Here is a 72,089-nt window from a genome sequence, read left to right as displayed (position 1 = left end):
AAAAGAGTAGCCAATAGTTGGCAGTGGGTGATGATGACTAGCTGCCTCCCTCTAGTGTTACACTGCTAAATTAGGGAGGGCTAAGTGCAGACAGCCCTCATGTAGCTTTGTGCAAAATTAAAAAACAAACAAATAAACAATGTCTTTTGTCACAAGTTGTTGTAAAGAATTAGTTGAACCTAGTTCAAAGTTGGATGGAGGAACATAAGTTCATCTTCAGAGCACATTTTAAAACTTATGAACAACTGAATGAACAGTTGATGTTTGGAGCCCATTTTAATTTTATCTTAATACTACAAATGAGGATCAAACTGAGTTAAAATATCAATAGCAAAATATGTGAATCTTATGCTAAATCAAAATATTGTACAATTATGCAGGTACCACCAGTACATTTCCATCAGACAACTGGTTTGTGTACCATGGCTCAAATTGAAGAAAGGTATGGCTCATACTCACATTTATAGCACTAACTTTTAAGCCTAACATTGTTGGATGCTTCTGCTGCTATTAAATAACATTCTTTCAACTATGGTATGCTGATCAACATTGGTCATCTGCCATCATCTTTTAAGCCAACTTATGGTGATATGTTTCAAGTTCTCATAACCAGAATTATTTTTCAAATATACACTGTACCACAAAAACTTCTTGCATTTTAAGTACTTTTATGACAAATTAAAATAAAATGAATAAAAAAAAAGTAAAAAAACTATTTCTTAGTTGATTGATTAGAATGTGTTAATTTCAGCCTAATGCAACATGGCAAACAAACTAGGTTTACCACTTGTCATGATAATTCATTTCCATTAATCACATTAATCACACATGCAGAAGTATTAAAAAATAAATATTCATTACTTCATCACTGGGTATTTTTATGCATGGTACAAGTAAATTTTTAGGTGTAACTGAACATTTACAAATGGATGTGAATGTTTGGATGGACATTTAGGTGAATAATTTTTAAATTAAACATTTGGTGCAAATGAATATTTAATTTAACCTTTCAATTTGACCAACCTTGTAAATCCCAAAAGTACTTGAAATAAATCTAAATTAACCCTTATTTCATTTTAAAATTACTTCAAACTGTAACATGAAACTACATCTGTTTATCCTAAATAGCTTTAAACTTATAACTATGTATCTGTTTATACTTACATTTTATTGTTTTATTTCCCTTTCAACTCTGTTTAAATTAATTTATAAAATGTGTAAATCAATTGACAAAGCTTATTTTGCCCCCATTAAATTATATAAATACATGAGCTACTCATAAGTGTACCCCAGGAAAAGCTTTCAATTATTATTTGTTGTACCTATTTTAATCTTATCTAACTTAAAAAAGTTTATATTTTGACATCCTAGTTACTTTTATAATAATAAATAGAGAATACAAATGAAAAACAAGAAATAAAGTTCTTATCTGGGTTTTCTTTATATTTGCTGTCGACATTCAATGACAGTTAACCATTTTTTTTTTTGTTTTTATATTAACCCCCCTAACAAGGACTCAGATAATTTGACCAACCACATAATCTCTTTGTAATCATTTACTCTTAATAGATTTAATATTTAACTTTCAATATAATGTGTATGTCTTCATGAAACTTGGCAGTCTGTCAGTTAATATTACAAGTCATAATTTTTAGTGAAGTATTTTTAATATATTAAAATTAATATTCGTCCACGAATATACTGAGTATTTGTTTTCATGTTAAAATTAGAAATATTTTCCTCATCCCAAACATCCTTTGTGTAATCTCTAAAACCTAAGTGCATTTCAAACATTTGTCTTCAGTAACACTATATTTTATCTGTTATTTTCTATATGCTATCTCTAAACAGGATTGGTTAATTTGACAGACTTCGTAACCTCAACATATATATATACACAAGTAAATCTAAATTACCTTTTTTCTTTCTTTCTAAAATGACTTCAAATTGTAACGTGAAACAACATTTGTTTATCCTAAATAACTTTAAGCTCATAACAGTATACATCTATTTATAATTGACTTATTGTTCTATTGCATTTTGAACTACATCTATCATTCACGCCATTGTGAGTTGTAAATCACTTAGAAAATGTGCAGCTCATATTACACTATCAAATACATTACCTGAGCTACTCCTATACATGTCTCATGAAAATATTTCCTTATATTATTATTTATTTTGCCTAATCTTAACTACCCTAAAAATCCCTATTTTACATTTTAATTACTTTTATAATAAATGGAGAATATAAATGAGAAACAAGAAATAAAGTACTTAGCTAATCTTCCTTTTTCCTGAGGTCAATTGTTCATGACAATAAACCTAACCTTTCTTTATACTGATGATAGTAATGCACCAAATTTTTACTTAATTAAATAATGTGCTAAAGAACAAAGATTAATAAGAAAAAGTAGACAATTTCCCCTAACTCTCAAAATATTTCTGGCTTTCTGACTATGCAACAAGAGATGTTACAAATTCATCCAGGCTAGTTCATTAACTTTCCCACAGAAATGGAAGTTTATATTATGAGTGAAATTGACAATGATCTGTTCAGAACATACTATACATCATACAATAGATGAAAATCTTGACTTTCTATTAGTTATAGGTGATATATAATCAATAGTAAGAGAGAACTATTAAGAAAGCCTGAAAGAGGACGTAACAGGTGGGTGTGGCAGAAAGGGTCTGCTTTTCTTTTTGATGGCTCTGTAAAATTGAAGGCTATAATAACTACAGTTTGTCTGAACAATGACAATTCCGTAATGAGTAACTTACGTATAATTTTATACTTTTTGGAGAAGTAATGGATAAAATACAGAAAAGAAGATGCCTATAAAAAAATGTGTTGTGTGTATCATGCTCGAAGAAATTCAGGATTTCTTTAATATTGCCTTGAAGAATTAACAGCTTAAAACCTGTATACTGTTAAAACATGAATTATTAACTATGATTTTATTGAATACTAACTGGTATAACATAAAAAAAAATTCAAAATAAAAATTTTGAATGTAAGATACTACAACCTTGTGTCATACTAAGTAAAGGACACCTATGGTGAGAGGGCTAATGGTACTACTGCATTAAATTTTTCATTTAATTGCATAATGCATCAACTAACACAGAATAATAACACAAAACAATCAGATAAGTGTCACAATTGTTCTGGCTTTCTAACTATACGACAAGGACCATTAAAAATTCACCTATGCTCATCAACACGATTCCCAAGGAAATAGTTTGAACTGGAAGCAAAATAAACTGTTCTCTGTAAACAATATAATACATCACGTGATAGATTCAAACTTCATTTATTTGTTATGAATAATAGTGTTAAGTGTCAGAGAGAATTATTGGTAATTTGTGGAAGAGATGTGACAGGTGGGTGTGGCAAATGGGTCAGATTTTCTATTTTATGGCTCTGTTACCAAATAAGACTAAAAGTTGTAAAAACTATGGTTTGTCTGAGTAATGACAACATTATAATGAGTAATTTACTTTAAATTTCATACTTCTTTGAGGGTTGGTAAATAAATTAGAGAAGAGGAGGTACATTGCAAAGAAATGTCACAATTCTTACAATAGGGAAAAATTGAAGATTTTTTTAATATTGCCTTAAAAATTAAGAACTTAAACCATATAATATTAAAATCTGGATTATTACGTACACTTTCATGACAAGTTTATTTATAAACTATGATATGAAAATAGTTTGAATTTTGAATCTAACTCACTAAAACCTCCTGGCATATGCACAAAATGTTCTAAAAGAGTCAGTCTTTCAGTGAAAGTGAATGTTTAAAAGTAAATTAATATTTAGATAAAATACAATAGTTTGACAAAAAATTAATCTCAATCTGTGGGGTTTTGAGTCTCTTTTAATTCACCTTTATCAGAAAATAAGATAAATCTTTAACATATCTATAAAATATCTTTTAAAGAATAAAATATTTCAAAACAGGTTTTAAATGCAGAAACCTAAAATACAAAAAGTTACAGGTTCTGTTTATAACCCAGTAGATAAAACATGCTGAAATTAGGATATTACACACTTGTGAGCCACCGTTCTACCTGATTTTAATGTAACTTTCTTTTAACCACTCTACATTACCTTTTCAATCTGTGATTGAACAGTGGAACTACAAGCACAGCTAACAGCAGAGTTGCAATTCCCATAAAGATCCCATCTTCAAGCTGTAAATCTGCCAATTTACCAATTCTGTCAAAATACTCTGGTGACAAATACACCAAACAACCCAGAATGTGAGAAGAAAAGACAAGAGGTAAAGCTTGCCAGAGACTTGGGAAAGTCTAAAAGAGGAATTAATAAGATTGTTACTCAAGCAGAGCAAGCTAATAACTAAGATATACAAAGTAATTTAGGCTGGTCACCTGCAATACGGGATATATTACATAGCTAAGTTTATCGTAATCTATTTAAACTAGCTAATGCATCACTATATTTCTTCACTTAACCATTTGGATATCTCTTTGTCATAAAGTTTGAGAGATTTAGAACTGTTTAATGAATCACTATATTTCTTCGCTTAACCATTTGGATATCTCTTTGTCATAAAGTTTGAGAGATTTAGAACTGTTTAATGAATCATTAGAATATTATTAAATCTAGATGATCAGAAAGTAACTAACTACACAGTTACAACACTCAGTCTAACAGCTAGTATGTAAAACTGTAACTACACAGTTACAACACTCAGTCTAACAGCTAGTATGTAAAACTGTAACTACACAGTTACAACACTCAGTCTAACAGCTAGTATGTAAAACTGTAACTACACAGTTACAACACTCAGTCTAACAGCTAGTATGTAAAACTGTAACTACACAGTTACAACACTCAGTCTAACAGCTATGTAAAACTGTAACTACACAGTTACAACACTCAGTCTAACAGCTAGCATGTAAAACTGTAACTACACAGTTACAACACTCAGTCTAACAGCTAGTATGTAAAACTGTAACTACACAGTTACAACACTCAGTCTAACAGCTAGTATGTAAAACTGTAACTACACAGTTACAACACTCAGTCTAACAGCTAGCATGTAAAACTGTAACTACACAGTTACAACACTCAGTCTAACAGCTAGTATGTAAAACTGTAACTACACAGTTACAACACTCAGTCTAACAGCTAGTATGTAAAACTGTAACTACACAGTTACAACACTCAGTCTAACAGCTAGTATGTAAAACTGTAACTACACAGTTACAACACTCAGTCTAACAGCTAGTATGTAAAACTGTAACTACACAGTTACAACACTCAGTCTAACAGCTAGTATGTAAAACTGTAACTACACAGTTACAACACTCAGTCTAACAGCTAGTATGTAAAACTGTAACTACACAGTTACAACACTCAGTCTAACAGCTAGTATGTAAAAACAAAAACATACAGCAGCACACTTGTTTACGACAAAACTTTAACAACTGTACTTCATAAGCTTTATACACAAAAGCCATTGATTTATTATTGAAATTAACAAATAATCTAACAGGAAACAGTTACAAAATTAGTACACAAATAACATATTTACAATTCTCTAATGCTAATACTCAGTGTGGTCATCTGTGGTATCAATAACAGTTTGACATCTTTGTGACACTGTATCCATGGTATCAATAGCTGATGAGCATCTTTGTGACATTGTACCTATGGTATCAATAACTGATGAGCATCTTTGTGACATTGTGCCTATGGTATCAATAACAGTTAGGCATCTCTATAACAGTGTACACATTTTCTCAAAGATTCTGGTGTAATTTGAATTTATAGTTCTGACAGCTGTGTCCAGACTTTCTTCAATAGAGTTGGTACTACTGTGAAGCACATAGTTAAGCAAATCCCATATCTGCTTTATGAAGCAGTTCCTTGTGGTAGCTAATCCATTCACTGAAGATTTCACATGCTTCTTTTCTTTTCCAAATAAGCTCCACATTTCTTGGAAGTGTGTTTAGGGTCATATCTTCTAGAAATATGAAATTCTGCACAACCAAATTATTTCTAAAGGGTACAGTATGAATGACTACAAATTATGTGGTACATTTGCTGACCAATAATTCCAATGTTTTTACAATAATGGCCAAAGCCCCAACAAATACAGCATCCTAAACCAACACAGAACCTCTTGCATCTTGACTGTTGGCACAAATTTCTTAAAACCTTGTACTAAATCTTCAGGGTGTGCATACTGATTGGAACCAAAGAGTTCAAATTTAATGTCTTTTGCAGTAAAACTTTCAAAAGCTACATTTCTCTAGCATTTTTAAAACAAGACTTTTTTTAAACTTCATCTGTCTACAACTTGTTAATGTCATAACCAAAGTTTTCATAGTATTCCTTCAATTCTTCAAGATTATCTTTAGACATCTAACATTTCTTTCTGAAGCTTTTTCGTCTATCTTGTGTCTTGTTTGATGTTACAGAACCAAGTTGCTTTGTATTTGCCCAGTGTGAACTTGATAGCACTTGGTGATAAGTTGAGAATTTTTGCAGTTTTTTTCTACAGCCCATCCAGCAACATGTAAAGATTTGATATTGTCAAAGGTTGTGAATCCTCTAGGTTTTGGCATTTAGAACAGTAACTCCACATCACATCAGATGTACTGGATAATTTTGTTTTAAAAGAAAAAGTTTCTTTAATTATACATATTCAGAATTTTAATATCTCAAACTTTTGTCATAAAGGTTGTGCAATGCTACCCCATATTAAACAATCAATTTTAGCTTTATGTAATATCTAATTATACACTTGATGGTTCTTTGTGCTGTTATTTGCATCTATTATAATTGCATGGAGATAATGTATCAGCATTTAGAATACACTCTAAATTATCATAAAAGATAGTTTTAAATATGCAAAAATTGTTTTAATCTGTATTTTAATATACACAAGCAAGATTGGAAAATTTGCTTAAAAAACAAGGTTTGAGTAAGGAACTAATTTCAAAACTACCCATCTATCAATGTACCAGATGTGAAATGAAAACATAATACAATATGATAAATATGATGAACCGTGCACTCAAACCTTGACCTTGGTGCTTAATTCTAAAACTACAACAAATGTTTTACCTCTTCTCTTGCATCTTCATCTTTATCTTCCATCCCAGATGTTGCTTTTTTTTTGTCCAAGTCTTTGGAACTTTGGAGTGACAGATACAGATTTAATACCTAAGAAAAAGTAAACTGTTTCATATTCAATATCAAATCAAGTCTGAAAATGCACTTCAATATCAAATCAAGTTTTAAAGTACATTTATTGGTGTACCTATAGTTTAAATTTTACTTACAGATACAGTGAAGAACCCAATACAACAACTGTGTATTTCTTGATCACGAGAAACCCACTTGAAATTAAAATGTATCTCAGAACAGCTGGTATTGGTATTAACACTTATTGATAAGTGTTAATACCAATACCAGCCATTCTAAGATACAACCATGTATTTGTCTTACATTGAATTTAGAAGTTTAAAGCATACCTTAATGAGCAAAGGAGCAGCTATCAGGCCAAATGCTGGCATGTATAATCCTATGGACACATATCGACGAGTAGATGGGAGCAAGTAAAAGAAAAAAGACTGGTGGAATCTTTCCAGTAAGTTGTTCAAACTGCGAAAAACCCCTTCAATCACTCTAAAAACAAAAACATACAAGACCTTCTGTAAATTAAACTTACAAATATTCAACATGATGCATTGCTTATGCAATTCTGAAATAAATCAGTAAATGCATTAAAAACATCCTAACTAGGAAAATACCAAGAAACAGGTATACCTTCTGCAAATTAATTACATGGTTAATGTTTTGGCAAAATAACTTTCATTATGACTTCTAAGACTGACAAACATTAATACATTTACACACTTTTATATGAATTAAATAAATATATTTAAAACAATGACAACTCATCACTAAGAACTCAAAAAAAACCTCCTAATTAAACAATTAATTTTGTAATTTAGACAAGTAAGAAACAGAAGATAATGTTTCAGCAGACAGTTAGAGGTTTTAATACACTATCTTTATGAACAAGCACTTACAACTACATACAATTCACAAACACTATGTCATATGATTCTATTCAATCCTTTTACTACTTGTTGGTTAGTGTGCATGTCACATCTTTACAAAGTTATGTTCAAATTTTATTTATACTGGTTTATTATTATGAATGAACCATGATTAATAAATTTCTTAGCTTTTAAAAGAAAATATTTAAATATGTTTCTCAATCTTCCCGTGTACATGTTCCATAACATATTTTGCTCCAACTGGCCCACCCTCTTTTTATCATCACCACCACCCCTTCTCTGATGTTCTGAAGTTAATGTTACTCACTACAGTATAAAACAAACCCACTTGTTATATCTAACTATCACAGTCTTAATTATCAACAATGGTCTCTAATGCATCCTATCACATTACTTATAGCCAATGGTAAGACGGTTTTAATTTACAGAATAACATATAATGCTACCTTGTTCTCAGAAGGAATTTTCAGTTATTTTACCAATAGATTAAAGGTTTCCACTGCTAAGTTTAGATTGAATAGCTATGGGAATTACTTTAAGGCACTTATACCTTAGTTATAACAAAAGCCAGTTAAACTATAATAGTTATAGAAAACTGTTTTATACTTGTTACTACTTTGTGTTAATTAGTGCATACTTGAAATAAATAAAAATGTCATGAACCAGTACTACCATCACAAAAGAAAAAAGTAGGCTTAAGTTTCATTGGTGGGTTGACAGAAGAAAAAATAAAAAAGACAAGAAGCCAAATATATGTACTAGCTTTTTCATTGTTTTAATAGGATACACAAGATTATATTAGGTAACAAAATACAAATAATAACAAAACTTCTCCATGAAGACACAGTTGAGTAGTTTATGTATTATGTTATTCAAGATGATAACTTAACCCACACATCTGCCAACTGATTTACAGTTTATGTCGTAGGATTATTATTTACACATGGTTTAAAAAGTAAAAAAAACAAACTAAATAGACACAAATGTAGATCATTACAAGCCTTAAACTTGTAGTTTTCTGTTAAAATCTAAAGTCATTCTACAACTCAGGAAAGGTCAATTCAGATTTATTTCAGACTTTTTTTATGGTGGTTACAAGGTCAGACAGATTGTCACAGTCTTTACAGAGTTAAGGTAAGTAAAGTAACAGATAAAACACACATTTTTAGTGAGGAAAACAAATCTGACAAATAATGTAGAAAGCTTTAAAGGCATATAAAAAATGTAAAAACTGTAAGCTCAATGAAATATTTCCAATCGTAACATGAAATCACCTTTCATTCACAAACACACACTATTCAACACTCTGACTTCATTTATTCTGGTACAAAATTTAATTAAAATCATTTTAAAATCTGATTTTTTTGTGTAAAAGAGAAATACTACTTCCAAAAGCTAGTAAAAGCATGCTAAACTTCATGAAAAAAACACAGCCCACATATTTACTAGCACAAAAACTTTCATGGTTATCTGATTGTTAGAAGGACAATCCAAATAACCAAGCCTGTATTGATAAGTGTCAAAATAATTCAAAATTCTGAATTAAAACATTCAACTGCACAATCGTATTACCTGCCCATGTGTATGAAGGAAGCTCGGATACCCCCAGGTCCATTGGACTCTCCTTTTATGGTCAGTGCCTGAATAGCGTAACGATGAAACAAACCATGGCCCCCTGTTGGTAGACCTGTAGCTTGAAGAGCCACCATTGACATCAGTGTTGAAAAAGCTTCCTTCCATCCCTTCCAACTTTCCGATTCAACTGGATTAGACTATGAAAACAATTGAAACTTCTTGTCTGTTATGATGGATCTCAATACAGAAAGTAAAACCTAATAGTTGATTAACCAAAATTATTAATACCCATCTTCTATTACACTACAATTAATTAGGAATCAATTACAAGATGTTATTCCACAACAGCAGCAAAGCATTTCTCATTAACAATGCCATTTGATATACATACTTCTTACTGTTACAAACCTAATACAAAACAATTCTAAATACAATTCCTTTACCTTAAAGATGATCAAAATCACATAGGACATGCAATCTCCATTACTTACAATTACAAAAAAATTCCTTCTCAGGATGTTACCCTTCCTTGACTGGAGGATTTACTAACATTTGTTGAATTGTCCCTTCTCAGCATGGAAATACTTTACCAAATTACATGAAACTTAGCACAAACTTCAAGACTATCAAGTTTTGATTCTCTTTTATTTAACCCTTAAACAGTGGGAACGTCTTAGGTAACAACATCAAATGATGATGGTCACCACACAAGGGTTACTTCATATATTTCAATTGATTTTCTTATTTGGTATGTTGTGAAATTTTCAACAACTAATATTGAGCAGAAAGTTCCATTTCAACTCTTCTGATTTTCACTAATGTATTTCTTTCACAATTTTATTTTGCAAATGGCAGTGTTTATATCTGACTAAAAATAATAAAACAAATGTACAAAAAATTATTGGTTCTTTAAGATACAACCTATCAAAACTGTGTCAGGTCAGACTACAAAACAATGTTTTAGCTAACAATATCTATGATTGAAATCAATTTACATCTAATAAATATACTATCTTTGTAATAAATTACAAGTTTTTTATGTGCATTGTTTGAATACAATAAAAGTTATTCTGCCATTTCTACCAGACTCTCTAAACCTAATAAGGCTTATCTGATGTTTTGTCATAAAGAAAATTAAATAAACAAATAAAATTTAATGCAATCCTCAGACTTAAATATCACATAAATAACATTGTTCTTCCCATCTACATGTGTTTTCTTATAAGCTTAAGTTATCACATCACTTAATTTACTTTACAGTAAAAGTAATAGTTTAAAATCTGCTTTATCAAGTGGTATTTAAACTTTGACTTTAGCTGTTTTTTGAACTACTTTATTAATAGTATTTCTGATCATTTAATGACCTCACAGCATGTTCTGTGAAAAAAGGACTATATTAATACAACTTGAAGCAGAGAAATAAGACTTGGTTAACTGTATCAGAAATGGAGAAACCCAAACTTTGGAATGGGCAAAAAATTTTTAAAAAGAAATGTCAACAGGTGCACTATTTACAGGCAAGACACCTTGAAGCTACATACAAATTGAATTTGAATATTCATAACATTCGTTTTTGTAATTACACTAAATAAATGGTATAAAATAAAATAACTCAAATGTTCTGTAGTTCAAAAAGGATGTAGAAGTAATATTTTAATTTTAATTTTGAAATTTCACAAGCAGCTGTGCTATTTGAAATATAATAAATAGGCACGATATGGTTAACATTACAATGAAAATTATCACATCCCGTCACACCAAGAACAAGTGATTGTCTTTATTTCCTCAATTCTATTATTATCGAATTTTACAGAGCATTCACAATTAATAGTATCAAAGATTTTTACACTTTAAGCCTTTTAACCTACAAAAACACTTATTTACACTGTTAGACTTAACCTGTTCCCAACTGTTTCAATAACCAATTTACCTTTTGATGAAAAGTGGAAGGTATCGACTCCCGCGTACCGAGTTCTACAATAAGGTTAAACAGATCTAAGTTTGGAAGTTGTCCATTCTGTCCTTCAATCTTGACATCAAAATGAGATATCTTATCACTGTGAATCTCCAGGTTTATAGCAGCTTGGATCGCTCCACTTCTTCCTTCTAACTCTCCACTGTCCAGAACTTTAATCAAATCAAAGGTTACACTGATTACTTCAGTAAAAAGTAACAAAAGTGAGAAATGAATCAAACTTTTACAACAAAACTGTAGATTATGTTCAAGATGTTTTAATTAAAAGTAAAGAACATGTTTCTATAACTATCCAGATGATTAGGGATACAAAATACATTTCCTTCAATGCAAGTCAACCCTAATTTTGTAAATCAGAATATTTTGGTAAAGAGAATATACAAAGTTATGTAACAAGCTCACACTACTTCAACATCAAATCTGCTGAAGACATATGTTGCATAATTAAAACAAGAAATAATTCAAATCTTTTTATTACTATTATTGTCTGTGCTGTAATCAAATCTTGCGCATTTTTCTATTTCAAATATGTAGTAATAATTTCATGTAATAATATTTCAAATAAAGAACGAAAAGTCAAAAACAATATGAAAAAAAACACAACAAAACTAATATTTATAAGAAAATATATAAAATTACCACCAGGTGCCGTTTTGGAGTTATGGTACGCATCTAACCAGGCTTGAAATCCAACTAGTTCATGTTCTGTCACCAGAAATATTATGTCTTTAGCCCAGTATAGTTGTCCTGTTAAAGTAAAAATGGTCTGGTTAAGAGTAACCAAACACAAGACCTATAATAATTTATCTTTTTCTAAGAAATGTACATATATGTTTACTCACACGTGTAGGCCAATTTTAAATATACAAATATTTTCATTACAAAATATTTTTTTAAATGAGAAAAACTGAGTCCATGATCAAGGAATAATATTGAAGAACAGATAGATCTATGGTACTAAGACAAGGACTAAAATGCTACTTTGTGAGGGAAAAAATTATTTTTTAGATTATTTATGACCAAATTCCTTTGAAAAATTATTTTAATGGACTTGGTCAAATTCCATAGCCTTTCAAACATATCATTTTGTAAAATGAAAATCTAACATGTATGAACATAATAGAAAAGTTTTATAACACCCAGTCAGACATCTAGATCTTAACCATATAAATTTATTGGTTTACTAACAAAAAACCAATGCTCATCTTGTTCCCGTATCGTAAGTGAAAGTTGTTTTTTTTTAATTACTTGCAGAACAATGTTTTCTCTAATGTAAATATGAGATTTCTGCATAAAATATATATGCACTAACTTCGAAAAAATTTGGCCAAAGACAGCATAAGAGCAATGCCAGGAAGGGTGCTGCCGTGCTGGTTTTCTGGTGTTCGGTATGGTACTGAAAGAAGTATAGCTTCTGTACTTGCTGCCCTTGGGGCTCTCAAAACTGCATAAAGGTTTTTTCCTGTAAAATTCTATGTTGAAAGATAGACTTAGATTACATTTACTTCAGCTGTTATCATATGTCAGAAGTAATTTTAATTCTCTGTGAAATTAATCTACTTACCATTACACGTGATATAATATAACAGACAATATTAAATGACTAATTAAACTGAAAAGATGTAAGCTGACATCTGGTAACAAAATCCACAGAGTAACCAGTAGAGAATTTCAGTTATAAAAACTTTTAACCAAGCTAATATGGTGACAGAGACTGTCAACCATACGCAGCCAATTTGTAGAAAAAACGTGTTTATACAAACAACATACAACACACTTAGTTTCACTCCAACAAAACACTTTTACATTCACCAGACTCAAACAATAATTACTGTCTCCATACTAAAATTGTTAACCTATAGCCATACAAACACAACCGTTAACCTTCACCACACCAAAAATACTTAACTACACTACACCAAATTATTTACTTTCAATAAACTAACATAAAATTACTTTCATAAAGCAACAGAATTTTGACAATAGACAATGTGGGCACACTGTTCTTAGCAGAAAGAAACCATTAAAGTGTCATATCCAAGAACAGTACATGACATCCTGATATCCATCTATACGTTATGCAAAAGTGATTCACAAAGGCCTTACAGGTAAACGAGGTAAGAGAAATAATAGAAGATCATTTCTATAACCCCAGCAGAGCCAACAGAATAAACTACTGCTATTTTCAAACTTATAAACATTGGGCTCGCTAAAGTGAGCACATGGAACTACTGTCCTGAAAACAACCAAAATTCTGTAAAAATAAAAAAACAGTGTAATGACTTATATATGCAAAAACGGTCGTTTGGGTTGAAAAAATATTTTACATAGAAGAGCGAACAACGTTTCGACCTTCTTCGGTCATCGTCAGGTTCACAAAGAAAGAGGTAACTGACCGGAAGCTGACCACATGTTTGAAAGGCACATGTTTCAAACATGTGGTCAGCTTCCGTCAGTTACCTCTTTCTTTGTGAACCTGACGATGACCGAAGAAGGTCGAAACGTTGTTCGCTCTTCTATGTAAAATATTTTCTCAACCCAAACAAGCCGTTTTTGCATATATAATTCTCTACAAGTGGGTTTTCTTGACATCACTGAGTGTAATGACTTCTTAGAAACTCAATTTAAATTTGTTTTTAAAATTTTTTTTTGTAAGTGCAAACATAAAACCATTTAACAAAACATATCAACCAGAATATAATCTTCATCTTTATGGTATAAAAACATTCCAAAATCTCACCATTCATTTCAGTAAGATTTTACAAAATTGGTACTGTTCTAGGTGAGTGGCACAGATCAGACTGATTCGCTGGAATCCATCCACTTTCTGAGTAAGTGGCATTACTGTCAGCAACCCCTACTCCTGACCCTTACTACTGGTTTTTTGTTCTTATATTAGGGTTGTTTGTTTTAAGTCTGTGAATACAGCTGAAATGTTTGCCAGTAACCATTAAGCTAACTGATAAATATTTGCCAAAAAAGTTAACTTCAAGTCCTCTCTCACTCCACCAAAAGAATCATTTACCTTCAAAACACCAGTATGTATCCAAACTGTTTACTCTCACCACAAAAAAACAATACTTTATTCTCACTGTCCAACCCTTCTGTTTATTTTCAAACCTCCAACACAGCTGTTTACTTGCACCATACCAGCAATACAATTGTTTATTTCAACAACATTTAAAAATTACATTGCTAAACCATTTACCAACAATATAACTGTTTATATTCATTGCACCAAAACAAGTATTTTCACAACATAAGTTGACCCCAAAACAACTATTTTCCCAACATTCACTCCATCAAACCAAAACACTACACCAACAAAAGTGCTTATTTTTATTACATCAATACAATTGTCTCCTTTTGCTGCACCAAAAACTGTTTACTCCATTAGCATTGTTTTATATATTATAGAGATACTTACAAATTAACCAAGTTTGTTTTATTTATTAATTCAGATATTCTAGTAATAAGTAGTAGATGATACGATAATATTTCTTTTAAAATATTTTTGTTTCCATAAGATCTCAAGAAATGCAACAAATTTTACCTTGTGCTGTTTAAAAATAGATGTATATTTATCATGTCCATAAAATTATATATACATGCAACTATATAACACAAAATAGTTATTACTAAAAGTAAGAATTATACTTACAGGCTTTGAACCAAACGGATAATGAAGGGTATAGTTGTGGTCATAAACATCAAGACCCATCTGTCTGAACTGTGCTCCCAGCCAAGCAAAAGGAATGCTAATAAAAAAATTATTTTCACACAAAGTTCAGGGTTAACAAAGTTCAACTGCTCATTTTTATCTCACAATGAATAAGTTATATGTGTCTTTCCACTTATAACTACAGCTGGGCAACTTAACTGTCTACCTGTAAGAAGCAATTACAAACTTTTCTTTGACAGTTGTATATTTTTTCTTGTACCTCCTAAGTTTTATCACCAAAACTACAATACTAACCAGTAATTCACTTGTTTTCTACCATTAATTTTTAAACCATATTCTTGTTTTGTGTTTAGCAAATTAACCTACGTACAGTCCCTTCTTACACCAATATAACATTAGAATGCTCACTTACTGGCTTCTTAGTGCAGGAGTTAAAATATACTGAAAACTGTAAACCAACTATACAATTCATATTTAGATTTTTGAAATAATTAAGTCCAGATTCTGGAATGTCTATTTGTCTACATAAACTAAAATAGTTGAATACACATTGGATATCTTAAACCATATTCCTTGAAATCACACCAAAATTCATCAATTCTGCTTAACTTTATTGTAAAAGACATACCAGTTATATAGAAAATTTCTAAAATAGAAACATCTCTAAGAAGTTTCTCAAAATTGTCCTTTTCTTTCAATCCTCTTTATGAAAGTTATCTTTCAAGTTGCAAAACTACTACATAAAATATACCACATATTAACCATGCACAGCTGCCTTTTCTTGGCAAAATTAAACCTAATTAAAAAAGAGTATTATGGGTACTCTCCCATAAGCTTTTAATGATATTTACTAACTCTTCCTTCAAAACAAATGTCTACATGTTTCATGACCTTGAAACATTTAATGGTAATATACTTTCAGTTTTTATTTAAATGCAAACCTAAAGACACAAAACACTGTCCTTACCGGGCATGGTTACCAGCTTCTTCCTTCAAACTCTGATAAAATCTAGATGTTTCATGACCTGGTGAAAATTCTCGTTGAACAAGGCCAGGAAGCAGAGCATTTTCAGAAAAATATGTCCTGTTGTTGTAAGGTTCCCATGCCAGTAAACAAAACCATACGATGCCCATGACATAACTTAAGAAGCAGAGTTTGTTTCCATGTTGTTTGAAGAGAATAATTAGTTTACTATGTTCCTTAGCGTCTGTCAACAAACCCATAATTGCTTTCTTTTCTAAAAGAACATTAGTATCAACAATATTATATCAAAATATATCCACTCATACATTAGTCTTGTTAATGTTAAAAACTCACCAGAAAGTCCTTATTTAATACAATTTCATCAAGTGGCCAAATATACTATTCCCTCGACAATGGTCAAAATAAAAGATGGCTACTCGAATCAATAATGGTAAAAAGATATTGATTTTTATGACCTTCAAGAATGATTTTAAAATGTTATTTATGTAATGTTTTAAAAATTCTAAGAACATGTAACTGATGTTTTTCACATCAATTCAAATGGTAAAGATCCATTCAGTAGCAGTATCAAAAATAACTAAGTTCACAGGCAATATACAGGTACCTGAAATAATATAATACATGAAAAATGTTCACTTTATAATGAAATTTGCAGTTATTATTATACAATGGAAAAATGTCAAATGCAAGACAACTCAAGATCATGTTTTTTTCAACATAATACATCAATAACCATTTATGTTTTTTTTAACAATTATTATCAGAAAGTGCTATACTTTTTCTATGGGCTCACCTTCAAAATAAAGTATTACTCTAAAAACATGAGAATTTAAATGCATTTAAACTGTTTCTGAATGCACACTGGTTTTATTTACTTGTAACACTCTTTTTAAAATGATCAAATGATTATTTACTATTTAGTTATTAGTATTACACTATTCCAGTTTAATTATAACTTGTACTGGATTATGCTTACAAAAAAAAAACAACAACAACTTGGAATACAAAGAATTCACATGAGGCGGTGATATTTTCATAATTTTGTCACTTGAAGGAGCCCCCCAGTGGCACAGCAGCGTGGCTGCGGTCTTACAACCCTAAAAACCAAATTTCGATACCCACAGCGAGCAGAGCACTAAGCCCTTTGTGTAGCTTTGCGCGTAACTACAACCAACCACTTGAAAGATCTGCCTTTCTCGAACCGTTGGAAATTCCCATTTAAGCATTTAAAGTTTAACTTGGTGCATTACATAATACATAATTTACTGTTTAGGCTTACCTTTAATAATAAATTAATAATGCTAGTGCCAGAGTAGTGCTAACAGCAGTATATCAGTGACAGTACTTCAGTTTTGACACTCAGAATCAACACCATTGACAAACAAATGATTGAACATTTGACAAGTTCTACACTTGTAGACAAGTAGACTACACTATCAGCAATATCCTGAATTCACTCATTAAGTTTCATAGTAATCACTGTATACATAACAGTCGAACATTTAACGGATACATTCTTGTCTGCATTACTGAACCATACTCTAGTCACTAGTGGAAGTCTACCGTAACTCTATTAGTGTTTGAGAACAAGGCCATCTACCGTAAACAACCCTCTTACAATATTACAATCACCGACTATGTCTTGTAATTTGAATATAATTCACAACGTAAAACTTGCTTTCCCTTTCTATATTCCTTATTCGAGATATCTAAAGAAAGGAAAATCAAGCAAGCATAGAAACTTGTATCATAATAATTAGGTTTATTTTACGAAAGGTACAATGAAATTGGTGCGAACTAAGATGGTTTTACATTCATTCAGGAAATTATAACTTCAGAAAACAAATCTATAATGTTTGACATAAAATTCTTTACTCATGTTTAGAGTGCTCAGACGTCCTTGTTTTCGGGGATTGTCTTGGGTTTCAACCTGTTCTTCTACAATCCCAAAAAGACGCCGATTTGTCGTAGCGTTTAAAAAGGGAAAAATTTGTAATGTATTGTTTTGTTTGTTTGTTTTTAATTTCACGCAAAGCTAAACGAGGGCTATATGCGCTAGCCGTCCCTAATTTAACAGTGGGAGACTAGAGGGAAGGTAGCTAGTAATCACCACCCACCGCCAACTCTTGGGCTCATGTTTTTACCAACGAATAGTGGGGTTAACCGTCACATTATAATGCCCCCACAGCAGAAAGAACGAACCTAATTGGTGTGACGGGGATTCAAACCCGCAACTTTCGGATTACGAGGCGAGTGTCTTAACCACCTGGCCATACAGAGGCCTTTGTATAAGTGACTCACCTCTCTTGCACCTAGCAGCATCGATAATATTATCACTTGCGCATGAATAAACAAGAACATTCGAGGAACGTAATTGCTGAATTCAGCTGAAAACCACTAAAAGCATCGATAACAACAACAATGCGATGAATGTATAAGGAGTCATCCGTATATTGCTTTTCTGTTTTGCCCTAGTTGGTAATGGTATATGTATTGAGTCTGTAACAATGTGGTGACTAGAGACTTATTTTCAACCAGTGCTATAATGTTTTAAATTTTACTTTTAGTATTATTCTTTTGTTAAGTATTTAAGATGCTTAAACACAAATGTGTTTATAAAACAGGATATCCGAAGGACTTGGCGTTTGTTAAAAATACCCGTCTAAACAAAGAATACAATCTAAGCAGTTGAAAGCTTGTTTTCTACCGAACAAAACTGAAGTGAAAATAGCTACGTTCTGCATTCAAACGATTGACAGATCTTTATTCAGTAAAATGCGTTGCATAGCATTTTTGGATATAATACAAATACCAACTTTGTACGGCTAAAAGGGGAGGAATGTAGCATTTTCGTTAAACTGAAAAAGAAAAAAAAAACGTAGATGAAAATATAAAACGCATCGGCTGCTATTTTCACCTGGTGTGCAACTGCACTCAGACTACTCTCATCGAGACATAATTTTGAAAACCTTCACTTCATTCTCTATTCACACAGTCAAAAAATAAGAACTGAAGAGGATCTTGACTTCATTTGCGTACAGAGTAGTTGTTTCACTCAGATTGTCTAACACACAACAGCCAACTAGTCCACTGAATAATAAGAAATTGTATGGGCACACACTACGCACCACCAAGCCATGAGCTGACCACCAAACGTTTCAGCAAAAGCTGTCTTTTTTGTTATCATAAGTCAATCTAACTGAGCTTAGAGTTAGTTTTCTGCAACTGAAGTAAGATCAAAAACAGCACACTGCTAATTCTCCTACACTTCTTATGCTGATGGATAAGACTGGTAGTCACACCTACCTTGAAGTGCAGTAAGGTAATGACAGTACAATTTAAAGTAACCCAGTTACCCACATCTAAACTAGATATTTTGGCCTTCCCTTTCAGAGTAACATCTGGATGGAGGTATCACTGGAATTGACTGAAACATCATGGTTGATCCAGGGAGGACTTCTTCAATCTCCGGTATTCAATAGATCTGTATTACAGTGCCATTTGCAGGTTTACCCTCAGCAAAGCTCAAGTTTATCAAGCTGAACTCGCTTTGGGATGGTGTGTTGTATAAAATATAGCCACTATAGGTTTCATCTCATGTGACTAATTCACATTTGCAGCTTTGAACTTCGTCACTTCATTTGTTAAGATGAGGTCTCTCGCACTTTAATGATGTCTCATATGCCTCTCTAGTTGCCCCTCCATAAACTTGTCCATGAATATATCCCTAAAATTTGTCTAAAGCATTGTAGGGTAGGGACCCTCCTTTCAAGCCTTGATCTGAGCCAAATGAATAGATCTATCGTCAATCATGTAGAAACAATGCTGCATCTTAGATACAGTTGTATTCCAGTCCTAGAAGTGTACCTTGATCAAATCCTCAGTAGAACCAAGAGGTGGTTCGTCCGAAATCAGTATCAAGTATTGCGTTACTTACTTGCTACTAGGTTCACTTTTTCAACGTAGTTACCTGCTTGAAATGCTTCAGGAAATAATTTAGATATCCTTTAGTTACACCCTTAAAGGACAGTGAAAATATTAGTTTAGCTTTTCCATAGGGACTTACAGCTATGACATAAGCTTTTTTCCTATGAACGTTCGGCCACAATCACTCTCAGATATTAAAAATAATGAGGATAGAGTAATACTCAATAGCTTTTACACTTAGATGAGTATTAAGTCCTTGCTGCTATGCCATGACGTACTGTCTCTTAAAACAAATTCTGTAAATTTGTTTATTTGCTTTTTGAATTTCACGCGAAGCTACTCGAGGGCTATCTGCGCTAGCCGTCCCTAATTTAGCAGTGTATGATAATAGGGAAGGCAACTAGTCATCACCACCTACTGCCAACTCTTTTACCAACGAATAGTGGAATTGACCATCATATTATAACGCCCTCATGGTTGAAAGGGCGAGCATGTTTGGTGTGACGAGGATTCGAACCCGCATCACTCGGATTACATCGAATGCCTTAACTACCTGGCCATGCCGGGCTTCCATGACATAGTCATGAGCTTCTACGTCATTAGAGGTATGCTTTTCGGGTAGCTATGGGTTACAGAGAGACTTGGAATCACATAAAGCACATAAAGAGCTGACCATGGAAACTACTTATTTTCCTCCATATAAGCAAGGACTTAATGCTCATCTAAGTGTAAAAGTTATTGAGTTTGCTCACTACTCTGACCCTCGTTGTTTAGAACATCTTAGACTGGTTGTGGATAAACGATCATGGGAGAAAAAAAAAAGTTCATGTCTCAACTGCAGTTCCCTTTGGGCAAAGCTAATCTTTCCACTGTCAATGAAGTCGAACTGAAGAGGGTCTAAATTATTTTGTGAAACACGTTTTAAGTAGGTAACTACGTGAAATGTTCCAAAACACTAATTAACTAGCGAAAGGTGCACAGTCACTTCTTTGATCAACTTTCTATAGCTAAACATACATACACTTGTACGGTCAAAGATTTTAAGTAAAATAAATTTAAAACACTTACATGATTATATTTTTTTCAATTTCACTAGTTACATAACAGTCATGCATACAGACCCAGTTTTACTTTATAAGTTTACACCTTTTACTTTATTATTAAATAAAAAATAACAGAATTTTTTGTTCAAACATTTTCCATCACAACACCCCAGAGTAAAATTTTGTAAGATCTTAGAATTCCAAATTAGACATTTTCAATCTCCAATAAATTACGAATAATTCACGTATGAGGGTAATTTTTTCCAGGTAACTTAATTATATAGACACAATCTATGTCTCAAATAAATTTTAATAACTTGTTTTTTAAACTTAAGATTATCAGATAAAATTGTTTATATTTAACCTGCTTCTAATTTTGTAAAAACTAAACCATAATTTACTCCAGAATAGTTTGTTTTTATACTCTTCAAAACAAGAAACGCAAAAGGGATATTTTTGTTATTTTAAAGAGAAATATATGTAATAACGTTACAAGCTCAGAGTATGTGATGTTACACGTGTTAAGGCACTGATTGTCAGACCAAAATAACAATAAAAGTTGTGCACTTTGAAAACGGAGGAAATCATCGGATTTTTCGCCAAAACGCATGCGCGTCCAATAAATTTGTTTGAGAGATCTGCATGTTCTGCAAGTGCAACATGTGCAAAATCCCTATAAAAGTGACGGGTTCTCGGTTTCCATAGCTCAGTGTTAAGCCACCGACACGCAATACAGTTACGCCAAGACTGACTGAAGCACAACGCAACAACGCCATTGGTCGCTTGGAAGCAGGCGAATCTCGATCAGATGTTGCCAGAGCTGTGAATGTCCACCCAAGCACCACCACAAGGCTATGGAATCATCACCAACAACATGGATCTATTCGTGACCGTCCACGATCTGGCAGACCTCGTGTGACCACGCCTGCACAAGATTGCAACATCCGGTTACGTCACCTTCGGGATAGGACCACCACTGCGACGTCTACTGCCTCAACCATACCAGGGCTGTATAGGATTTCCGATCAGACCGTACGCAACCGTCTACGAGATGCAGGAATCCGACCTCGATGTCCACTCAGAGGCGTCATCCTCACCCAGCAAACGTCAAGCACGGCTGCAGTAAACTCGGGCACATCGGGTATGGCCTCATCGACGATGGAGGCATGTTTGGTTCAGCGATGAATCACGTTTTATGCTTCGTAGGCAGGATGGAAGGACCCGTGTTTACCGTCGCTGAGGTGAACGTTTTGCAGCAAACTGTGTACAGGATGTTGACAGATTTGGTGGTGGCAGCGTCATGATGCGGGCTGCCATCGCCTACAATGCTAGAACAGACCTTTTGCACATTCGAGGGAATCTTACGGCTCAACGATACGTCGACGAGATTCTTAGGCCCCATGTGCAGCCCATCATGGTGAACGTCAACGACGTTTTTTAACATGACAACGCCCGTCCTCACACAGCCCGACTCACCACTGTCTTCTTGAGACACCACAACATCAACGTTCTTTCCTGGCCCTCCAGATCACCAGATTTAAACCCCATCGAACATCTTTGGGACGAGTTGGACTGACGTCTGCGACGGCGACAACCTCAACCGCAGACTCTACCTCAGCTTTCAGCAGCTTTGCAGGCTGAGTGGACAGCCATTCCACAGGATGTGATTCATTATGTCATCGCTTCCATGGGTAGGAGATACCAAGCAGTTATTGATGTTCACGGGGTACATACTCGTTATTGACGTTAAACTTCACCTAGTGAGCGTGGACTTCGCCTTTGCAGACTTTGGATGTTCAGCAATGAATGTGCAAAGTTTCACACGTCATATAGAACTACCCGGAATAAACTTGTTAACAATTTGTCTCAAATTTTGCCTTTTGCGTTTCTTTTTTTGAAGAGTATATTTTAGCGACAAATAAATAGATGCTTTTATTGTAATTACTGATTAGTGTAATGAACAGTGACGGGGATCATCAGTGTGATTAATCTATGGATTTCAAATCAAATACCTGTGAAACAAAATTCTGGGAAAACATATCTCTAATAAACAAGGTATTTTCATCAGTATCATAATCTCATCAGTTGTGCTTCTTTATGAAGTACAAATGCATTACAATTAGTGCTAAGTACCGAAATCTGGTAAAGCATTGTAAAATAGTGAAACAACTAATAATAAAAATAAACATCACACATAATGCAATGTTTTTCTACTTTCCTCTTAAATTTCCCATTGAAGATTTCAATTTATAAGTATGTAAACTAGTACTTTAAAACTATTTTTTGTCTACCTCCTGTTACTGCCAGAGGTACGTGTCATTAAATAAGAAACTCATTAGTTAAGCCGTACTGTAATGCCAAATGTCTATCTCAATATAATAGATCTGCGTGTATGTTTTTTTTATAAAAGTCTTGCATATGTGTGTTTTTCTTATATCACAGCCACATCAGGTTATCTGCTGAGTCCACCAAGAGGAATCGGACCTCTGATTTTGGTGTTTGAAATCCGCAGACTTACCGCTATACCAGAGCATAGAAGTGATATATCTACATACACGCACACAGACACATACATGTACATGTAGAAAAGTACTGTTTTTTTTTCACTACATAATTGCTTGTATGTTGAAATGTGTGCAAAGCTACTCAACAGCTACCTGCATCAGTTGTTCCTAATTCTGAAGTGACAAACTAGGTGAAAAGCAGTTCAACAGAACTTACTGCTAACTCCTGCACTACCAAAGAATGGGATTTGATTGTCATTCTTATAACGCACCCATGGTGTAGGGAGCTAAATTTTTTTCCCGTTGGTAACCTGGTGTAACCCTAACCTTAGATATGCAGTTCAGCATGTTGCTCGCGAGAATGAGCTCATCAAAGCCCAGAAAAACTATAATATGAGATATTACATTTACACCTGATAGTTATTTTGACACAGAATTTAGGTAGATGTGGATTATCAGTAGAGTTGATATGTCGTATTCTCAGGTTCAATGGTTTTCCCAAAAACATAATCCATGAGGACCTGCAAGGTGAGAGTAATATTTACTGATTTATTCAGTATGGTTTATCTTCCAGGTATAGATGTGATAAATACAATACATCTTATAATGTGATTACTATTATTAACCTTAGAAGGAACGGTTACAGTTTACACCATTTGTCAAAGGAAGTACAAGAGGAAAAAGTTTTAACATTGCTTTTAACAGAGGCACTGCAAGGAATAACAACCCATAAATTAAACAAATTAACCCGTAAATTTAAAAATCACTTCTCTGTCATTATGATGACAAGGATTTGTAACTTGTAAACATATCTTTTCAACATCTTTTTTATTAAGTGATTTTATAAAAACTGTATATTTCTCATTGAGAAACTGCAACTTGTAGACAGAAGCTATTTTTCCCTAAAAATCTTCATCATGTTGAGTTTATTTTAAAAACTAGAATAAAAGTTAAATCACATTCCTACCTGAAATGTTGCACAAAATAAATATTTTTTTAGACATGCTAAATTATCCTTTATCAGTTTTTTCTAGGATAACAACAGTCACGCACATTTTATTTCATACATTTCATTCTTTTCAGCTACGTTTTACTGAATAAACGTACTACAGAATTATTTACTGGAATATTTTTAACTCTGTAATACCAATATTACTTCATAAATTGACGTGTTCCATATTTGCTTTAAAAGCTTTTAAGTTGATTTGTGATTGAAAATCTGGGCTTGAAGTTGCAAGCACGTGAAATAATCTTGTTTTTAAACTGTCTGGAAGAAAATTTAAAAAACACTATTTAATTATAACAAATGACAGTAGCAAATAAAATGATTTCATTCAGGAACTTTATAAATGTTAATATATACAATATGTTCAAAAGGAAATTAAACACCTTGTTTTATCCCACACATCATGTTGAAATAATATTCCAAAAGAAAACTGTGCAGTGACAACAAAGTTTATTTATTGTTCTAATTTAACTATTATTAACAATATTACAAACCTTATGAAAATGAAATTACAACAAGAACGTTTTACACAAACAACGATTAAGATTTTGGCATCTTTTTTCTGATAAAACAACCTATTTTGAATGATAAATTATTGAAAATAACAAAGTTCACCATTTTAAATTGCATGATCTTTACAAAGGGAAGAATCATCAGTGACATATACTTTGAGTGATTTGACTGCTGCCAATAATAAGACATATAATGGAACTTATGCAAAAAAATAATGGAGACAAAAATTAATGGACAGTACAGATACTAATCTCTCTTTAAATAGATGACTGAAAAATAAAAAGCACTACACAAGCTAAAAACATGACCAAAATTTTGTTTTGGTACAAAAAAACTGAATATAAAAAAATGGAAAATAACAAAATAAACACAGGTTCAAACAGCTAAGAACTGGCTGTGATCTCATGATATATAATAGGGACATTTATCACACTGCAAGTAAAAACAAAAGTTTGGATATTTCTTGCCTTAGCAACCATTTTATCTTACAAATATAAACACTGTGTCTGAAGAATGCTGGATGGCATATTGGAGAGACTTGTATACTTTGTAAGTAATTTTCCTGCACAGCATTAGTTAGATGCTGCTGCTGCCTTCTATTGAACTTGGCAATAATTTAAACCAAACAGGGGTACAACAATGTACGTTTAACATTTCTTATTGTGCTAAAGTGGATAATCATCTATTCTATTCCTGTCACTCACACTAAACATTTCTTTTAAGAACAGGTTTTTAATTAAAAACTGCTAAGTAAAAAAAAAAGTTCATATCAAATGAAAATGTCTGTTTTTTTGTTATTCCTTGAATCACTTAGCCTGGGTCCACTTCAGCTACAACTGATATGAAATGCAAACAGCACATACAACATCATGTGAATTGTGTCTAAGCCCAGAACAGACTAACAATCTCCCAGAATGCCTGATGACATGGTGTGAGTTTATGACAGAGCAGCAGCCGGGTTGGGAAAAGAGGTGAGATTAGGTGAAGTAATAGGTGATACTCCTGCACCAGTGTTTGAGGTAAATCCACCTGAAGCTGAAACAAGAAAATTAGAGAGTTAAGCCTGGACATACAAGTATCTTGGTGGTGTAAATATACACAAAACTTACTATATTTGTAGAGTACAGGTGTATCTAAAAATTAACATACATTTAGTACAGAGGGATGAAGGAGCAAATACTGCCTGTGACATCATAGAATGTACTTCACTGAAATTGTTTTAGACTAGACATGCCCAACAACAAAAGCTTTTTGAAAGTACTTAGTGCTTGATTATACAGAGATTATACATAAGTATTGTCTATGCTCTTTAAGAAAAACTTTTATTGATAACTATTCTGTTACTTTTAACACTGCCATCATTTCTAATTTATTGGTTGGTTCATTTGGTGTTTTATGGCACAAAGCAGCAGGGCTATCTGCACCAAACATCCTGTAAAAAGTTAAAATTACAGTAAATTTAGTAAAATTCATAAAAGGAAATTAAGGTAAAACAAAACAAAGTTAAAAAAAACAACAAAAATAGCAAAAAACAATGTTTACATCTAGTCTACAACGTTAAGAGTGAATCTACAGTAATACAAGTTGTAAAGGACTTTCTGTAGCATAATTGTAATTATCATAACTTGCCAGAAAGACAAACAGATAAGTACAAAAACCACCATCAGTCACCTGAAGTTGTCCTTTCCAGTCTTGGTTCCGAGTTATTTGACGTTATGGTCACTTTCAAAAAGTAAAGTAATAAAAGTTTTAAAAGACTTGTTGCAAAATTTTAATAATAACTCACCAGGATGACTAACTGATAGTTCAAACAGCAGTGTTAGTCACCTGAAGTTGGGCTTTCCAGTCCTGGTTTCAAGTATTTTGATGTTATGGCCATTTTCTCATTTCGAATCAAACTAGATGAACTGTGATTTTTAAAAGCGAATCACATTAAAAAAGGTGTAATGTATAAAAAACTTAAATGGCATTAAAAAGATTAATGGCCTATAAAAAACAAAAACATTTCCAAGGTGGACGGTGTCACCATCACCAATAACACAAACTTTATGGACAAACCTTGGGATAGAACATGTTTAAAATGGTGCCATCATTGAGAGTCACAACGACAACAAGAAAGTAAGATGTGGCTTATTGTGACCCGAGTGTTACACAGACAACACACTGATGCATCAGTTCCAGATAAAAGAAAACAATGAGTTAAAAAACTGTGACCAATGCGTAGTCTTGTTATGACAACTTCCTCTTTATGATCTTTATAGAAGCAAGATGGCCAAGACCAATATAGGGTGTTATTTGGAAAAGGTTGTTTTCACGTTGCTCACTTCAAGTCCACTGTCAACTGGCACAGAGCTGAGCCTTGAATATAGAACCACAGTCCATGTATGGAACAGGCACAGCAGTGATAGTGACAGAGAAGATAGATTTAACTGAGGTGTCGGCAAGCCTGTTCCCACAAATACCAACGTGGCCTGGTATCCAGAAAAACTGGACAGAAGTAGATGTTAAAGAGAAATGGGCCAGTTGCATTTGAATATTGGTGAAAACAGGGGGTGAGCTAACGTGAAGCAATTCCAGGGCCATCAGAGAACTAAGCGAGTCAATATAAATAGTGCAGTTTGAGTACTGCTTCGCTTCTATGTGATCCAGGACAAGAGAAATGGCATACAGTTCAGCAGTGAAAACAGAAGCTGAAGAGGACATTCTGTGAGCAACCACAAAACCACAACAAACCATGGCAGAGCCCACAGAGTCACCTGATTTCTAACCATCTGTATAAATAGGAATGAAAGGATGGTTTGAAAGATGTTCAGAAAATAACAGACAGTATTTCCAGTGAAGGGGAGCAAACCAAGAGATCAACAGCAGTAAAGGACTGACTAGGTGCTTGAAAATAAGTAGAAGAACCAGTATTGAAAAGAAAAAGGTTGTGATCAGAGAACATACGCTCTACAGAGAGACCCCTCCATCAATATCAGCATTTCCGCAAAGGAGATGATGTCCATTAAAGTCCCCAGAATTAGAAAGAAAGATGGCAACTGTTCAACAAGAGCATCAAGGTCTGATTGATCATATGTCTCTCCAGGTGACAGGTAGAGAGAACAAACACTGATGGTATGACCCAAGGAAACACAGATGGCTACGGCCTCCAAGGTTGTGTTGAGTGACAAAGATATGGTGGGCACATGCTGACCAACCAACAGTGCCACTCCTCCATGCACTCGTCCATCACACAGCCTGTCATTTCTATACCAAGAAAACTGTCAAAAGGTGACTGTATCAGCAGGTTTCAGAAATTTTTCCTGTAAGGAAGGACATACAGGATGGTAAGAAGCAATCAGTGTTTTGATGTCATCCAGATTAGAACGTAAACTTTGACAGTTCCATTGTATCAAGGTGGCTATTTCAATTTATGTGTCAGCAAAATGGGTTGGAAATGCTTGTTTACAACTATGCCTTTTATCTTCACTGTCTTTATTCGAGAAAGGTCTATCAACCTCCATGGATCCTTCCATGCGTCGAGTGACTAAGGATGTGAACAAATGATCGTTTTGCATCTTGGGGTGGGAGAAGAAGATATATCCGAGGAAGTGCCTGTACCCAGAATCAAAGGAAATGGATCTTGTGATTTGTTGGAATAGATGTAAGGGACACAGATGGGTGTTGAAGTTGATTCATCAACTTTTTAACCATGGAGTTCAAAAGACTTTTCATTTGTTTTAAGAACGATTCTTTTGGAGGCACAGAGAGGTCCATCTGCACTCCCACTGTAGTAGTGAAATGAAGTGCAGCAGCATACATCCGAGATGAAGTGGTGGACGCAACTTTCGAGCCTTAGGATAAGTAATGTTATGAATTGTTTTCAAATGCTACACATCTTTTTCTTCCAACCATTTAGGGTGAGAACAAAAGCAGAATGAGTGAGAGCCATTACAATTGACGTTTCACACTCGTAGGCACCATGGTCCTTGCCACCACAACGAGCACACGTCAAGGAACCATAACACAACGTCTTTGAGTGACCCAACTGCTGACACTGGAAACAAGAGAGAGGGTTTGGAATGTATGACCGTACCCTGCAATTAAGATAACCTGCCTTGATGGTGGCAGGTGGGCATGGTGATGTGAAATGTCAGAATGAGAATGTTGGTCAGCACTGTGTTGAGATGTGAATGTTTCCACCAATATGTCACCAGATTAAAGCTTCTTTTCTGACTTTGGAGACCCAGCAAGTCCATCTAGTCCCTTCTGAATGAAAAAGGGAGACATATGCCCTAAAGGTTTGTCTGAAAGAGAATGTAGGATAAAAACATGAGGTACAACAGGTGTTACAGATGTTGAAGATTGCTGCTCAGCATCTTCAAGATGTGGTTGCATATCTATGAACTGTTTTTCACTATTTTATTTAAGTTTTTATTTGAAGGATCTATAATAAAAAAGGAATATTTTGATGCCCACTGACCCCACCCACCATGAAGCCCAACAAGGGGATGCACTGCAATATCAAACAAGGACAATGCAGCAATGCCTAGGTTTCGTGAGCACTATACCCAAACACCAGCATCAAATACAATATCCACAACACCTGTTGAGAACATCCAACACTGGTATTTGGTTGACCCTAGTCCAAGTGGACCAGCCAATTGACCCAAGAGGGGTCACCCCAAGGCCGCCCATCTACAGGAATTCAAGGCCAAAATGGTGTGCTACGGTTGGACTCCTCAACCACCAGGATACTCTCCTCCCTTTCACAGGTCACCATGCACGGCAAACATGTGGGTGGATGTTTAGATCCCCAAGGATGTAAGTTGAAAGAATAGAACCTTCCCTGGGAGATACCCTCACCACATACAGAAAACCACACCAAGGGGTTCTAGTTTATTGTTTGCAGAATTTCACAAAAGGCCACAAAAGCTATACATACTAGCTATTGTCAAATAGTAATATAAACCTAATGTTGTACATGAAAACAAATGTACAAGTTTCAATCAGGCTTAGATAATCATGCAGACTACACAAGTCTACAATGGCTCTATTGTTTTGAAATTTTTTATATCCTACAGTAAATCTTGAACACTGAATATGAAAATTATATCCACTTTCTCTCTATCCCATACCGATTTTTCAAAAAAATCAAATATACTTTCACATAATTCAATCATTTTCACTGAAATTGGGTCACATTTTGTTGTGGTTAAAATATTAGCACTTACAGATTTCTTTAAATCAATTGTAATATGATAGTCTTATAGATCATTCTAGAACCCACAAGAACCACAACTCCAGTATATAATTGGTTAACAGGTCACATTACATGTTATTTTAGGATATAATCTGTTTGTGCGTACACTTTGACATTATTTTTTTCTCTTCTATATTATTTACTTGTCATTATAGCAACAACAGGTTATGCAAATGACCCAAAATATTCTGTTACATTTGTGAAAAATTTATAGGAAAGAAATGAAAGCACAATATTACCAAATTCATAAAAAAAAACATATTGTGTACATTTTGGAATAAAACTTGGGGAACAAGACAAATCATGGGTTCTGCTCAAAGTCTTTGTCTTTTAGAATTCAAATGGTCTGGCATGAGTCTGGAGGCTACAGAGAACACTGATATTTTTGCTTAGATACTACAACACTCAAAATAAAATGGAAATTTCTTATCCAAACCTTCAATCTGCAATAAGACCTGTTGTACATGTACCTACTCACTGGAGATTCTTGATACAGTTCAATCTGTTTCTGAATCTGATTTCAAAAGAAATGATGATAGGAATTGTTTTCAGTCTGAAATATCTGGTGAACAACAACTTTTCACCCAAGGTGAATTTAATATCTTGGTGAAATATCTGGCCTTTCTTCAAAAGTTTGCAGTCCAGACTTCAGTCTAAGGACTTACTTTCTCCAGGAATATCAATTCTCTGATACAAAAATCATGAGAAAGAGTTTACACCATACTTTTCACCAAAAGGATCAAAGGTTTATTGCAACAATATTGCTTAAGTAATACTAATGCTAGGAGCTGCAGTCTATGAACCAAGTCAGAAGTGATTGTTCATCGATTCTTCCTAAAGAAGTCTAAAAGATGTTCTCTTTTATAACAACATATATGCATCTGTTCCTGATGCTCGTTTAGTTCACTTGAAGGAAACATACAAAAATCTCAAACTTCATCTTAATAAGGTAAAATAAAAAACATGGTTGGCCACTTTGTGAAGACATAAAAGCCTTTTTTTTATACTTTGTTGGGTCAACAATTTGTTTATACAAAGTTTCCATGTTTTTTGTCTGAATGGGACAGCAAAGCACAAAACTAGCACTGGATAAAAAAAAAAGCAATAGTCATGCACAATCAGCCCAATACCAGGATCAAGAAGCACTGACCATGAATGTTTGGTTGAAACAAAAAAAGTCTTATTACCTCCACTTCACATAAAACCAGACTTGATGAAGTACTTTGTAAAGGCCTTATACAAAGATGGCAACTGTTTTAAGTGTCTATGTGGGCAATTCCTGGTCTTTCAGAAGCAAAATTTAAAGAATGGATTTTTGTGGGGCTTCAGATCAGGAAATTAACTTTGGATGAACAGTCTCAAAGGACAAAGAGGAAAACTGAAAAAAACATGAACTGCTTTTAAATATTTTATTGAAAAATGTTTAAAAACAAAAAGAATCTAATTTCAAAATTATTGTTAATAAAATGTTTGATAAATTCAAAGAGTTGGCTTGTAACATGAGCTTGAAAGCTCATTTCTTACACTCACATAATGAGTATTTCCCTGAAAATCTAAGTGCCATCAGCAAAAAACAAGGAGAAACATTTCTCTAGAGATCAAGGAATAAAAATGAAAGATGGAATATCAGCATGATGTCTCATTGCTGATGGTGACTGAAATAAAATGCATAAGATGCAATACATAAGAGAAAGACCACAACACATAGTTTTGAGACTAAACTATGTAGACTTTACAAAAAAAGAGCCAGGATAAATGAAGATACACATTTGTTTGAAATCAATGTTCTCTCCTTTTCTTCAGTCTTTCTGTATTTTTGTTACCAATTATAATTGTTATTATTGTAGTAAAGAAAATAATAATTTGATCTAAGTTTTTTCTTCCCCACTTGCAAAAACAAAATTGTTACAACATTAAAAATGAATATTGAATATTATTTTCAAAATCTACATAGCTGAATCAAGAAATAACTGTTACTATGCCCAAAACACCTTTTATGAAATTTAACTTTGCAGGCCAGTGCAAACTGTGGTTTGTTGTTAGGTACCTGATGTTATAGGTGGTGGAGAATTAACATGTCCAGTAATTTGTTCAAATCTTGTTTGATGATCTTTCACTGCTGGATCTGCAAAAAAATTAACAAAATCTCTAAAGTACAATATAACTTAAATATGTAGAAAGTCAAACAAGATTTTAAAAGGTAACTATAACTACCTATACTTAAAGAATTATTTTACCTACATTTTAATTAAAACATGTAAAATTCTGTTTGTAAAAACAAATCCTAACTGTAAATTCCTTTGAATTCATGAATACTAAATTTCCAGGGTTCTTAAACTTATGGTTACAAAAAGTATGTACTTTGTTGTATAATTGTTCAAAACTTTTAATCATAGACTATTACCCATTGAAATGATTGTAGTTTATTGTCAAGTTGGTAACATAAAGATACATAATATTACAAGTGATGGAGACTTAAGATATCCTAGAATTTATAACCTAAAAACGAGCAATGATCATTTGCAATATATTGCAAGCATAGTGGATAAAGACTTGGTAACCTACAGTTAAAACTGTTAATTACTCCTTGATCTAAATGGATGAACTACCTAACATGTATTTATTTTCAAGTATGTTAAATACATTATTGTCATTAAAATGAAATCTTCCCATACATGGAGAACAAAATACAGAAAATACAGCAAAACTTGCAACATGTTTCATTTTCACGAAAAACTCACAAAAATTGAAATACCACAATAATAGTAAAATTTGTGACAGCTGACTATATTTCAATAAACAGTGAAAGTAAACAAAACTAACAGGTAAAAAAAGTTACTCCATTCTATGAAATACTCTCGGCCTTTCTTCAAAAGTTTGCAGTCCAGACTTCAGTCTAAGAATTTACTTTCTCCAGGAATATCAATTCTCTGCTACAAATATCATGAGAAAGAGTTTACACCATACTTTTCACCAAAAAATAATGTGCTATTATTGTGATAGATTCATCAACCTTTTCTTAATACTACTCATAAAAAAAGTTCATTACAGAATGTCTGAATGTATGATTCACAAAGAACAGTTTGTCATTTAAAACTAAAAGACCTAAATCAGATAATACAATGAAATAAACAATGACCAAGAATTTGTCACATAGGATGAAATATTCTGTTACATGTAGCCAGTTGCTAATAATAATGTTTTAGTTAATTTCTTAGCATTAACAATGTAATGGTAAAGTATTATATCAGTTAAGATTCTGTATATTACATTAACAAAAATTAAACTAGTTTCTTCCAACTTCTCTTGAATGCACAAGAACTCCTTTCTTGTTTACTTTAATTCCAACAGTAACATAGGCCCGAGATGGTTTTTTACTGTTTCAGGTTGTACGGTAATTCTTATATGCTGAATTGGAATATAATTCCAATTTTTCCCATTGTGTACAGATTTTTCACAAAATATCTTATGTACTTTTACATAAGTGAATCATATGCAATAAAATTGGATCACATTCGTTATGTGTTAAATTCTGACAACCACTGGCGATAGCTTTCTGTAGACCAATCATGATGCAAAAGTCTTACCAATTGTTCTAGAGCCCACAAGGACCACACTGCTAGTATATATAGAGTTAAAAGATCACAACATGTCATTTCTGAATCATATTTGTTTGTGTGTGCACTTTGATATTATTTTTTTCCATTTATAATATTATTTATCCATTGCTATAGCAACAAGAAGTTGTGGAAATGATCGAAATATATTCTGTTTTATTCACGGTGTATTTGTTGTAAAGAAACAAATGCAAAACATCACAAAATTTGTCAAAAAGTGTGATACATGTATTTTGGAACAAAAATTGATGAAAAAGACAAATCATGGGCTCTGCATACAGTTTACATCATTTGCATCAAGGAGTTCAAGATAATGGACTAAAAGGAAGAAAAAGATGACCTAAGAAGGTCAAAATGTGAGAGAAATAGTGAGAGGCTTTATACCATACTTTTCAACAGAAGGTTCAATGGTTTATTGCAACAATATTGCTGAATTAATACAAATGCTAAGAATCGCAGTCTGTGAACCACATCAGTAGCGACTGTTCATTGATTCTTCTGAAAATCTAAAGGATGTTCTCCTTCAGAACAGAAACATGTGCATGTTTCTAATGTTCATTTGGTTCACTTGAAGGAAACGTCCAAAAATTTCAAACATCTTCTTAAAAAAGTCAATTAAAAAAGCATGGTTGACTACTTTGTGGAGTATTAAAAGTCCTTTGTACTTTGTTGGGTCAACAATTTGTTTATACAAGGTTTCCACACTTTCACAAAATCAGCACTGTATAAAAAAAAAAGAAATGGTCCTGTACAGTCAACCTGATAATAGAATCAAGAAACACTGACCATGAAAATCTGGTTGAAATAAAAAAAGTATTACTATCCTCCACTTCACATAAAACTGGACCTAATGAACCAGTTTGTAAAAGCCTCAGACAAAGTTGGCAACTCTTTTCAAGTAACTAATGTGGGCAATTACCAGTTCTTTCAGAATCAAAACTAAATGAATGGGTTTTTGTTGAGCCTCAAATTAGATAATTTACTTTGGATGAACAGTTTGAAAGGACAATAATAAAACTGAAAGAAGAGGATTGCTTTGAAAGATTTTATTGAAATTCTTTTAAAAAACAACAAGATCCAATTTCAAAAATACTGTCAATAAAATGTTTGATAAATTCAAAAAGTTGGGTTGTAATATGAGCTTGAAAGCTCATTTCTTACACTCACATAATGACCATTTCCCTGAAAATCTAATTGCCATCAGCAAAAACCAAGAATAAAGGTTTCTCTAGACATCAAGGAATGGAAATGAGGTATCAGGGAAGATGGAACATCAGCATGATCACTGCTAGCCACTGAAATAAGATGTTTCAGATACAATAAATAAAAGAAAGACCACAGTACATACTTTGAGACTAAAAGACGTAGATTTCACACAACCAAATAAGTATGAATGAGGATATATGTTCATTTGACATCATGACTCTTCCCTCTTCTTCAGTTTGTTTGTAATTACATTAACAAATGTAACAATATCAAATGATCACTCCAGTAAACAAAATAATAATTTGATCTAAGATTTTTACTTTCTGATTTATAAAAACTTAAATGATATAAAAAAAATGAATATTATTTTCAAAACCTACATAGCTGAATTATAGAATGTCCGTCATTAAATCCAAAACAACTTTTATGAAATTTAAATTTGCAGCCCTGTATTACACATATTCTTACCTGTTGCTGATACGTGTAGCTAATATTTCCTTTTCTAGCTTTTCATAGATCACACCTTTTCTAGCATGTACATTTTCACATTATTTTTTAAAATTTGTTACAAAAATTTCTTTCCTAAGTGTCTTCTTATGTGTGTTTCACCTAGCTATGCTTTGTGTTCTATCTACTGTCACATTACTGAATCAGTGCTAAATACAAAGTCATACACTATTTCTCTTAAGTACTTATAATTAAAGGTTTCAACCTCAGGATCCTGTACCCTAAAGGTGCTCTTCAAACTCTTTCCAGACCAGAGAAATGTGACTGACTTGTTTCTTCTCACAGTGTTGATACTTAACCAAATTACATGAACATTTTTAACCATTACAGTTTTTAATAAAGCTTCATTAAAAACTAATAAAATACTGCATGCACGTAGAAAGCAGGCCTGAATCAAGCACTTGTATAGTAAGAGAACAGTTTTAATAATAAGTGCTGAAACTTGTACAAACCTCTTGTTCTCACATTATTTTTTAACTACTTGACTTGTAATGAAAAATTCAGATATAATAGAGCAAAATAAACAGTTCATAATCCTATGATTCAGAAAAAGCAACACCTACTTTTAATGCACATAAACACATTACAAGTTACTTTACGACTTTATGGTAGTCCAGCAAGACTGACACCTACAGAAGTAAGGGTGTTCCATGGCTTCTCTGGCAGTCAATCTCTCCTGGTGATCGTACCTTAAGAGTTTGTCCAGAAAGTCCAGAGCTTCTGGACTGACTAAGTGCTGGTTTTCACTGTGAACAAACCTCTCCCATCTTTTCCTTGAATGTCTGAAGATATGAAGAAAATATTCTATAAAAACCATTTCACTAAAAAGAAATGATTCATCAGATGAAAAAAAAAGCAACTGGAGAACAATAAACAATACTTAGATCAAACAACCTTTCATGTGTCTAATCATGTTAGTGGTTGGAAGGAAAATATAACATTCATCTCAATTGAGAAAACAAACAACAGAAATAAACAGGTGTACTTAAAGTTAACTTGACTCCACTCTTTAAAATGCATTAATAATGAACATACACTACTCACAAACAGTGCTCTAGATTTCAGTGAAAATCTATTCATAACACTCACCTTCCTAAAATATCACTAAACCTAGGATCTAATATTATCTGGTATTTGTCTAGGTATTCAAAGAGCTCCTCTGTCCCTAAAACTTTGGCTATTCTTACCAGCTGGAAATAAAAAAACAAAGAGAGCTTAAACCTTTCAAGATTTATTTTATATAATTCACCACAACGTCTTAATGTAAAAAAAAAACAACAACAAAAAGACATTTAAGCATTGGAGAACAAAGTAATGTACAGTGGAACCCCTTTAAAGCAGCCACCTTCGAAACTGAGACAAACTGGCCTAATTAGAGAGGTTCCACTGTACATAATTAGGGATTATGTAAACAAAAAAAGGGACTGTGATTGAATGACTGCTTTCAAGGGGGTGACCGAATCTGAGGGGTGGCCGCTTAGAGGGGTTCCACTGTACCAGATTATTCAATGTTTTAGTGATCTGGTCATTAAAGGCTGTTATTACGTACAAGTTTTAGAGTATTTTACACGTTACAGTGTGAAGAACTCTACAACACAGTTTATTTCTTTTGGGCATGACTGACTATCTACTTTTTAAATAAACTTGTTCACTGGAATATTCTCTGTTTTCTTTAAAGCTAATACTAGCAATTACTTTGAGCATTCTGCTATTCTCATTAACCCTAAATTTTATAATGTTTCTAATTGATTCATATTTATAATAGATATTTGTACAACACAGTAATACCTTTTCCCTTAAAGACAAATATGTTAAGTATTTCTGGAAAACAAATACAGAATTATCACTGTAAAGGAGTATAATACACAGATGTATTAATCCTAGTTCAGAGTTAAGGTAATGTTCCCCACAGAAAGTTGTTCAAAAATACTGAAACCTGAAAATTACTGATTTCAGCTGAACCTAAACATCAAAGGTCCCTAAGACATCAGACAAAATTATATGTAGAACCATCTAACAAGTACTTCAACAGTCATTCCAGCTTCGTTTCCATACTACGTTCTCAGCACACGAGAAAAACTTTAATAAGAAATTATCCATCTGATTTATGAGGAACATTTGTTGCCCATCACTGTTTGCTTTAGCCTAATGATTTTAATAAATTTCAGATCATAGTCAAGAAGATTGGGTGTACTAATGAACTTTCAACAACTTTTTTAGGAAACAGGAGAAAATATAATTTTAAAATATTGCTTAGGATTAGCTGGAAGATAATATGGCTATACACTATAATTTGTCTAAACTCTAATAAAACATAAGTGAAAGAATATTATACAGACACAGTCTCAATGACCTCATTCACAAATGAAATGTTGTGGTTATGAAAGTGATCCCTTCAATTCAAAGAGTCTTTAAAACCAAACTAGGCATATCTCCTGTTAATAAACAATAACTGGAAGATGACAGAAGCTCATAAGCTTCAGTCATACTTTAATATCACAGATGGATGGAATGACAGCATGAGAACTAGGATATCATTATAATAAAGTAAAACTAACCCTGGAAATTACAAAGAAATTTTAATGGCAACCAACAAGATACTTTTCAAGAAACTTCTCATTATTTTATTCAGCAAAATGTTAGTAAATATTTTGTCAAATAATTCACAAGTAAATAAATACCTATTGTTATGTGACTATGATATTAAAAACATCAGTAATCCATTTTTTGAAAGTTGAAGAAATACTTTACAAGATTGTAGACACTTTTCTAAATTAAACAGTAATTACAGACTGAGAATGAAGGTTTTACAGCAGGTAATAATAGAACACAAATCAGGATAGGAAACTTTTATACCTGGTCATAGTTGTCATGTCCATGAAAGAATGGTTCTTTTCTGAAAATCATACTTGCTAGCATACAACCTAAACTCCACATGTCTAAGGAGTAGTCATACATCTGAAAGTACATAAATAGAAATGATTTAGATAATTAAACAACAGTTGTACATCTGTTCTAGATATTAACAAACAAATGTACATCTGTAAATAGAAAAGTTCTAGACACTGGCAAACAATTGTACAATTTCTAACAGCAAAAGTCCTAGATATTTATATAAAAGTTGTATATCTGTAATTAAAGTAAGTTCAGTTTGTAAGATTTGCATGCTGTACAGAAACAAAGAGAACTCAAGTTGTAAAGATTTGTTCACTATCTTAGGGCATGCAGGAAAACATGAGAGTTATAAAGGTTTATTATACAAAGATGTACTGGAGTTTATAAAGGTTTGTTCCCCGTACTAAGAAGTACTGATGTAAAAAGACCTGTTCACTATACTAAGATGCACTGGGATTATAACAGTTTGTTCACTATACTAAGATGTACTGGAGTTATAATGGTTTGTTCACTATACTAAGATGTACTGGAGTTATAATGGTTTGTTCCCCATACTAAGATGTACTGGAGTTTATAAAGGTTTGTTCCCCATACTAAGATGTACTGGAGTTATAACAGTTTGTTCACCATACTAAGATGTACTGGAGTTATAACAGTTTGTTCACTATACTAAGATGTACTGGAGTTATAATGGTTTGTTCCCCATACTAAGATGTACTGGAGTTATAACGGTTTGTTCCCCGTACTAAGAAGTACTGGAGTTTATAAAGGTTTGTTCCCCATACTAAGAAGAACTGGAGTTTATAAAGGTTTGTTCCCCATACTAAGATGTACTGGAGTTATAACAGTTTGTTCACTATACTAAGATGTACTGGAGTTATAATGGTTTGTTCCCCATACTAAGATGTACTGGAGTTATAACGGTTTGTTCCCCATACTAAGATGCAATGGAGTTATAACGGTTTGTTCCCCATACTAAGATGCAATGGAGTTATAAAGGTTTGTTCCCCGTACTAAGATGTACTGGAGTTATAAAGACCTGTTCACTATACTAAGATGCACTGGGGTTATAACAGTTTGTTCACTATACTAAGATGTACTGGAGTTATAATGGTTTGTTCCCCATACTAAGATGTACTGGAGTTTATAAAGGTTTGTTCCCCATACTAAGATGTACTGGAGTTATAACAGTTTGTTCACTATACTAAGATGTACTGGAGTTATAACAGTTTGTTCACTATACTAAGATGTACTGGAGTTATAATGGTTTGTTCCCCATACTAAGATGTACTGGAGTTATAATGGTTTGTTCCCCATACTAAGATGTACTGGAGTTATAAAGGTTTGTTCCCCATACTAAGATGTACTGGAGTTATAACAGTTTGTTCCCCATACTAAGATGTACTGGAGTTATAACAGTTTGTTCACTATACTAAGATGTACTGGAGTTATAATGGTTTGTTCCCCATACTAAGATGTACTGGAGTTATAACGGTTTGTTCCCCGTACTAAGAAGTACTGGAGTTTATAAAGGTTTGTTCCCCGTACTAAGAAGTACTGGAGTTTATAAAGGTTTGTTCCCCATACTAAGAAGTACTGGAGTTTATAAAGGTTTGTTCCCCGTACTAAGATGTACTGGAGTTATAACAGTTTGTTCCCCATACTAAGATGTACTGGAGTTATAACAGTTTGTTCACTATACTAAGATGTACTGGAGTTATAATGGTTTGTTCCCCATACTAAGATGTACTGGAGTTATAACGGTTTGTTCCCCATACTAAGAAGTACTGGAGTTTATAAAGGTTTGTTCCCCGTACTAAGAAGTACTGGAGTTTATAAAGGTTTGTTCCCCGTACTAAGAAGTACTGGAGTTTATAAAGGTTTGTTCCCCGTACTAAGAAGTACTGGAGTTTATAAGGTTTGTTCCCATTAAGAAGTACTGGAGTTTATAAGGTTTGTTCCCCGTACTAAGAAGTACTGGAGTTTATAAAGGTTTGTTCCCCGTACTAAGAAGTACTGGAGTTATAACGGTTTGTTCCCCGTACTAAGAAGTACTGGAGTTTATAAAGGTTTGTTCCCCATACTAAGATGTACTGGAGTTATAACAGTTTGTTCACTATACTAAGATGTACTGGAGTTATAATGGTTTGTTCCCCATACTAAGATGTACTGGAGTTATAAAGACCTGTTCACTATACTAAGATGCACTGGGGTTATAACGGTTTGTTCCCCGTACTAAGAAGAACTGGAGTTTATAAAGGTTTGTTCCCCATACTAAGATGTACTGGAGTTATAACAGTTTGTTCACTATACTAAGATGTTAGTTATAATGGTTTGTTCCCCATACTAAGATGTACTGGAGTTATAACGGTTTGTTCCCCATACTAAGATGCAATGGAGTTATAACGGTTTGTTCCCCATACTAAGATGCAATGGAGTTATAAAGGTTTGTTCCCCGTACTAAGATGTACTGGAGTTATAACGGTTTGTTCCCCATACTAAGATGTACTGGAGTTATAACGGTTTGTTCACTATACTAAGATGTACTGGAGTTATAATGGTTTGTTCCCCGTACTAAGAAGAACTGGAGTTTATAAAGGTTTGTTCCCCATACTAAGATGCAATGGAGTTATAACGGTTTGTTCCCATACTAAGATGCAATGGAGTTATAGGTAAGAGTTATTGTTCACTATACTAAGATGTACTGGAGTTATAAAGTTTGTTCACTATACTAAGATGCACTGGGGTTATAACAGTTTGTTCACTATACTAAGATGTACTGGAGTTATAATGGTTTGTTCCCCATACTAAGATGTACTGGAGTTATAACGGTTTGTTCCCCATACTAAGATGCAATGGAGTTATAACGGTTTGTTCCCCATACTAAGATGCAATGGAGTTATAACGGTTTGTTCCCCATACTAAGATGCAATGGAGTTATAAAGGTTTGTTCCCCATATTAAAAACTACTGGAGTTATAAAGCTTTGTTCCTCATACTAAGAAGTACTGGAGTTATAAAGCTTTGTTCACTATACTAAGATGTACTGGATTTATAAATATCTGTTCACCATTCTAAGATGTACTGGATTTATAAATATCTGTTCACCATACTAAGATGTACTGGATTCATAAATATCTGTTCCCAATATTAAAATGTACTGGAATTATAAAGATTTGTTCCCCATATTAAGATGTACTGTAGTTATACAGGTTTGTTCACTGCAGTAAGAGAGATACAATAGGATAATGTTTTATTATTGTTTAATCTGTTAAATTTCTTAAGTTCTTAAATTATTAATTCATAAACAAAACAAAGACAGAACAACTTAAATATCATTAACACAGCTCCATGAAGCTCACACTACAGTTTTCCAATTTTTAATTTTACACATGCCAGTGGTGTGCACTTCCTGGGTTTACTCAGATATACTGCTGTCCAAAATCTTAAGGCCAATGAACATAAAGAATAAAATATGCATTTTACATTGTTAGACTCAACCACTTATTTGAGTAGAGCATCAAAAGATGAAAATAAGAAAAGGGAAAATAAAAAAAAAATTTTCGCATTTAATAGGGAAGATGTGAACACTATGAAATTAGCTTAAAATACTAGCTGGTCAAAAGTTTAAGGCCATACCAAAAAGAAGTCCTTAACAGGGTAGGAAATGTCCAACAAGAGGTATCAGTAGTGAGTTGCATGGCCATCATTGTGAATAACTTGAAACATTCGCTATTGCATGGACGATATAAGCGCTTGCAGAAGGCTGGCTGGAATGTTATTCAAATTGGTGAAGATGGCTTCATAAAAATCATGCACTGTTTGGAAATGATGTCCATTTCTATAGACTTCCCTTGCCATCCACCCCCAAACATTTTCAATGGGGTTCAGTTCGAGCGAACATGCTGAATGGTCCAAGAGAATCACGTTATTCACCATAAAAAACTCTTTTGTCCTGCAGGCATTGTGGATTGCAGCATTGTCCTGCTGAAAGATCCAGTCATTTCCACACAAGCGAGAGCCTTCAGTCAATAAGGATGCTCTCTCCAACATTCCAATGTAGCCAGCTCTTGCTTGATGCCCCTGTATAACCTGAAGCTCCATTGTACCATGGAAAGAGAAAGCACCCCAGATCATGATGGAACCTCCTACACTGTGTCATGTATAAAATGTTTCCAGTGGGATGTCCTTATCATGTCAGTAACGCTGGAAGCCACCTGGACCATCCAGGTTGAATTTTTTCTCATCCAAGAACAAAACCTACTTCCATTTTTCTACATCCCATGCTTGGTGCTTCTCAGCAAAGTTTAACCGAGCTGTTTCGTGGTGTGGAAGGAAGCGTGGCCTTTGAAGACATTTACGGTTTTTAAAGCCTTTCTCTTGTAAATGCCGTCTTTTTGTTCTGGAGCTGCATTCTGCGTTGATAAGGGCCTTAACCTGATTCGATGATCTGCTGGTGTCTTGCAGGACAACCCGTTCAATCCTCCTGCTCAACGCTGGCGAAATTTTCTTGGACCGACCACTTGAAATTCTTGTTCCGTATCCCTCAGGGTTTTTTAAGAAATTTGCAACAGCAGTTTTACCACACCCAATCTCACTAGCGAGGGCATGTTGAGAGAGACCTTGCTTTTGCAGCTCGACAATTCTGCCACGTTCAAAATCTGTCAACTTTTTCGCCTTTGCCATGTTTTTACTCAATGTAACACAGGAGACGTCAGTGGGAGATGTTGACAACGCTAATGCTTGAACACAAATGACTAAATTTTGTTACGTGTTTCCTGATTAATGCTTCGTTTCAGTATGGTTTTAAACTTTTGACCAGCTAGTATTTAGGCTAATTTCATAGTGTTCACATTTTCCCTATTATTTTCATCCTTTGAAGCTTTACTCAAATAAATGGTTGAGTCTAACAATGCAAAATGCATATTTTTTCTTTACGTTCATTGTCCTTACAATTTTAGCCAGTAGCGTATCTCTGGGAAGTTCCAGTTACAATTATTATTTTGTTTTTTCATCTATTTTGGTTAATTTGACATCTTAAAATTTGATACTTAGTCCATCTAAAGATTGTAAAATTTTGCTAATCTTAGATAGAACTGTGCCAAAAACATCCTGACTTTTTTAAAAGATAATAAAATAATTCAATATATTTTAAATTCCTAAGTTAGCAATTAATAGCTACCTTTCACATATGTCATGAATTTATTTCTACTTAATTTTTTTAGTACATGTTAATCCACCTTTCAGTACACCTGGGGACCATACGGACCCAGCATGTATTTAATGATCATAATTTTGAAGGTATGATTTAGATGTTGAAAACTTAACATACTGGCTTCTCATATCATTGTGCAGATAAACTGTAAGAAAGACTAAACACCCTAAGTATATAATGTAGTTTATTATTACAAAATATGAAATTTACTTGTAACCATTTTCTCGTATTTAGACAAAAAATTGTCATCATTGACATATATTTCGATAATACAGGGTCACTTCTTCTATAATTGACATTTCACAATTAAAACTAACAAAATACTGAATGAAGAAACAGATTTCTTGAACATGCAACAACAAACTGTATGAAAATGTGCTTGGGGTCTGCACAGATCCAAGAGGTTAAACTACACCAAACTTTGTTTCACTGCTAAACTAATACCAAATTTTGGAGGACATGTAAGCAAAACTTATTCTGAGTGAACATAAAGTGTTTCTCACATCTTTTACCAGTCATTTTACAAACACTCATCACACCGTACACTGGGTGTGGAGTGATCAGCGCAGACTTGCTTTCCACATGCTGTACAGGTTTGGCAGAATTTTCTGTCTGCAATTCTTGGAACACCTTGACCAGCATGCTGTCTTGTGTCAAGCAATCCTAGATATGCAAAGGCAGATTTGATACCTTTTAACACTGCACGGGGATTCTGGAGACATCTCTGAAGTAGACTGTGCACATTACTTCGCTTCAGGAGAGATCTAAATACATAATCACTGTTTATCATGATAGATAACTTCTGTGAGCCCATACACACAATGCCTGATGAAGACACAGAGCTCCAAATCTGCGTATTACTTGGGGTCCGCATGGACCCCATGCAACTTTTTATGCACAAAAATGATTTGACTGCAAAACATCAAGTTTTACTGTTTTTGTGTCAGAGGATGATAATGTGACAATTATATAAAAATAAATAAAAATATAACTGGTCAATGAAAAATTATTAAAAATATTTATTGTGAAAGTCCATGTGGACCTAAGATGTACTGATGAAGGTTAAACAACCAGACAGGAGTTCCAAATGTTAATATTTAACTAAAGTGATAATACTTACTTCCACTAAAAATATAGCAATTTTTGGTCTCTAGGAATTCCACGCTTTGCACACCTAAGCATTGAACATGCTAGCTTCAGTTGTTTATACTCCATCAATTGCAAATGGCAAATTATAATTTGCAAAATTTTCCACCAACTTCAATGAAATCTCTGTCTAGAAACTGTATTTAAGATAATGTAATCATTTTTTCGAAAGGTAAACTGGCTCTCTGTGGGGAGATAGGGTGAGAGAGTGGTCAATGGAGGTAAGTTTAAATTTTTCAGTTTAAGAAAATCTTAAACTTCCAAAATATATGTTCCTCCACCAACAATATTGCTAGAATACCACACTGAAAAAGTGAAGGGGCTGATGTGGGCATGATCCATACAGAAAGCATTTATATAAACAAAAGTATATATAGATACAAGTGGTACACAAGTGAAGCAACTTACACTATATACAGAACAGGTATGCTCTTCACCTGGAACTTGGTTCCTATATCAAAGGTAGAGTAGAATAAAAATAATCATCAGTACAGGCCAGCCTCAATCAAATAGCAGTGGTTCCACAACTCATGGTTAGAATTAAAGATGTGTCACCTGTATCCCATGTTGCTAGCTATGAGTATTAGACTGCAATGTTATATATGCATCCTTTAGATTGAATCCAACCTGTAAAAACAATGTAATGCATTTCAAGCCACTAGAATCACAAAGAGAAGGTAAGGAACAGCCAAGCAGACAAACCTCTTTCTCTAATTAAATATGACCAAAAGGCAACACCTCAAGCCCAAAATGGCAGAATCATGGATATCATACTCAACCAATAGAACAGAACTCACTTGGTCTGGAATTAAAAATATTCTCCTCACTCCCCAGTCAAATAAGCAAGACGTATTCCACTTACCCCTGGTGTTATGGAAAGGAGATGGAATCTGCACTCAACCAAGAACATAGGATGGGACCACTTTACATTTAAAATTATGAGAAGATAGTGGACCTCCTTCCAGGAACAATATACAAGGGGCCAAGTACACCCAGAGAGTGTCAAATCTGAAACGAAACAAAACAATGAGTAGGCTCCCATGAAGACAGGTGCCACTCCTACTGAAATCTGTGAAAAACATCTAGGGATCTGAGAAGGAAGAACTCCAACTTTGCCCTCTTCTCAGAGTAAAGGAACACACACTAACACTCTGGAGAAGAAGCCTCTGTCCTCTACCCGAGTAAATGGAAACTGGATGAGGTAAGGACTCCTTAGCTCCACTAGTAGAGTCTATTGGGTAATACCTGTTGGGGAATCTTACAGAACAGTGCTCTGTAAACTGTGTTAATAGATGAATTAACTTCCTTATGTTCTTAAAAGGAAACCAACCTCAATTTTCTCAACCTGAAGATCTGCAGGGATGAGCAGCATCCCTTTTAGCTTTCCTCATGAATGTACATGAATGGCAATCCATGAAAATATGGTAATACTATTTGGTAGGACAAGATGGTCTTAAGAAACACCCCAATTCTACACAGCTCATTGCATGCTGTTGTAATTATAATGAAAATGGTTGCAGAATTGGAAATAGAAAGCATACCTGCTAGGGTAACACTTATTACAGAGTGGGATCCAGTGAAAAATAAAAGGATTCTGGAAATAAAGTATATGATTGAGGAAGATACTCACCACTGATTAAAGTCTAACACATGTGGTCAAAATAGGTACAGGGGGAAGTCAAAAACCATCAGAAGAGGAAATTGCCAGATCATGTAAATAATGAGAGAGAAAAGGATTTGTAGTAGTCTACACACCAGCCAATATAGTGTAACCAAAAGAACTCGACAGAAAGTAGAACAAACCAGATTAAGAACTCGGGCAATAGCCAAATCAAGGGAAAGGCACATAGATCCAAACCTGTCCAGTCCTGATTGAATGTATCTAATGCGAATGCTTGAGGATACAGTATTAAACACCAAATCAACTGCAGCTGAGAACTCCATTGAGTCACAAAAGTATTGATTTTTGGAGTCTCAAACTGAGGGGTAAATCCACTGAAAAACACTGCAAAGTAGTTTTCATTTCATCGAAAGAATCCTGTCTAATCAAGATTAGTGATCTGTAATTAAATTCTTCACTTCTTGAACATGACATGCTAAGAGATTGATATGATGATAATGAATAATGGAAAAACACACCCAAACGGATTGGATATTGCATTAGTAACAGAATGCATTTTTTCAATCTGTTAACGAAGCCCACTTTTGTGGCCTCTAAAATTAGAGTCTGAGATGCTGTTCTGCTAACTGACAGGATAGTGCCAGAAGAAGCCCATCATCCATATAATGATGTGTGCACAGTTCAAAGGAGCAAATGTGATGAGAAAAGGCTCAAATAACTCTGCAGAAGACACAAGACCCTGAACTGCAGCATCTTATCCTTGTGCACAAACTTGAGAAACCTCTGGGAAGGTTCTGCTAAAGGTATATGGAGATAAGCATTGGTGACAATGAATTTGGTCATCCAGCTTCCTTGCAAAACGTGCCATCATAGATTAGAAAAAGATTCCACTGTAAAGTGAGAAGGATCTAAAAATTGGTTGAGCTAAGACAGATCAATGATTGGATGCCAATCTTCTCTCATCTAGGATTAGAACGGATAAACAGGAATAAAATCCCAGAAAAATGGGATTGATCCTATTTACTGCCCCTTAGACTAACAACTTTCTTATGGCCTGGGAGCAAAGCTCCACTTGTCATGGATCTGTTCAAGGGAAAAAGGTGCAGATAAAGGTGGAGGTGATGTAAAATAAATGACCAACCTTGAAAACAGAGGCAAGCGTATTTTGTGCTTAAATGTGCAAAGAGTAGAAACCCTGAAGATCAAGAAGTAGCTATATGGTCAAATGAGGTTGTATATTTTAGGAAATTAAAATATCTAGTTGCCACTTGTGTGTTGTATAACATCAAATAATATAATATTTTGGGACAAAATGGGACCTACTGGTTCACCTTGACTGTCTCATTCTCTGAAAAAAACTATTAATAAACAACCTTAAAGCCAGCCCTTAATATTCATATACTTACCAAGCTATGATAAGCAATTATGAGAACTGGGCAACAAAAGTACCTATATTCAACTTTTATGTGGTAATACTTACTTGATAATCACCTAGAAGTTTTGGGTCACTTAAATACCTATATTCGATTTGTATTTTGTATTACTTACCTGGTAATCTGCTAACAATTCTGGACCTTTGAAATACCTAGATGCCACTCGAACATTGTATTCCTGGCCTGCATGATAGAACTCTGCTAAGCCCCAATCTATAAGTCGAAGCTGAAATATCATAAAAAACTCTTCAAATCAACTAAACATAATACACTCTGACTTATAAAAGATGTTTATATTCGACTGTCTTCACAATATCAATTTATATAAATAAATACACTTGAAAACAAAAATATATCTTTATACCCATATTAATAAATATAATAAAACATCTAAGCATGCCCTCTACATTCCTGCATTCAGTTACACAACCCCCTTCAAACATGTGGTCGGCTATTAGTCAGTTACCTCTTTCTTTCTTTGTGAACCTAACAATGACCGAAGAAGGTCGAAACGTTGTTCGCTCCTCTACATAAAAATGTTCTCAATCCGAACGAACCGTTTTTACACATATAAAAATATATTTGCATTTCAACAGCAAAACATTTCTTAACGTCACTAAGATAAAGAAATCACTTTAGACTGAAAAAATGAAAGAAATTTATTATCCTTATGAGAAATTCTATAAATTCTATGTTACAAAAGATATCCACATCTCCTTCTTCCTAAACAGTATTACTCAAGAAATAGTACTCATGTCAAATAAATATTCTACATGTCATGTAGCTTTCACTAACATTTTACTTTTATTTATGATATCTGTCTAAATTCACAGATTTGAAATCCTAAGAGAATTCATCGCAATAAACACTTTCAACAAAACTAAAAAATCACACTTGTTATTAATTTAAATTAATTATTTTTATACCTTTCTACATTAGTTTAGAACTTTTCTATAAATTCATATTCTATAAAACTATAAATTTTGAGTACGTTCCATTTGAAAAATATGACATCAAGTTTTACTGTTTTACAATAACTAGTATAGAAAAAAACTTTAAAAGATTAAGCCAGTTTTTAAAAATTAATAATCAGAAGGTATATTTCATTTATTTAAGTTTTGAGCCCATTTTATATTACTTTATATCTTTTTCAAATTCCTTCTGTTTACTTTGGCTAAACACAGTGAACTTGTAAGCAAAAAGGAAACTTTTTATGATCAAGACAAACTGATTTAACTAAGCCTACTTAACCTTGCTTCACAAAAATAATTTTTGCTTATCAAACTGCAACGTCACAATTAAAATGAAGAACAAAATGATAAGTTTTTGCAAGCTTTAACAAAAACTGTAATTGTGGTAGAAGTTGTTTTCAAACATTTTTTCTTCGAGAAACACATTGCCAAACTAAACTTTTATCACTTTGTGAAATGGAAGTCACATTGTCACATAGAGTTGAAAAGAACAGAAAAGCTTTCGTTACATGTTTATCATGTTTTACTAAACAATAAATTGTTCTTTGATATCTTGTGTAGGTAGAGTATTCATGATGAAATTTGGTTGAATGGATAACAACTGCCAGTTACAGAAACAAGTGTTTAAGATAATGTTTCATAAGTCTTCCAACTTTTGTCTTTAGGCAGAAAACTTTTGAAACATTATCACCCATACTTGTGTTTTTACAACAGGAACTTGCCATCCATTCAACCAAGTTTCACCAATAAATTGTTCATTTTAAATCTTATTTCACCAAATAGACACATACTGAAAATCCTCCTTTTATTTTGCTGGTGATGTCAACCATATACTAGATCGTTTGCTTCATAATACACTCCTTTTCATTTTCTTATGTACCTTAGAAACAAATACAAGTGGGTTGTTGTATAAACCCCATTAAATCATAGCTGTGTCACTAAGTTTCAGTCCATAACAAAGGGAACAATTTTAAATTATTTTCTAAACAATGTTTTTGTCATTAAATTTGTTTGAATTTAAAAAACTAAAACTGTAATATGAAGAAGTTAAAAAAGAAACTTAGACTTGTAAATATAACAATCAATTCTGAGCCACATGAATCTTGACCAAAGATGTTCTGAATTTGGCATGAATTTTCTAAAGACTTGATTTTGAGGAATTACACTACCCCCCCCCTCCCACCAAAAGTTAAAACTCCTTTTCTTTTTTTATGCCACTCAAGAAGTTTAATGAATATTCTACATATAAAATATAACCCCTCACAGCTTCCTATTTTATAATTACCCTAATAAAGCAATCAAATAAGTATAGTACATATTTGCCATCTTTATCATGCACTAAGTTAATAAACTACTGGTTTTCTTGATCAGCCAGTAAAATATCAAATTGTTTTTCCCATAAATTGCTACAATCTAATCACTGCCTGTTGCTTTATGAATTTTATTTAACAAAACCTATCAAAGCCCAACTTATTTGTGGAAAATTAGACTCTCTAGTTCTCGCATCAGGGATAATTAGTTAAAGACAACATTTAGATGTGACTGTTACCTTTATTAAACCTTAGAAATATTTAATTCCATCACCATTAACCTACTCATCTTGTTCTTAAAAACGGAATAGAATTTTTGGTATATCTACTACTATTTCAACATCTTTATTTTATAACATTAAAAACAGACCACCCCTTATCTTGTAAGTAAAAGAACACTTACCCTTCTATTCTCATGATCTATCATAACATTATGAGGTTTTACATCTCTGTGCATAATTCCCATGCTGTGACTATAATCAAGAGCCTGCAGAAAAAAAAATCTAATTGAAACAGGAGTATAAACTTGAATCAAAAGATAAGAACCTAGTTTACTTCAAGAATACTTTAATGTGTGTCCATCTTGGACGGCAAAATGACACAAGTGAATTACAGAAAATAAGCTGATAATTATTTTTCCACACATATTTAAAGATTGAAATTTATTTCATGAGAAAGTTTTATTTATTTAATTTTATATACAAAAGTTGTTTACATTCTGAAATTTTGGTTTTGTATTGATTTCATTTCTATCTTTAAAACATTAGTACTTGTGCATTTTCTGAATCTTTTTCTGAGCATGTTACGGCACTTGTAGCCTCCTAGAAAGAAAATTGACATAATTTTTAATAAAACAGCACAAATTTGGGTCTTATAATTTTATATGTAACTGTAGTTTTACCAACTTTTACAAACCCTGACTGTTGCATGATAAACTTATCCATATCTCTGCTCCAAGGAAACATAGGCTAGTAATGTAAACATGTAATGCATTTTTTTTTCTGTTACTTTCAACTGTTTAAGACAATATGGTTCCTAGTTCAATATCATTTAATAGAAATTGAAACAAAATGACAAAATGTTACTAGTATAAAACTGTTTATGGACAACTGTTAAAATTACAATCATGATTCTTTTTCACAAAACTTGCAAAATTTTTTACAACTCATTTGAATTATAAAAAATGAAGCATTTCTTGTGAAATAAAATGAAATAAGCTCAGTTAGATCATTTTGTGGCTTATTGTATCAGGTTTAGTTTCATTAAAAGGTAAGTCCTATTAGGTTGTATTTACATTAAAACAATATTGGTTAAATAGGCAGAGCAAATCACCAACTGTAAAAAAACAAACAAACAAAACATATGTATCAACAAAAAATATAAATATATTGGACTTCATAGTTGTTACATATATTAAACAAAACCTTCTGATCAAAATGTTTAAACAAAACCTTCCTTATAATTTTGATATTGCAAAACTGTGATTTTTATTGTATATCAATGATTATAAATGAAGTAACACTGTCTCTTGAAAACTGAGTTAAAATTTGGAGTTTTATGAAATAAAATCTTTATAGGAAAACTTTAAAAGAACATAGGAAGACAAAAATCAGTAAATGCTTCTTAAAAAACATAATAATGAAATTTTTTTGAATGTCTGAAGCTACAAGTTCATAAAAGTACTGCAAATGAAAAGTACATTATTTTCAGAAGCTACACAATATACACATAGTTCAACTCAAATATCAAACTATTTTATACAAGAGTCTATTTGGAATGCACTAAAACAAACCATATAAACAAGTGTGTAGAATCAACACACCCAAGTGTTTTACAATTAATGAATGACTACATTGTAATTCTACATATGTAAACAATGTTTACCAAACATCTTCACATGACTATCACTCATTACGGTTTACAAGCTTATTGTCTTTATGTGTGTATTTTCCCATCATTTAATTGAAATCTGATTGAGCAACAAAAGCAAATTTCAAACCAACAAATAATTCCTGTTAAAATACTGTCATTACACCACCCTTTAAAACTAATGAAAAAAAGAAGTTACCACAAAATATATTTCAGGTTTTTGACAAAGTTGTACAAAAATAAATAAAGGTTCTAATACTAGGTTTCAAATATAGCCAAATACTAAGATATCTAGATCAGTAATTAATCAAACTTCAAAAAATTTTATGAGAATCGAATCTTTCACACGTAACACATCAAGAACCAACACTTGATGCATAATGAACTACTAGCAATTTCAAAATCAACAGGTTAATATGCTCTATTTAAAAGTTTTGATTTATTTATTATTACAACAAAAATAGTTGCTGTAAACTTGGATGAAGTTATGGGATAAATAAAATAAAAACTCTCATTCTATCTGTTAATAAAGTTTAACCTAATGAAAGTTTGTAGTACCTTTTTGTTTTTTTGAGTTGAAGACTAGTTAAATATCATACAAGGACACTTTCAGACAACAACCAATCTTTATACAAAAGTTTATGCTTAAAACTGTTACAGTTAAAACTAATACAGCAAATGTTAAAAACAGTACACACAGTAGTAACTTATCAAAAGCAATTCACTGGGGTTAACCCTACAATCAAAATCTGTTGACATATGATACAGAAGCTGTCCAAAGGAAAAGAAACACAGTAACACTTACTTTCAGTAGTCTGTAAATCTCATATCAAAATTTGTCAATTACTGACACCTGTAAAACTAATGTAAACAGTAGCATAGTGGTACTTACTGTAAGAAGTTCATAGAGGTAAAACCTAATATCAAATCTCTTAATATCTGGTACAACAGATATTAAATTAACAAAAACAGTAAACATAGTAGCAAACATACCTTTAGCAGTTCATAAAGGTAAAACCTGATATCAAAATCTGTTAATGTCTGGTATAGCTGCTGTTCAAGAAAAAATAATATTGAAAGAGTTAGGTGCCTGAACTTTGATTTAAAGAAAAAAGACAAGTATTTCTTTGACATTTTGTTTACAGTTCCAATAATTATAAAATTCAAATATAATAGTATGACATGCTTCTGACATTCTCTACCAAAATTCAGTTTTCACATTATTAACACCACCCCACCCCCATAATAATAATTTTACTGATCTGAATGTTTAATATTTAACAACTAACAGTTGTAATGTCTGTTACCCAATAATCACAAATCTTACAATACAGTTTTAACCAATGTATTTTGAACTAATTTAAATTCTAAATGACATTTAAACACACTCAGTTATGTAAGAACCTTTATGTAAACAGTAACTTTATATGTTTGTTATTAGAATAGCATACCTGTTGCTTAATACAGCTAGTCACAATTAACGTTGAATTTTTAGGCAACAACATAAGTTTTAAAGGAATTCACAGATATGTTTGACATATAACTGAATATGAGGAAAGACTGCCAGAGATTCTCATGGGTAAAAGGAAGAAGAGACAAGCAAGACACTTCTTGACTCAATGTCAACAGAAAATGTAGAGAAAACAAAGAGCTTTAATTAGGTAATTTGTTGTAGAAAGTAAAGAATAGAAAACATCAGAGAACCATAGCATTTGGCACTGAAAACGACACCAATAGTGATTTAAAAGTTATTCTACATTCAATAAGACTGAATAATTTGGCAATTTATGAGATGGGACCAAAACTCACCATCCATATGTATCCCCCAGGATTGGCAGAGTTCTGAATTTGTACGAGTCAAAAGTTAATTATGAAGAACTTTTAAAGGTCGCTGTGATAAATTAGGTATACCAAGTGCCATTTTTGTTTAAGGTTTCTTGTAAATTTTAGGTTTAAACACTGAGTTATTTATAAGAGTGAACACAAAGAAAATGTAATGACAGGAATAAAAGTGCTCGAAAATTTTATATAATTCTGCCCCAAGATGGTTGATAGGCCTATAATTTATAATGATGTGAACTCAACAGTACTGATTGTGATGTCATTTGTTAACCAACAGCTACATGTTTCATTAATTTGTTATATTTTCTTGTAAATTTCTAGAAATCTATCCAGTTATCTCCTATTCTATAATAATTTTTTCCACATGTTTAGGTCATTTTCTTTGCTAAGACAAGCATTGTAAAACTTCATTCACTTAACAGAGGGTCCACGCTTTTTCACACAATCTCACAAAAGTCAATACAACCAGTCAGTTCTCTGCCATCATTTGAATAGTTTCTCTTCAACCTGATAGGTTATAAAGAATCTACCTTCTCATACTTTCAGCCAAATGTTTTGTTTAAGGCTCTAGAACACTTTTCCACAAGACTCTGAACTATAAGTTCCAGACAGGAGGCCAATGCAATCAACTGCAGTTCAAAGAGCAATGTCACGAGCTTTGTTTTCACAATGTTACAACATAGCAATATGTACTTTAGTTTTTATTTCTTTACAAACAGGATATATTTTTTAAAAAAACTTGCAAAAGATTTACTGGCATGCATATGTAGACAGACCATAACTATTAATGTAGCAAACTTCATAGCTTTCAGCTTGACATGAATTTTAAGCATGAAATTTTATCTAAAAAGCAAAAAAAAAACTATAACCATTTGCAGAAAAATGTTGAATTAAGTGTACCAATTCTATCCACATGAAATAACTTATTAATTTAACATCTCAAAGAATTTTGAAATAGTAATAAGTTTATTTTTTTCAATGAAACACTCACCTTAAAGTCTGTATTATTAATATGCTCAAAAATCAGTGCTGGAGTTCGTGACTGTAACACAATATTATCAAAATAAGTAAAACATTTTCAATAAATCTCCGTATCAAGCCATATTTGAAAACTGAAACACGTTATAAAAATATTTTCCAGTGACGAATGTTTATATGAAATTTTACTGCACACAACCTATAAAACTTTTCTAAACAACAAGTGAAAAAATACTTGAAAGATTACAAGGATATACTCCAACATTTCAATGTTCAGAAATGGAGAACTATAGAAATATTTAAGTCAAAGTACAGACCAAATGAAAACACAAAATAAAATTCAATACTTACAACGGGGTCTTTAACAACAGCTTGTAAGTTAATTATATTGGGTCCTCCTCTGAGATTCTCCAAGATTTTGATTTCACGTTTTATTTTCTTCTTTTTCACAGGCTGAAAACACAGATAACAGTAACATTCCTTAAATAATGAGCCAAAATACTACAATATATATAAATACAGCATAGAATTAAACTAGTCCAATTATTGTTCCTCTGTTTTCTATACAATGATTAAATTATTACACATTTCAAAATATATATGAATATATTCATTATAATGTCACATTCAGTAGTATCAGAAAACAAAAAGTATTATTATTTACTATAGGATATATGACGTAAATGTAGAATCTATGAGCAAGTTAACCAGTCGATGTAGTGACAGACTGGCATTCGTGATATGTAGAAAATAATGGATTTTATTCACAACATATAAAAAGTAAAACATCTTGGAAGATTATTCTGCCTACATATATGATGAGATCAAAACAATCATAGGATAGCCTGACAATCAGAACAGCTTGTCCTTTTCCTGCCATACCTGGGAAAAAGGGCTGTAGAATTACAATTTCACAGTCCAGGTCACTTAGCCCAAGTACAGCTTTGAATAAAAAACACAACTACCTGTTGTATTAACAGAGTTTAATACATCAAACCTGATTGTGTCTTGTGAGATTGTCACATTTGCCTTGATAGTATCTCCAAAATGAACTGAGATCATGACATCTAAGGATGTTTTACTGTTAATGGTAATATAGCTACCTAAGACATGATATAGGGAAGACTTCTTTCTGAACTTCAACAAAATCAGTGATCTATGGGATGTTGCTGAGATACACTGTTAACTGTTTGTTTTTCTTCCATGTTCTTTTGGATGTTTTTTTGAGGCATTGGTTAATTTTTTCTGCATTTTAGCAACTGGTTTAGACTTGACCTTTGTCTAGTGGAAGACTGAATCTTTACTACTACCAAAACAGAAATAATCCTTATTATAACTTTGCTGAACACAGGAGTTGAAATACAGAATAAAATTAGTGGGTATTTAGTATTAATTATAACCAAACAATAATTTATAATTAGACTCAGATAATCGTACAGGTTACTAACCATGATGAAACGCCCTGTCCACCTGACATATTTTACTTTAAAAACTTAAAAAATGATGACAATTGTATTGAGCTTTCACAAGGAATGTTTTACTAGTTTCATGTGTAGTAGTTTGAGTTGTTACAAAATAATTTACTAACAAGCACGAGTGAGTTAACCTTTTAACTCAGTTGGTAGAACATTTGCCTAGCATAACAAAAGTCTTGGGTTCAAATGTGAGACTAGGGTATAAATATACTGTAAAAATAAATTACCATACTGGCACCCAACTAATGGTATTCCCATAACCTTGGAATTCAACTTAATGGATGAGCCTTGTTTGTGAGACAGGAAGAAAATGGAAGTTTGAGTTGTTAAAAAGTGACTTACTATCAAGTGCTAGTGGGTTAACCCTTTAGCTCAATTTATAGAGCACTTGCCGAGCCCATGAGCAGTCTCAGATTCATATCCGAGGCAAAGATACAGATATCATGAAAAAATAAATTACCACATGCTATACAATTCATGCCTTAAGTACACATGGAAGAATAAGGCTTAAAGTTTTTAAAAAAGTGTGATTAACCCCTTACAGAAAACCAACATTTTTTATAGCAGCATTTTCATTCTACGTTTTAAAGCCTCATTACATGAGAAATTTATTATTACAACACAAAGTGCATTTACTTTATAAATTTTACAAGTTTGAAGATGACCCCAAAGCAAATCCACATAAACTTCTGTTTAAGAAAACCAATAGGTGACTTGAATACAGTCATATTACCTTACTTTTAACAGCTTTACTTTCTTAACTACTTTTGTTTTAACTGTAACTATAAAAGCTTAGTCTTAACATTTTCTTAAGTTGTAAGCTTCATTGCACTCAAGAAATCTTAGTTTTTAACTATTTCCTTAAGTATATGCTTTACTATAGTCAAGAAAACTTAGATTTTAAACTTCTCTGCTTTTGTGCAGATTTGACTACAGCTATAAATGCGTAGTTTTGAACTATTTTGCTTTAGTTTTAAGTTTTGCAGCTGTCATACAAGTTTAATTTTTAGCAACTTGTTTTAGTTGTAGGATTTAACATCCTCTTTTAAGTTTATTTTCACTACATATTTCAGTCTCTATCGTAATTTTAAATTTGAACTACAGATTATATGACTTAGTTTTTAAAATGTAAGTGTTTTGAACATAATTTCATTTAAGATTTAATAATGAATTTCCTTTTAAATGGAGTTTTGTATTTTAAATCTATATTATTGCTATTTCCATGTCTCATTTTAAAAGCTTTAAACATTGCTTATCATTGATAAATGTAGAGTTAATCACAAATTTGGATTGTACAGCTTGTTAAAACAATTTCAAAATTGCTTTTTTAAAACTTCCATTTTTATATGCTTAATAACACTTTGTAATCTTACATAAAATTCAAATTTGGTTCTTATAAAAAATAAAAATAAGAAATTTTATACATTTTAACAAATTAAGCAAAATAAAAATGGCTAAAATACAGTTTTCCAGAAATTAAAAACCATTGTTTTAAAGTTTTTTTAATGGTGTTATACTTGAATAAAATTTCTATAGTAATGACATAAATACATAAATTAAAATTTTAATATTTGCCAATATGTTACTATTTGTTTGTTTAGTCATTATTAATTTACCATGAAGTTTTACTTTTTAAAATTCATGATACTAACCTAAAACCTCTTTCATCAGTACTCGCATTGAAGAATTAAACAAAAATTTTTTATCAACATCAAATTCATGATACAGTCAGTCATACCTTGCAGCTGTCAAAACTGTTCATACAGCGATGTAGTTAATTCCCACCCCCCACAAACAGTTACAAAGCTCCAAACACATGTGATAGGTTGCAACTGGATTTAATAAATAACCTTACTTGTGAGGACTTTTTTTCACAAGCGATAATCAAGCAATTTTAAACACATTCATACCTTTAATATCTTCACCACACACTTTTCATTATTGGTTATGTTAACGGCTTCAAATACTTCACTATACTTCCCTCTTCCCAACTTTCTCACAAGCTGGTAATCATCTTGGTTACTGAAAAATTCAGCATTAGTCAATATTCTTGTACTGAAATCTATATGCTAAGAAATCCAACAATTTCATATATTACAACAATAAAAATGGCAAATCTAACAATTCGACAAGAGATAACGATAATGTATTCAGTGATTCTACAAAAAATTTTAAAAATCAGTTCCAGTATATAAAAAAAATAAAACATCCAAGAAATGTAAAATGTTCACTTTACAATTACACTTATTTCCTGTGTGAGGGAAACCTGGTCAAAGAAAAGATTAGGGATGAGAGAAACCTTCAAACAGTTTGGTGAGAAACAGCACATCTGGCAATGACACTGCTTTAATGATATACAAGATAGCAGATACAAGTGAGGACGTACCTCCAGTCAGCATCACTAATACCCAGAATAACAGTTTATATGAGATCAGGAGATATAACTATTACAAGTTATCCAAATTAATAGTTTTACTAACATTTCTGAAAGAGGAAAAGTACACTTAAGTTCAGATAGGAAGAATATGTTATCAGCATCAGTAAATGAGCAGTGGTCCAAGTGGTGATTTGTATCTTCCCCTTAGGTCATATGATGAAGGATTAAATAACATATAATGAATGGACCCTTATAATTTTAGCATTAAAGATCAGGGGTGATTATGTAAACAGGTACAAATCAAATATTCAATGACAAAGAAAGTTAACTGACCCCACTAAAAGTTGTACAACTTCTATAAAGAATCTTCTCATAGGAGAGTAAATTAGACATATGTGTGTCACCACACACCAGAAACTTATTGTACTACAGGATGATCAGTTGTGATGGAATTTTTAAAAACTGAATATACTAAACTAATCTAGTAGATTAGCATATGCAGTCAATAAAGCTGAACTTATCAGCAAAGAATCAACACCAAGTTTGAAACTAGCAGCATTATCCATTAAACTAACACCCACTAGATTTTTCTCTTAAAACAATCTGAAATTTAACTTATGGGATTAATAAAGTCAAAAAATTAATTTAAACAAGGAAGTAAATCTTTGAAGTACTAAATTAAATAACAAAACTCTGCCCGTTGAGATGTTTTGGCCTAACTGAGATTGTGTGTTAAACAATGACCAACTGAGATTGTGTGTTAAACAATGACCAACTGAGATTGTATGTTAAACAATGACCAACTGCAGCAGTATTTTTTTTATTCTGAAAAAAAAACTGAGTGAGATTTATAGAATTAAGTAAAATATGTTTTCTTTTAAGATATGATTGCCTTAAATGCTTTTTTCAAACATCCTCAGGTTAATAATCTGAATAAAATCTAACAACTGCATCTTTCTGGTTATTTGGAATCAGTATTATTTTTAACTGGGTTGTTACTTAATATAAAACCATTTATTACAATTCAAGAAGATATAAAATAAGGTTTACAACAATTCTAGAAATATGTATCAGCAGAGGTCACATTAGGGTGTTAAAAAATACATACCTTGAAGTTATAATTTTCCTATAAAGAAACTGTATTTCCAATATGTACTTACCTACCCTCAGAAGATCAGCTTTTCTTGTTCAGTGCTGCCCTCAATATGCAACCTTTTTCTTTACGTATGCCACAAGCCTTGTGCACTACCCTTGCTAGAATTAGTACATTCCAACATGTCTCTCATGCAAATCATTATGCATCATCCATTAACAAACTCAAGCGACACATACGACTCTCTCTACACTTCTCGACCAAACCTTCACTTTAAAATTTGACAGAAAATGTGATGGTTTTCTCTTGGAATATAGCTAACTATACCCTTCCAATGAGATTATTATCAGGTTATCTACGGAGTTTTATGTGAAGACAGACAACTTGGCAGCTTTAAGGTATGCTTGAGCAGAAAAAACCACATTCACAATAAACACATGAAACCACAGTAATTTAAGCAGGAACTAAACATTCTGGATGGACAAGTCATGGCAAGTAGGCAGCAGAATTCCTTAAATTCTGATAACCCATGACCCTGAAACATGATATTCACTTGAAGAAAATCACAAAGCAAAGAGGCACTTCCTAAAAACATGTCTCTCACATCCTTGTAAAATCAGCATACTAAATCTAAAGCTTTTATTCTGCATACTGAAAGGTTTGTCGTCTCTGGAAGGTTGGCTAGCATTTAAAACTTTGTGAAAAGATGACAAGACTATATAAAACTAATACAATATTCACAGTGTATCAATTTTTGTGTACACGTACACATAATGTTTGGTATAATATGTGCAGTTTTATATTAACATGACCTCTAACTGATACAAGAAACAAAACATGATTAATTCAAAAAAGGAAAATAATAAAATATCCATCAATTCTATGAATAATGTGTCAGTTCTAGAAAAGGTGACAATGAAACATTCAGAAAATCTAGACATAACAGTGATGTATCCATGTACTCGAGATATAAATTGCACCAGACTTGGAGAATATAACATCCATCATGTCTAGAACATAGAACAACAGTACATTGAGCCATTTTAGGAAATAACAAAATATGTCAAGTTCTATATAATACAATAATAAAATATCCATCAGTCAGAGAGTTAACTGTGATGTATCCAGAAATTCTAGAAATAACAATACATGTCAGTTCTATATAATAAGAAAATAAAATATCCACCTGTCTAAGAAATATAACAATAATATATCCAACAACTCTAGAAATAGCATGTCAGTTCTGTACAACAATACAATATCCACTGATCTAAGAGATATAACAATAATGTATAAAATAATTCTAGGGATAACAAAACTTGTTAGTTCTCAAAAAGGTGACAATAACATATCCATCAATTCTAGAAAACAGTTAAAATATCCAAGAACTGTAGAAATAATGAGTCATCCACTAATTACATAAATTATAACAATAAAACAAATAAACTTTTGGTTTGATACAGTTAATCTAATACACACACATACATACATATAAATCCAAGCTCTTATTTAATCTTTAACAATCTGCTAAGTGTATAATCTAATCCATATCTAATCCTGAAATAATGTATCATGGGGCATACATACACACTGTTTTTGCAAAATGTGGTAACTTGAAGAACTTTCATAAAGTAATAACACCTCATTTTGGATTTACAATGTTTAATACAATGAGAGCACTTACCCCCATTCAACAACGTGAGATTCATAATCCCAGTAATCTTGTGATCTGTGGGTATTAGCTTCTGAGTAAACCCTGGCCCGACTGGGTAATGGCATGTTATTAACTGCATAAAAAAACAAAGGAAAAGCCTGCTAATGGTGTACACAATTTATTAAAACCAACAAAACTTAGTTTAATTTCTTAACATAGTAAAAATAAACTGTGTTAAAAGAGCCATAAAAACAAGTTCAAATACAATTATATTAATCTGATTAAAAATACATAAAAAAATAGACACTTTTATTATACTCGTAAGCAAAAAAGCTCTATGAAAATGTACCCATTAAACAAGTAACTAAAATATATTCCAATAAAATAATAATTCCAGAACTTAATCAATCAAAGTGTAATACACAAAATGGTTCACATTTTGGAAGTATTCAGTGAACTTGAACTTCTCAATACTTACAAATTAACTAATACAACTTATTACAAGTTTCTAATTTTGTTTCATTTTTCTTAATGCTTAACAGATATATTCATTTTAGAATAGTTTTATATCCTCTTTTGTTTTCCTACTATTTTAGCAAAAAGTTTCTATTCGTGTCTTAACTCAATATCCAATCTAAAACACCCGACTTGTCCCATTTTTACGTTTATTATTACAATGTTATTTTGGTACATGTGTTATGTCCATCTAGCCATCTTTAAGCAAGCTTGATTTATCTTCTTGTTTTTAACAAGTCACATCTTCTGAAAATCACACTGCATAGGCTATGATGCTAAGGTCTACACATAAACAGAGAACATGGTTGATTCTAATCACAGCTCTCAGTAATCATATTTGGATAGAATCAAACAAATTATAACAAGTTAAACTTAATGTTTAAGAACAATATCAGACCAGTTGGTCCACCTTGGTTGTTCTATCCACTGAATTATCAAAAGAAAAATTCAAAGCCAACCTGTGCCAATTAAATACCTATAAAGCCTTTCTTTAAAACTCCCTTAAAGTCACTGTCTCTACCATATCTCAAAGTAGCCCACAGATTTATCGCCTTCTTAAAAATATAGAACAGAATACCTATTCTACCAAAATTTGTGTCCACGTCCTATCATTCCATTCATAAAAAACAACATACAGTGCACTGAATTTATCAATTTCATTAACAATCTTAAACACATCAATCCAATCTCATCTAACTCTTTTATTTAAGAGTAAATAATTTCAAAGATATTAATTTGTTCTTGTATGACAACCTTTCTATATCAGACATCATATTAGTAGCTCTCTTCTCAACCCTTTCTCCAACAATTCAATATCCTTCCTAAGGTACAAACTCCAAGATTGAACACAGTAATTCAAGAGCGATCTAAACCAGTGACCTTTACAACAGATTGACAAGTCTATAAATGCTGGAAAAATGTTTTATCTTCCTTAAAAAGAAAAACACCATCAATCAGCATCCAACTACCTAGCACTCACCAACTATTCAAGAAGTTACAAAACAAATAGTAGCAAGTGACTGAAACATAAATTCCTAACCTCCTTTAAAACCACTGAGGAAATATTATTGGCCGAGGGCTTTATAATTATTTAACCTTTCCAATGTTTTGTTAACAGACTCAGAATTAATGAGACCATCTCTTTTGATCATTTTTCCATCTAACAACTGTTAATTAGTAAACAATAAAAAGTAAATTTAATAACCCAATCATCTTATAGTCAACAGATACGAGCCTTCTTTTATCATTCTTCACAGGGTCTACTCCCATCCTAAAATCTTTAACGTATTCAAAGAGTTCCTTACTGTTAATTTTTACAATGTTCTCTGTCAACATTTTTCCATAACCCTTTTGATGTCCTGTTTGACCAACTCTAAGGTCTATATGCTTCCAATCATAGCAGTCAAATTACTCTTCTTGACTTTACAATGCTTTTCTTTAATTGTAACTCTTATACCCTTTTATATCAAACCTATTGTTTTTACTTGTAACCACCCTTTATTTTTAAATAATGAATATGATCATCTTAAGTATTTAGCATTCTTTATCATTTAAAAAAAAACTAAATTATTCCAGGCCTTAAACTACATTAAACTTAAAAGTACATTAATAGATAAAAGATTCTCTCATTAAGAAGTCTAACAGGGGATCACACTGGTCCCACTGTCTCCAGTTAACACTACTTGCACTTTTACCAAGAGTTCTATCAGTGTTTTGCAGTTTTTGCTATATTCTTATAAATCAGCATTACTACTTAATAAACTTTTGCTGAACCAATTTATTAAAAACTACACAAAAGTCAAATTATTTAACAATCAAAAGATTTTCATACAAATTCCACATAAAAAGAAAACAACTACAATATAGTAGTTACATTAAATTCCTTTTTTTAAAAAAACATGGTTAAGTTTCTTCAATAAATATTTATTTGATTCTAAGACATTTTGAACAACAGATTTTAACATAGTAAGACCCTGCTTTAATCTGATTTGTCATAAAGCTCACCTCCTTGGGAAATTACATTTTTTCAGGAGAGAGAAAAAATCATGAAAATAGATAACTCTGAACAGTTCTTTTTCATATTAATGGTAGTACTGTACTAAATAATTAAAAACAAAAACACAGAATAATAATATGCAGAAAGCAGACATCTCAAAACTATCACAACTTTTCTGGTGTTTCTAGCAACACAATATGAGCCATTAACTGTTAATAAGAACAATCAAAATTTGTCCAATTTCCATGGAAATTTCCATCCTCAAATTTTCACCAAATTTGACCTCCATGTATACCATGATAGAACCAGGTCACTGTTACCATCAAGCATCTTAAACACTTTTAATTAATGTACCCACTTCAACTACTGCTGATGGCAGCTCACTCCATCTAATCACCATGTTATAAAATAGAAGCATCTTAAATGGAGTCTAGCTAGCCTTTTCAAAATATTAAACGTGTACCCTCCTACCCGGTCTTCAGAATACAGCACAATCAGGTCAGATAACTTAACCCTATTAATCTCCTGATTAATCTTGCAAACTTTAAGTTCACTTCTTAAACTTCTTTTCTCAAGAAAAATATGTTAAACAAACCTTAACTTATCCCGATAAAATAACCCTTTCATTCCTGATGGTACCATAACAGCCCTACTGTAAAAGATTCATAATGAATCAGTACAGTTTCTTAGATAAAAAGACCAAAACTGTACAGAATAATCCACGAGGATTAATTTGTGATTCATATAGATGTAATTACTTCTGACTTGTAATCAATGTCCATAAACATATTTTAAAATTCTATTAAATTTACTCCTAGTAACAGAGCACTGGCTCTTGGCTTGAGTGGCTTACCCACCATTGTGTCATGAACCTTTGTTTTGTTTTTTACCAGTCACTCTCGTAAGTCTCATCAGTACTAAGTCCGAGATCCTCAGTATCATAACCCAAATGCCTTATGTTGCATTTTCTATAATTAAGGGTCATTTTCTAAATAATTGTCCAAATTACCAATTGATCCAATTCATTCTGTACAACATAAAAACATCTTAAGTACTGCTGAAAATACAAGTTTAACATAATTAGCAAACTTAACTATTAATTAATTATGCCCTTATCAATATAATTAATGTGCATGTATGTGTATATATGTTCTCAAAATACAAAGCAGTTACAAACTTTGCAAAATTACATTGAACAAATGACAGTAATATAATAATAGTAAGATGAACAGCAAGGAATGAATTAGCATTATCAAACTCATACTAATACAACTAATATTTCTACATTTCACGACTTAATATGGTTCAGTAAATCCCTTACACAATATTATTAAAAGTTCAGACTACTTCAAACTGAAAGAAACTATCAAAATTGCTGATATTCTGATATGCTGCTATTGTTATATAGTGTTAATTTTACTACTAATAATAACATGTCAAGCAGTAATATCAATAGCATGTATCATTTATGACTTTTCAACTTGTAGTATAATAATACTAATAGTTCCACCGCTTATAAAGTTTTAACAACTAACATACGCTATAGCTTATAAATTCTAAACTTCGGCAGAGAGTGGACGGCCGATATATAACTGCTAGTTTTGGTAGTAATACTACTAAAAGTAATACTTATAACTTACTAATAAATTGTATAAAAGCTAGAGTAGGCTTACACTGAACAAATTCTCCAACTAAGAGTACTGAAGAGGGAAGACGCGCTGAATAGTAGAACAAGTACTAATGAACTCTAAAATGTATAAGGTGGAAAAATTCACTACTTTATCACACTATTTTGAAGTATTTAAATTCTAAGTAAACTGCGAGGGCATAGTTCATTATCTCACTAATCGCACAACTTTAGTATTTACTATATATTTAGTATTATTACGAGAAGTTGTAATACCCTGACCAACGTCTCCTACCTCACTTTATCTAAACTACACTTTAACATACAGCTCGAAAAAATTATATAATACCTGAGTAACTTTCACATAGAAACTATCTTTCGAAAGTGAAAGAATCATCAAAATGTTTAGCGCTTTTCTCGTTTCATACTAGCAACAGCAGTATCATCAGCCCACTTCTCGTTGGCATTTCTCAATTCAAAATGGCTACGGTTTCATGAATTTACGATGCAACTTTATTATTAAGTTTTTCTTATTAATCAATGCTTTCATAAGTATAATAAAGCGGACATGGTTTTATTAATACTTGAATAGCAATAACGGACTTAACAGTAATACTTACACTGCGTACTGAGCTTTTATATCAATGTTTTCGTTATACTCTCGAAAAAATTCTGCATATCAAACTATGAAACTTACTCCAGGTTTAAGGAAAGTTTTGAACTTGTTTTGTTTGTTTATGAATTTTGCACAAAGCAACTCGAGGGCTATCTGTGCTAGCCGTCCCTAATTTAGCAGTGTAAGACTAGAGGGAAGGCAGCTAGTCATCACCACCCACCGTCAACTCTTGGGCTACTCTTTTACCAACAAATAGTGGGATTGACCGTAACATTATAACGTCCCCACGGATGAGTTTTGAACTATATTTGTGTGATATATCAATACGCCAAGCGTTTCTGTTTTCTTGTATTGCTATAGTATTTATTCTGTATTGGTAGGCCAGGTGGTTAAGGCACTTGACTCCTCAGTTCGAATCCTCATCACACTAAACATGCTCCCCCTTTCAGCCGTGGAGGGATTATAATGTAACGGTCAATCCTACTCTTCGTTGATAACTGCCTTCCCTCTAATCTTAGACTCCTAAATTAGAGACGGCTAGCGCAGATAGCCCTTATGTAGCTTTATGCGAAATTCAAATCAAACTATAGTAGTAGAGGTTTTACGTAACACGTGATCAAGAAAGCCATTATGGTTATTTGTTCCAAGCTATCTTTATTGTTCTGGAGTCTCACCATGTCGTTACAGTATTATAGTTACGACTGGTCATACTCTAACTGACGATAATATGTATTGACATTAGCTTTAAAATATAGTTTCCAGAGCGAATGGCTTTGTTGAAATTTAGCTTGTCTGAAGAATATCACTTGCCCTTGCTTTGTATTTTTATAATTCATCTAGTGTACAAGGAAAACGGTTTCTAAGAGACTGTTTCAGCAAACCGAGCTTGAGGAAATCTACAAGCAACACATATTATAGTTTTGTATAAAATATTATGAAAATCCATTTCATTAATCAAACGCTTGAGGTATGCGATAGCTACAGTGGAAGTGTGAGCATGATCCTTATCTTGGTGAAGCCAGACCCTAATAGTCTCATTTCCAGACGAAGATTCTTCTCGATTGTGATGTTGCACATCACTGCGTGGAATCAGAGGTTAAACTGAGGTGGAAAGGTCTAAAATGGAGTTTTCCTTCTTGAAGATTCAAGAATATAGTGTCCTTGGTCTTCTGAACAATAGAAAAATGTGCCATGTTGCTACTTTAACATGGATCACAAAAGGGAGTTCCATCTCTTTTGAAATCCCAATCTAACCATAAAAAAATTTGCCGCTAACCTTTATGTTCGAAAGTTCTCACCTGTTTCAACACGCCACAATTTGCTTACGACAGCTGAAGTGCTACTTCTTGCTCTTTTCTGTCTGGATGGTCATAATCTGCAAAAGCTGATAATATTCCTTTGCCTTAAAATACCATTAAGTAAAAAAGTTTGGTTTGTTTCGAAATTAACGCAAAGCTACACGAGGGTTATCTGCACGAGCCATCCCTAATTTGGCAGTGTAAGACTAGAGGGAAGGCAGTTAGTCATCCCCCACCGCCAACTCTTGGACTACTTTTTTACCAATGAATAATGGAATTGACCGTCACACTATAATTCCCCCACGGCTGAAAGTGCAAGTGTGTTTGATGCGACAGGGATCCGAATTCGCGACCCTCGGATTACGAGTCGAGCTTCTTAACCACCTGGCCATGCCACGCCCTATAACACTCTTATTAACAGCGCTTAAACAATGTGGTATTTATAGTAATTTTATTATACATTTGTTTTGTTTAATTATATTTCTGCAGTGTTTAAATGTTGTTCAACATAACACTAGGCCCGGCATGGCCAGGTGGTTAAAGCGCTCAACTCGTAATCCGAGAGTCGCGGGTACGAATCCCCGTCGCGCCAAACATGCTCAACCTTTCAGCCATGAGGGCGTTATATGGTAGGTCAATCCCACTATTCATTGGTAAAAGAATAGCCCAAGAGTTGGCGGTGGGTGGTGATGACTAGATGCCTTTCTTCTAGTCTTACACTGCTAAATTAGGGACGGCTAGCGCAGATAGCCCTCGAGTAGCTTTGCGCGAAATTCAAAAAACAATACATATATATATAACCATATTTATATATATCAAGTGCAAAATTTTCTTGTACACTAATTCGTCTGATGTATACAAAATCAAGAAAACTAACTGTGCTGGTAAGTATCTATTTTTACTTGAACACTGCACAGATTTTTCTTTGTTAAGCACAGACCTACAAAAAAGCTGTCTATTTTTGGTTTTGTAGGTACATAAACTGTTAACTTCCTTTGAGAATACATATATATATATATATATGTTGCAAACGATGATGTTGTTTTATACAATAGAGATATTTAGACACTGTAGCAAAAAATGAGAATAAAATTATCTTTATTCTCCGGATGGTAAAATCTTTTTATGTCAGCCAACTTTTTACCATTACAACTTCACTGAGGCTAAGTGTAAGAGAAGTAAAATCTATATACACCCTTCCACTATCCAGTAATGTGGCTCCATTGTATTACTTTATTACTTGTACCCTCAGTATCCTTTTCAAAACGTCATTTCTAATGCATTATATAGTTCAAAAGTGCAAAAAGAATCTGTTAACTATTTGTACTGTCACTTATTTTGACAAATTTTCATTGGCTTTCTTAAAAAGAAAAATACAGAAAGAATCCATAAATGGCCCCATTGTTTTAGCTAGTTGAGTTACAGCATGAACATCAAATGCTGGTCCCTGCAGGATATTAAAGACTTATTATTTAGTTCATTCAGTGGTCTAATATTTAATAGTATTTAGTTTTGATAACAAATGTCAAAAATAATTATTTTAAAAGTAATGCATTTCATTACATAACCCAGTAAGAATCTCACGTTGCGTACGTAGTTCAACTGATGTAATGTGACGTAATACCAAATGAGCCTTCTGTATTTTTCCTTGCCTTATGTGAATATCATTATATTATAGCATCTCATAGTTTGTAGAAAAGTTTTAGACCACAGTTGGGCAGTGTCTACATAGAAGTGACCAATTGAATGCAAGTAAGAAATCCTAAAGTTAGTGAAAGTGAAGTTAGCTGTGTGACACTTAGTTTAACTATAAAAAATTTTAGGCTATCACCAGAAAAAGATCATGTTTCATTACACAGACCTGTATATTTAAGAAACTTTATGAAAGAGTTGTTTGACTTTTCATATTTTCCATAGTTATGTAAACTTTGAAAATAATATTCTTTTTCTTTTCTGTCACTTAACAATTTTTGTCAAATCTGGAAAACTAAAATTCTTACTTGTTTCAAATTATTATTTATCCAAACAATATATATTTTTTATTATTACACATCTTAGTTTCTTAACAAAAGTACAAACAATCGGAAGAGCACTGGTGTCAAATTGTTCATCCAAAGACAATCTCCTAACCTGAGGTTTAACAAAAATCCATTTTTTAAGTTTTGCTTCTAAAAACCTGAGAACTGCTTGAAACAGTTACCACCATTGTGTGAGACCCATACAGACTGCTTCATCAAGCCACATTTATGTGAAGTGAAGGTTTGTTTGTTTGTTTTTTGGAATTTCGCACAAAGCAACTCGAGGGCTATCTGTGCTATCCGTCCCTAATTTAGCAGTGTAAGACTAGAGGGAAGGCAGCTAGTCATCACCACCCACCGTCAACTCTTGGGCTACTCTTTTACCAACGAATAGTGGGATTGACCGTCACATTATAACGCCCCCACGGCTGGGAGGGCGAGCATGTTTTGGCGCGACTCGGGCGCGAACCCGCGACCCTCAGATTACGAAGCGCACGCCTTAACGCGCTAGGCCATGCCAGGCCCATGAAGTGAAGGTAATAGATCTTTTTTTGTGTGTGTGTTAACTAAACTTTCACGTTCAATGATTTCCAATTAGGCTTAATCTATGTGATTATTGTTTCTTTGTCTGGTGCTGACTTCATGCTCTGCTTTCTCATTCATATAAATATCATGGAAACTTTGTGTAACTGGAGTGATGAACCAATAACATAAAGGACTTTTAAATCTTCATAAAATAGCCAACCATGTTCTTTGTATTTCACCCTACTAAAAAGGAGTTCGAGATTTTTCTATGTTTCCTTCAAGTAAATTGAATAAGTAATAGGAACAGATGAAAATATACTGGACTATGGTAAAATGCTTCAGTCTACAAAAGATGAAGAAACGAAATATACTTAAGGAAAAATATTGCTGTATTGCGGGAAATCGCTTTGCCTCAAAAAATGTAAATTTTCAACACATTTGGTTTCCGCCCATCATAAAAAAAATTCACATGCCCATGAATGTATCACGAATTTATAAAGACTTCAAATAGGGGCCTGAGGACATAACTGTCCCCCTGGCCCGACCTACCTCTCGACCCCTGTATTCATCATCAATAGGATCAATTTAATGCTTTTTTTGTAAACATTTTACCTCTAAGTTTTCCTCACTTTTTGTTGAAAGAGAAGGATTCAGTGACTCGCGAAATACTATTGTACCTGATCATCATGAAAGCAGCATTACTCACCGAGACTCTATACTAGCATACTTAACTCGCAGACAAGGTTTAGGTTCACTGCAGAATAGGAATTTTTAGGGCTGCTTGAGCTCATAAGTCAGTTTGATCCATTTTTAACAGGGCACATTTCGAAATATGGAAATTCTGGAAAAGGAAATCCTTCTTACTTGTCCAAAACCACATGTGAAGAACTCATTGAACCAATGGCTCAGAAGGTCCACTCGTACGTTTTTGATGAAGTAAATTCTTCTGGTTATTTTAACTTGTCCATTGACTCGACGCCAGATCTATCACATATAGATCAGCTAAGTGTTGTATTTCGATACTTAAAAGATGGTTAGCCTATTGAATGCTTTTAAACCTTTCTGGAACTGAAAAGCCATACAAATAAGGAAATGGTAAACCACATATTGCAGTGCTTACGTGAAGTTTGCAAACTTAATTTTTCAAAATGTAAGGCAGTGGCGGCGCCAGAATATTTTCGTTCAGGGGGCTGAGGTAAACAGTGGAGGGGCTGACTGCTAGTACCACTTCTTACTTCCAAGTTGTGTTAATTTATATGAAACGAATGGAAATTTCTCTCCTTATATTGGCATTAGGGCTTACAAAGGATATTCATTTTAAACATCAAAATCTAAGGAAAAAGATAAAACATACATACTATTGGGTCATTTCATGAATAAGGAACAAATAACAACTAATCATAGTTCAACATTACGAACAACTGCTCTGCGGCATTGAAATCACCAAATTATATTAAAAGCACATGGAAATCCAGAACATATCCGTGAAATACTGTTAGAGAAAGTGTTTATCCTTAACCATATAGCACAAGTACTTAATTACAGGTAGTGATAATGTAAAATTACAGGGCTAATTAGGGAACACAAACACAGCTTGAGCCCCCCCCCCCCAAATGAGCCAAGTCCCATCAATATTGTTACCTACATATATTTATAAAATATGAAAAACACAATCGTCGTTGTTGCTTAACAATTAACACCAAACAGACATAGATCTGTAGAACTCAACGTCTTCACTAAAACGGAAGTATGTGTCATGTGTCCCA

The 72,089-nt window shown here is 32.9% G+C and overlaps 2 protein-coding genes across 25 annotated transcripts in view; both read right to left on the bottom strand.

Moving 5' to 3' along the window:
• Positions 1-17,923, bottom strand: part of GAA1 (glycosylphosphatidylinositol anchor attachment 1) — a 30,167-nt gene extending 12,244 nt beyond the window's left edge. The window contains exons 1-10 of the mRNA XM_076469420.1: positions 17,564-17,923; positions 16,267-16,537; positions 15,279-15,375; positions 12,930-13,089; positions 12,257-12,364; positions 11,573-11,769; positions 9,640-9,839; positions 7,516-7,669; positions 7,106-7,204; positions 4,118-4,317 (exon numbers count right to left, since the gene is read on the bottom strand). Coding sequence (XP_076325535.1) covers positions 4,118-4,317; positions 7,106-7,204; positions 7,516-7,669; positions 9,640-9,839; positions 11,573-11,769; positions 12,257-12,364; positions 12,930-13,089; positions 15,279-15,375; positions 16,267-16,523 — 1,472 coding nt within the window. The 5' untranslated portion in view covers positions 16,524-16,537; positions 17,564-17,923. The remainder of the gene's footprint in view (positions 1-4,117; positions 4,318-7,105; positions 7,205-7,515; positions 7,670-9,639; positions 9,840-11,572; positions 11,770-12,256; positions 12,365-12,929; positions 13,090-15,278; positions 15,376-16,266; positions 16,538-17,563) is intronic.
• A 7,274-nt stretch (positions 17,924-25,197) lies between these two features.
• Positions 25,198-66,506, bottom strand: LOC143233289 (casein kinase II subunit alpha-like). Of its 24 annotated transcripts, none has more exons than XR_013018082.1 (13): positions 66,216-66,375; positions 61,758-61,860; positions 58,514-58,625; positions 55,480-55,581; positions 55,142-55,192; positions 53,302-53,361; positions 50,843-50,926; positions 48,274-48,384; positions 38,706-38,807; positions 36,939-37,039; positions 36,413-36,631; positions 32,567-32,644; positions 25,198-26,312 (listed from the first exon to the last, which is right to left on the bottom strand). XR_013018082.1 is itself a non-coding variant. In XM_076469402.1 (13 exons), the coding sequence occupies exons 2-13, from the start codon at positions 61,850-61,852 to the stop codon at positions 26,215-26,217; spliced, it is 1,143 nt and encodes a 380-aa protein (XP_076325517.1). In that variant the 5' UTR covers positions 61,853-61,860; positions 66,487-66,506; the 3' UTR covers positions 25,198-26,214. The 24 variants fall into 24 exon arrangements, 20 of the variants coding, with proteins under 20 accessions (XP_076325517.1, XP_076325525.1, XP_076325513.1 ...); XR_013018083.1 differs by having other exon boundaries at positions 53,302-53,358; XM_076469402.1 differs by lacking the exon at positions 66,216-66,375 and adding an exon at positions 66,487-66,506 and having other exon boundaries at positions 36,483-36,631.
• Between the last annotated feature and the right edge of the window lie 5,583 nt (positions 66,507-72,089).

Source organism: Tachypleus tridentatus, chromosome 12 (assembly GCF_004210375.1).
Source record: "Tachypleus tridentatus isolate NWPU-2018 chromosome 12, ASM421037v1, whole genome shotgun sequence".
NCBI lineage: Eukaryota > Metazoa > Arthropoda > Merostomata > Xiphosura > Limulidae > Tachypleus > Tachypleus tridentatus.
Note: the sequence above shows the minus strand (reverse complement) of the source record. Positions and strands in the feature narration are given on the sequence as shown.

What these genes read in the sequence shown, in the direction of transcription:
- LOC143233289 (XM_076469402.1), bottom strand. Translation starts at nt 61,852, where the DNA reads ATGCCATTACCCAGTCGGGCCAGGGTTTACTCAGAAGCTAATACCCAC. An exon ending in TCTCACGTTGTTGAATGGGG is followed by an intron (nt 58,626 to 61,757) that starts GTAAGTGCTCTC and finishes TGAATTTTTCAG; the next exon opens with TAACCAAGATGATTACCAGC. An exon ending in GTGTGGTGAAGATATTAAAG is followed by an intron (nt 55,582 to 58,513) that starts GTATGAATGTGT and finishes CTGTGTTTTCAG; the next exon opens with CCTGTGAAAAAGAAGAAAAT.